The 72,089-nt window shown below is 41.3% G+C and overlaps 3 protein-coding genes and 1 long non-coding RNA gene across 7 annotated transcripts in view; 1 reads left to right on the top strand and 3 right to left on the bottom strand.

Moving 5' to 3' along the window:
• Positions 1–6,966: 6,966 nt before the first annotated feature.
• Positions 6,967–33,955, bottom strand: kcnn2 (potassium calcium-activated channel subfamily N member 2). Its single transcript, XM_061263470.1, has 6 exons — positions 33,253–33,955; positions 32,576–32,671; positions 19,874–20,292; positions 18,313–18,454; positions 10,246–10,356; positions 6,967–7,098 (listed from the first exon to the last, which is right to left on the bottom strand). Exons 1-6 carry the CDS (start codon positions 33,637–33,639, stop codon positions 6,967–6,969), a joined length of 1,287 nt encoding a protein of 428 aa, XP_061119454.1. The 5' UTR covers positions 33,640–33,955.
• Positions 33,956–44,197: 10,242 nt separating this feature from the next.
• LOC133142516 (claudin-23-like) lies at positions 44,198–45,803 on the top strand. Its single transcript, XM_061263782.1, has one exon. The coding sequence runs from the start codon at positions 44,300–44,302 to the stop codon at positions 45,056–45,058; it is 759 nt and encodes a 252-aa protein (XP_061119766.1). The 5' UTR covers positions 44,198–44,299; the 3' UTR covers positions 45,059–45,803.
• Positions 45,804–54,198: 8,395 nt separating this feature from the next.
• LOC133142214 (uncharacterized) lies at positions 54,199–61,868 on the bottom strand. 3 transcript variants are annotated; one of them, XR_009710163.1, is made up of 3 exons: positions 61,685–61,868; positions 58,677–58,937; positions 54,199–56,905 (listed from the first exon to the last, which is right to left on the bottom strand). It is a non-coding gene; the product is annotated as an uncharacterized LOC133142214 (long non-coding RNA). The 3 variants fall into 3 exon arrangements; XR_009710164.1 differs by lacking the exon at positions 61,685–61,868 and adding an exon at positions 59,824–59,900; XR_009710162.1 differs by lacking the exon at positions 61,685–61,868 and adding an exon at positions 59,333–59,888.
• Positions 61,869–65,842: 3,974 nt separating this feature from the next.
• Positions 65,843–72,089, bottom strand: part of LOC133141802 (tyrosine-protein kinase ABL1-like) — a 35,114-nt gene continuing 28,867 nt past the window's right edge. For both annotated transcript variants that reach the window (XM_061262557.1, XM_061262558.1), the window contains exons 7-11: positions 72,074–72,089; positions 71,577–71,729; positions 70,394–70,483; positions 69,861–69,989; positions 65,843–69,286 (exon numbers count right to left, since the gene is read on the bottom strand). The exon at positions 72,074–72,089 is cut by the window's right edge and continues 169 nt beyond it. In XM_061262557.1, the coding sequence (XP_061118541.1) occupies positions 67,680–69,286; positions 69,861–69,989; positions 70,394–70,483; positions 71,577–71,729; positions 72,074–72,089 (1,995 nt within the window). In that variant the 3' untranslated portion in view covers positions 65,843–67,679. The remainder of the gene's footprint in view (positions 69,287–69,860; positions 69,990–70,393; positions 70,484–71,576; positions 71,730–72,073) is intronic.

The following is a 72,089-nucleotide window of genomic DNA, read 5'->3' on the forward strand; positions in this document are numbered from 1 at the left end:
GATAGAATAAGTATAATTGGGAATTAAGTAAATGTATTGTTTCATGCCCAGGTTGACATTACTGTGGAACTGCCCACTAATTATTGCCAGAATAAGTAGCGTGAACATTCAAAATAGCCAAAATAATCAATGTAATATATTGTCTTATTCCAAAAATTTATAAAACATATAGCATTGAATATTAATACAGAAGAGAATATAAGTATGTCAGCAAATATAAGAAGTTTCTGTGCCTTGGACATTAACAACTATGCAGCAGCATTCTTAGGAATTAGGAGTTAGACCATTTACTCCAGTAAAAGAGAGTTGTGCAGCTAGCCTACGCCAGAAAATTCCTCTGCAACTCCATTAACCCTTGTGTAGTCTTAACATTCTGTATACACCCCTTGTCCTAAGGGTAAAAAAATTACCCGCCTTCACTAAACCCCTAAAATAAAGCAGCCTAATTGAATTTCTATTTTGCATGAAGAAACAACCTGTCATTCATCACAAACTTTGTCATCAAATTTCAAGTTGAAAAAAGATAATTTCTCTGCTGTTAAACATTGTGACGGGTCATTTTTGACCCTTAAGACAACACGAGGGTTAAGCAATTATTCTGCTGTGAAACAGGCTTTAGGTAAAAAATATTATTAAACAATTATAAATGTCATTATAATTACAATTTCCCATCCGTAGCCCAACATAATTTTGCTGTTTGTATATTTGGTGATAATTTACATATTTCAATAGAATTGTCTGTTATATCCAAAATGACAGTACAAGAAATACAATATTCTCAAATGACCATTAACTGAAACCTGACGGAATAAGCCTGAAATTCACGGATTGGAAAACTTACCGAATGTGTTGTTCTTTTTAAAATCGGTTTAATTATCATAACCTGTTTTTCTCGTCACAAGACCTGAAGCTCGACATGCAGCATTTTTACCTCCTTATATTCACATAATTATAGGAATTTGACAAACTTTTTATTTGAGATAGATTTGTTTGTTACTGCACATGATGATGTTTGTGTATTTTAGTTATTATACATGATGTTTGTGCATTTGAGTTATTGGACATGATGTTTGTGCATTTGAGTTATTTCACATGATGATGTTTGTGCATTTTAGTTATTGCACATGAAGCTATTTAAAAAAATGTTTTTGCCATGATATGCCAACTCACAATAACACAATAAATGTAGCCTATGACGTTCATAATTTTATTATGACACGTGTAACAGAAGCAGAATAAAATAGCAGGATTAGCAGCATGAAATTGGCTACAAATATTTTTTGCCATTCTGATCAAAACACATCTTTGCCATTTCTGTTTTTATTTACTCATACTGAGTAATCTAGCTAGAGTATGACATCTAATTTTTTGCATGTCATTGAAATTAAGTGCTTTCTCTATGAATCTTGCAATGCTATCAAGACCTGTGATGATTGGCTCAAAGAAACAGGAGAAATTATTTAGTTGTGGTTCAAGTCTGGGTCATTGGCTTAAGAAAAGACCTTTGAATATTTGCATTCATAGAACAATTGTGTATTTTTCCCTGCATTTCCCTGCATTTTTCAGGATTAATGTGGCCACTATGCACTTTAATTTTTGCATTTGTGTTATGGCACATGGTGATGTTTGTGCCTTATATAATTGCATATAATGTTTGTGCATATGGGTTATCTGTGATGTTATCTCTGGTACCAAGTGAATGAGTAGATTCACATTGTTACTGCATTTTAACAGACCACAGTAAAATATTGGTAAACAAAAGAAACAAAATTCAAAATTTTCACACAATATTATTTTTGCTTCTAAATGACAAAAGGAGATTACATTGATCTGCTTTACATTCATTAACATGAAAATTCATACATTAAAAAACATTCTCAAGCAACAGTTCCATTTGCAGGCATTCAGAAAGCGAAACAAACTGACCGCAAAACTAAATGGGCATTTCAAGAGAAGTAGAAAGTGGGGTTGGACCGATAATCAATAATATTGGACATACTTTTCGCTCAATGGTAATTCAATGCTTCTTAAATAGCTAACTCTAACTACATATGCTGGACTTGAACCATACTCACAGCTGAAAACATCTGCAAATTATCAATTATTCTCGTGAAATGGCATTATCAGACTGTTATCATGAGATCCCAAAAATCAATGGTGTGATAGGAAGAGTATGACTGATTTAAAGAAAAATATCTGTAATCGGACCAACCCCAGTGCAGAGAGCAGGCATCACACATCATTACAACCAAGCAGATGTTTGGTCCACAGCAACACACACACGCACACATGTGGGCGTGTGTGTGTGGGCAACTGTGTGCATGTGTGTGTGTGGGTGTGTGTGGGATGGGGTGTGTGTATACATATACACACACACACTCTCACACACACACGCCACACAACACTTGATGATGAATAAGATGGCACCATGTCATTGTTAGCCTCCATTTTAGAAAAGTGGTTCGATAACTACTGCAAGGAAACCTTACATTTAATAAATTTAAGATTGTTAAAAATGATTACCCCCAAACTTTAAAAGTACCCACAATTTAGATTTTTAACGAGTAAACTAACTTCATTCTTGCTAGGTCAGATTAGCAAATAGAGTGGAGAAAAATTTCCTTTCAACATGAGTGGGTTTAGTTTATCAAGAAATAATATAAATATACTGTACAAGATAAGTTTTGCTCTGGGAAATAGCCAACTCTCCCTGATAAAGTGGCTTCAGAAAGTATTCAGACCCCTTCACTTTTTGCACACTTTATGGATATAAATGGATATAAATGCCAATTTTCCCCATCAATCTACACTCAATAACCAATAATGACAGAGTGAAAACGTGTTTTTAGAATCTTCTGCAAATTTAAGAAAAATCTAAAACTGTAATCTCTTATTTACATAAGTATTCATATTGCTGTGGCACTCCAAATTATGGTCTGGTGAATCCTTTAATTATCCTTGAGATGTGTCTAGAACTTGATTGGAATCCACCTGTAGCAAAGTGAATTGATTGGACATCCTGTAGTTTAGAAAGGCACACACCTGCGTATCTAAGGTCCTGCAATTCACATGTCACAATTTGCATGTCAGGACAAAAACCATGAAGTCCAAGGAACTCTTGGTAGACTGCTGCGATAAAATTGTGGGCATAGATCAAGGCAAGGGTATGAAACCATTTCTAAAGCTTTGAGTGTTCTCAGGAGCACAGTAGCCTCAATAGTTGTGTAATGAAAGAGGTTTGGAACCACCAGGGCTCTTCCTAGAGTTGGCCATCGGGCCAAACTGAGTAACCGGGCAAGAAGAGCCGCAGTCAGGGAGGTGACCAAAAACCCAAGTGCTCTCCAGAGATGGGAGAACCTGCTGGAAAGACAACCATCTCAGCAACACTCCATCAATCAGGCCTTTATGGTAGTGTGGAGTAGCTAGACAGATGCCACTGTTGAGTAAAAGGTATATGACAGCCTGCCAGCCAGCCAAACGGCATTTAAAGGACACATGAGGGAAGCATAAGGGAAAAGATTCTCTGGTCTGATGAGACAAAAATTTTAATCTTTGGGCAGAATTCCAAGCACTATGACTGGGTGAAGACCTGTCACTGCACTAATATCACCCGGCTAATACCATCCCTATGGTGGAGCATGGTGGTGGCAGCATCATGCCATGGGGGTGCTTCTCAGCTGTAGGGAGACTGGTCAGAATTGAGGGAAGGTCCAAATACAGAGAGGTCCTTGAAGAAAACGTGCTCCAGAGAGCACATGATCTTTCATCACAACAATGACCCAGAGCTTACAGCCAAGACAACACTGGAGTGGCTTCAGTATAAGTCTCTGACTGTGCAGCGAAAGCCCAGACTTAAAGCCCATAGGATATCTGTGGAGAGACCTGAAGATGTTCACAGACGCTTCCCATCCAATCTGACAGAGCGTAAGAGAATCTGCCAGGAAGAATGGGATAAAATGCCCAAATCCAGGTGTGCAAAGCTTGTAGCGACTTACCCAAGAAGACTCAAAGCTGTAATTGCTGCCAAAGAGGCTTCTACAAAGTACTGAATTAAGGGTCTGGATACTTATATAAATGAGTTTTCAGATTTAGATTTTTAATAAATTAGCAAAAATGTCTAAAAACATGTCGGTATGGCTCACTGAGTGTAGATTGATGGGCAAAAATACAATAAAGTGTGCACAAAAAAGTGAAGGGGTCTGAATATGTTCTGAAGCCACTGTATAATACTCAGTCATTGTTTGATGAGAAATGTAATTCTCATCTCACTGGTTGTTATTGGTTTGGCTATGTTAATATGCAGCATAAAGCAAAAATATGCTGCATATACAGTTTGGACAAGGTCAGGCATTGACTGCAAATAAATATCTGATTTCATCATTTTAACAAAGGTCGGAGCAAACTTGTGAGGCTGGTGTGGGAGGCACACATTTCACTAACAAAATGGAGTTTGGTGCTGAACCAAAGCAAGATAATAAGTTAGTAATATTCTAAGTATTTACACTAGTTAAATTTTGTGCCAGTAATGTTACAAGATATTGCCTAGTTAAGAGAACACATGGCATGCACACAAAATGATCACTTCTAAATAAAAGGCAAACGCTCAGACTTACTTCCGAGCTCTATGGCATTATGTTGACATGAACAGGAAAAGAAAACATAGACAAAAATTAGTTGATAAAAGTAGATTTGCAGCACATAGTCATACTATATTCAATGAAAAAAAATCTGTAAAAAATCCATTTTAAAAATATTAATATAAAATGACATGTACAGTTTTCCGATACAAAAGTGTTTCAAACCAGCAACAACAAAACAGCCAAGAAATACATCAAACATTTAATGAAAACAACAATAAATATAGCAAGTGATAAAGCGCAGGTAAAAATAATTCTAAAAATCTTCACAAGACCCTATGTTCTCTTACCCTGAGGACAAAACATACACAAGCTTTTCTACACACAAATACTGCGATGGATTCCTCACTGCCTCTTGCTCTGTTGACCTTTCCCTTAATGAATGAATAAGACATTGTTTCCCCCTATCTGCACCCATCTTAATATAATATACTGCAGCTTAAAAAACTTCGTTGCATCTTGAATTATCAAGTCCACGGCGACAGTGAAACCGCCGCAGCTTCGATTTGAATAACTCTGTGAAATATCAAAAATAAATACATTAAAATATTAAATTAAATAGATATATTAAATATGAATGCAGTTGCTAGTGACAATGCAGAGGCCGCATGTGCACATCTAAACACAATTATAACAGTATAATATATGGAAGACTTTCTTTTTCATGTGGGATTTCATGTGGACCTATATTGCTGCTAGTGCATCTCCTGGCCTGCAGGATGTTACCTATAACGAACGGCATGTATGTCCTAGGGATGTGACAAATCATCAGTTTTTGTAACCGGTTACCATTCAATTTTTTTTTTCTTTTTTCTTTTTTTTTTAACTGGATTACTGAGAAATGTAATTGCATTTTCAAACTTTATTTTGGGCATCTCAATAGTTAAATGTCAACATTGTAAATCTGATAATAGTAAGTCAGCCTAATTGCCAAATTAAATATTTGCATTTACATTGAAATTGTGCAGTGTAACCTCACAGTTGCAAAAAATCTGTAGTTAGTTTACGTCCAGGCATGTTGGTCGATCGTGTGTCATTTCTTTTTAATGCGTCGGTTAAAATTCTTCATGTTTTCCATCCCTCTTCCCTATGGCTTCTGCCTGACAGACTTGATTGGCGTGAAATCTGTAAATATGCTGCTGTTAACAACTTTGTTCAAGACGGGGTTGTGCACTCAAAATTCCGTGGTCACGCAATATTTCCTGATATAACACCAGGTCTATTTTACCATAGGCGACTGGTCTAAAGATTTTACTTTCATGCCAATACAGGTCTCTGAACAATTTGATTGCATTTTATATGCCAATTCATTTTATATGGCGCGGGACATTCGTGGTGGTGAGATTAACGTGTCCATTTTTCGCTGAAACTGAATTTTTGCTTTCAATATCCGATGGATAAATTGCCACATGATAATGTATTGCTTTATTTATCTTTATGTAGATACCGCACAGTGGAATGCGAAGTTCAGTTTGCCGGTAAATGAACTAACAGCTACAGATTTACACAACTATAGTAATGTAGCATTGCGGTGTTTGCATTCTTAACCCTCAGAAATGGCCGCAGATTGCTTGCTTGTACGACTGTAGCTTGTGGATTGAATGTAAACATCGTATTGTAATATTTCGTGCAATATGTGTGCAATTATGTATTGCTTTGTTTATTTTTATGTAGATACAGCATAGTGGAAAGCTACGCTCAGTTTGCCGTTAGTTTAAGTTCGCGTGTCAACGAATAAACTCGGATGTTCTGTGAACCTTAAGAAATTACATAACGTTATGATAAGTCATAAGTCAACCAACAGCTACAGAAATTATTTGATGACTCTAATACTGTAGCATTCAATTCCCTGATTGCATTTTAACCCCCCTAAAATTCCCAGATTGCTTGCTCGAAATACTGAACCGCAATAATACGCCTGGTGATGAACGTGTATTTATTTTGAGTTCACAATTTCACCTTCAGAAAAAACATTTCGGTTGTCGGTTATACATTTTTTGTAACCGTTTACAAATCAGTTTCGGTTAACCGTTTAACCGTTCACACCCCTAGTATGTCCCACCATTTATTTATGATAATGTTGAAATGACGTTTGCAGTAGAACAATCAGTAACACCGATTGTTCACTTAATAAGAAAACCAGCGCTAGATTTGAGTATCCCTGCTTTAGGCCGGTATCCTCACCAGGCGAAATGCAGAACTGAGATTTGATCCGAGATCATGGAGCTCATCTATGTACTGTACCATAGAGTGGTACCTTAAAGGTCCTATACTGTGGGTCCAAAGTTTCACAGAATGCAGCATGAGGAAAAAACAACAACAGGCTTACTCACTGATGGATTGCTTGTAAAAATTTTCTTTGGTGCTTCCTAACTCTGGCATGGTCCATCTTCCGAACAAGTTTTGTGTTCTTGTAGATTAACCACGTCTCCCTGAGTACATTTGCAGCAGTATTTTTCACCTGAAATATAAAAATGCAGGGTTTCCATTAACACCACACCACACATTTAATGTAACATGGTCCTCACTGAATTGAGTGGGAAAGACTGTATATAAAGGGAAATGGTTGTTGATCCTTCCACTCAAAGATCACCGTGTTTATAAAGTGAATTGACTGTTGCGACTCACAGATCAGTGTGTCCTTACAAGGAAATGGCTACTGTTCATGTTCTTATCAAGCTGCTATTTGCCAGTGATCAGTCTATGTTTTATTCACCAACTCTGATGGCTCACATTCCACTGACTGGCGATTGAGGCCAAACTGCATGTGTCAATAACTGACCACACTGGTTCAGACCAGGCCACAGCTGTTTGGATCCCCAGGTAATGCTGTAGCAGCAGGTGTAGAAGCTGTTTGGATCCCCAGGTAATTTTGTAGCAGCAGGTGTAGCAGCTGTTTGGATCCCCAGATAAAGGTGTAGCAGCAATGTGTAGCCCCAGGCTAAGGTGTAGCAGCAGTGTGGAGCCCCAGGTAAAGGTGGAGCAGCAGGTGTAGCAGCTGTGTGGAGCCCAGGTAAAGGTGTAGCTGCAGGTGTAGCAGCTGTGTGGCGCCCAGGTAAAGGTGTAGCAGCAGGTGTAGAAGCAGTGTGGAGCCCCATGTAAAGGTGTAGGAGCTGTGTGGAGCCCCATGTAAAGGTGTAGCAGCAGGTGTAGCAGCAGTGTGGAGCCCCAGGAAAAGGTGGAGCAGAAGCTGTGTAGAACCCCAGGTAAAGGTGTAGCAGGTATAAGTAATGCAGAAGGGGAAGATGGTTTCTATCCTGGTATGAGCTCTATAAAGGGAAGCGTACTGTTCTTAATATAGAATAAATAGACTAAACACTATTGAAAACAAAAAGGACATAAAAAGATTATGAACTGCTGATAAAAGAGTAACATGGTGTGATGCCTGAGCAGTCGGGGAATGGCATTTACAGCACAGCAGTGGATTACATTTTTAAGGCTGTCTTTTATGAGGCTGTACTGTGTAGGTTTCTGTACTGATAAATGGGTCTGTGCATACAGGCCTTGTCCTAAGACAACCACAGATTTAGCAGATAAACTCAGTATATTCTGGTTCTCAATGTTTTTGCCCCCAAGGCCCTTCATGTCCACCCCCCAACAGGAGATATGCTACTGCTACTGCTAGTCTAGCCAGCCATCCACAAACCTTCATCTTAGGTAAGCATATTCCATTTTAACCCCCCCCCCCAGAAAACTATTCATAAAATGTACATAGAAAAAAAGCAAACATATGAGAGTACAACATCTACAGAAAATAAAAAGGAAAGTTATTTATTTAGCTAAATAATCTTGGGGTTTTGTGACTTTTGAGCTTTTGAGTAATTTCCTCCCTGAGGTCCCAATTGCTGATTCAGACACGAGCTGACCCCATGGCACTTGCTCCATCATTTCTCCCGTGTGGGGGAGCAGGAAATGTTGGGTCTGCGTGGGTCTCATGCAGTCAGAGCCTGTACAGTGACTAGTCCTACTAGTTCTACTAGTTCTGCGGTTCTGAACTGACAGCACTGACAGCACTTCTAACATGTATTACAGCATCTGTAATAGCACCCATAATAATAGCCACAATAACATCCATAATAACAGCTGCATCGAAAGCCAATCAATAATAATGTGTGCTCCTTGACCTATCCCCGCCTCCTGTGGATTGCCTTGTCAATCACAAGAACAGTCTATCACTCTGACCTGACAATCACAAGAACAGCCTGCCTTGTCAATAACTAGAACAAAGGCTTTCACCATTGGCATTAAATAGAGTTTGATTTTAACCTTCTAAAATTGGTATGCATTCAAATATTTGTATATAATTTCCAGTGATGCTTCCTAATCTGTTTTAGGCCTAAGCCTCATCCACAAGGGTGTAGTATAACACAGTAAGACATTGACAACCCTGGTTTCTTATGCAGTAGTAGGTTGACACTTTATTAAGTACTGTTCTCAACTGATGAAACTGACAGTTTCAACAAATGAACCCAGCAAATAAAGCAAGTTGTCTCAATGATGCAATTCGCCATGGCTTGCCATTTATTAAGCTCAAGATGGCACAATAGCCCATAAGTGCATGTCAGCATTGCCCAAATCTTAAAAATGACCATTTTCAACAAAGATAAAGCCACAGTGAGTGACCTTATAGGCTCAGGTCACAATGGAGAATAGGCTAGTAGAAGTATTGGGCACAATGCTAGGCTAATAGAAGCATAGGGCACAATGATACACTGATAGAAGTATAGCACACCATGCCAGGCTAAACAAAGCACAAGTCACAATGCTAGGCTAATAGAAGTATAGCACACCATGCCAGGCTAAACAAAGCACAAGTCACAATGCTAGGCTAATAGAAGTATAGCACACCATGCCAGGCTAAACAAAGCACAAGTCACAATGCTAGGCTAATAGAAGTATAGCACACCATGCCAGGCTAAACAAAGCATAAGTCACAGTGCTAGGCTAATAGAAGTATTGGGCACAATGCTAGGCTAATAGAAACATAGGGCACAATGATATACTGATAGAAGTATAGCACACCATGTCAGGCTAAACGAAGCATAAGTCACAATGCTAGGCTAATAGAAGCATAAGCCACAATGTAAGGCTAATAAACACATCAAGCACAAGGGAGAATATGCTAACAGAAGTATTGGGCACAATGCTAGTCTAATCGAAACATAAGGAACCATGCTAGTCTAATAGAAGCATTGGCCACAAGGGAGAATAGGCTAATAAAAGCATTGGGTGCAACAGTGAATGCTTCACTCCAACCCTAACAAAGCACACCTCACTCAACAGCTAGATCTCATAGTATTGTATGGTATGCAAAATCAGCCCATCTCTACGACCATGCCTGGCAGAGTATACGCAAAAGTGTGGTCATTTGAAAGTATGGGACGTAGGAGCAAACTTATTTTAATATCAACCTGTTTGTCTGAAGACGTATGGAAGGGACTGCTGTGCTTTTGTAAGTGACAGATATGTATGTTTACTTTTGTATTCTTCTTGTATATTATCATAACTGAACGATGGAGGGAATTATAATAAATACAAATACTTTTAAGAGTTTTGTTCTACAGGGTATGTGGCAGAGGCAGTTCTTTAGCACTCTTCCTTAACTTACTCTTTTTGTCAGCTGTGTATCCATCATGAAATTGTGTACATGTTTTTCAGCTTTGGTTAATTCCAATTTCTTTGCAACAACGGCAACCACCAAAGCAGTGCATCCAGCCCCCTGAGATGAACAGAAACACAACAGCAGGTTATTTGGGTTTTACATAATTACTCTTTTCTATTGAGGGTGTTATTTATAAGTTGTGATTCAGCCTACCTACAAACCTTAACTTAACTTAATTAACTATATTTAATGCAGCAAAGCATTATGTCAATAGAACAAGGTGCGCATGCATGAGTGCGTGTGTGTGTGTGTGTGTGTGTGTGTACATGTTTGATCATGTGCATATATGAGTACAATATATACCTATTAACTTGAACAATATACAGTCAGTGAGCACTTTATTCGGTATTTTTAAGACTCATTGGTCTTCTGCTGCTGTAGCCTATCCACTTTGAGGTTCGATGCATTGTGTGTTCAGAAATGCTCTTCCCACTGTTGTAATGCATGTGAATTGTTGCAATAATGCTATTTGAGTTACTGTCACCTTCCTGTCAGCTTCGACCAGTCTGGCCTTTCTCCGCTGACCTCTCTCATTAACAAGGTGTTTTTGGCTGCAGAACTGCCACTCACTGCATGTTTTTTTTTCTTTTTGCACCATTCTCTGGAACCACTAGAGACTGTTGTGCATGAAAATCCAAGGAGATCAGCAGTTTCTGAGATATTCAAACCACCCAGTCTGGCACCAACAATCATTCAAAGGTGAAAGTCACTTAGATCACATTTCTTCCCCATTCTGACATTTGTTCTGAAAAACAGCTGAACCCCTTGAAATCTGCATGATTTTATGCTTTTAGATGCTGCCTCATGATTGGCTGATTAAATATTTGCATTAACAAGCTGGTGTAAAGGTCTACTTAATAAATTGCTCACTGAGTGTATTATATAATGTACTCAATGTATGTACAAATGTTCCCCCTTTTTTAACTTGCTAATTCATGCACATATACCCTTGAAGCACCAGATATAGGACAGATGGTTTCAGCCCCAGATCTTTTATAAAGGTTGATAAAGATGCATTTCCCCATTTCTATATTTGGTGAAAATACAGTGTCCTCGAAAAATTATTCACACCTTTGATAAAGTTGAGCAAAGAATGCTGTGCCAGTAGCCTACCCCCTTCAAAGTGAAGAAATACACCTTACGGCAACTCCAAAGCTGTCTTATTTACACAAGGTATCTTGTGTATTTGAAATACACACACAGGAATTTATTTTATTTTATTTTTTTAAGTTAGACGGTTGGAACTATAACCACTGAATACACATGTATCCTTCCATCTTCCACTGACTGAGCGCATTGATTAGGTGCGCGGATCACTGCGATCACCAGCGGAAGATGGAAGGATACACGTGTTTTCAGCGGTTATTGTTCCAACTTCTCCGGAAACAACATGTCTCGTTTGTAATACACGCATGTGTATTTCAAATACACATGATAAGTATTTATTTATAATACGTTTAAAATAAAATCCAACCAAAATAAATCTGCATAGACATGCTAACCTTTAAAGGAGCACGGTCACACTTGTTTCTTTTGAGATTATTTGGATTAAATGCCTAAATTCTGTGTGTAGGCCTTTTTAAAATCACCGTCAGTGTAGCTGTTTCCTAAATATGGGACAAAACCTCTAAGGGTAAATTGGAAGAAGTATCCTCAACCAAGGGGTTCAGGAGTGTAACTAAGTGCCGAATAAGTAAATATCTAGCTGTCACGCTGTATCAAAATCTTGGTTGTGGATAGTTCCAATAATCCTCATATTGATGCAAACTCCGTGTTCAGTTTCTGCCAACAGCCGTTGCCCTTGATCCCATTCGCGGCAGCAAAAGCATGGGTTCACAGCTCCCACACTGACACCAATTTCTGTTCCCACTTCTCTGCTCTTTGTTCACTTCAGCTGCCTCGTCCTCCGCTGTCTGTCTCTCTCGCTCATGCAATTCTTCCTCTGTAAATCCTGGGTCAGAACTGTAAGGTTGTATTTCTTCGTCAAAATGGGAAGTCACGTCTTCTAACTCAGCAAAGTCAGAACTGTCCGCCATATCGCTCAGGCTAGCCGAGTTAGGTTCTGTGATATTTGTATGCTAACGTTACCGTATTTTTTGGGAGTGTCATGAGCTCTCCTGGATGGGTGGCCGTCCATAAACCAGTCTCTGCATTCAAAGGTGGCGTTTGAGCACAGTTTGAGCGCCCATTACCTTCTGGGAAACACAGGCTTGAGATTCAATGCCCCTATAAGTTTTGCCCCATATTTAGGAAACAGATACATTGACGGTGATTTTAAAAAGGCCTACACACATAATTCAAGCACATGGTCCAAATAATTTCAACTGAAACAAGCATGACAGCGCTACTTTAAGTAAGATTTCAATCTGAGGGAGTTGTGGCTTGACTTGATTACCTGTTTCACTGGGATGTAAAAATGAGATAACTCGCATTAAATCACCGTGGGGAAGGCAAAGAGCTCTCAGGTTAACTGACCATACCTGACAAAATGAACGTAATGTCCAGCATAATTTTTAAACTCGAACCCAAAAAATGTGTGGTTTGAATTGAAGAGGGCAGTCCAGAAGTGCAGGCCAGCGGGCCCTCTCCAGTATAATCACTCACCTCAATGAGACGCCATGGAAGACCAAGAGGCTGTGAATATGTGTGACACTTGTGTGGGAAATAAAAGTACAGTAAAAGTAGAGTTTGATCAAGTGCTTCTTCATTCCATTCCATTGAATTTTGTATTAATATAAAAAGATTTACCATGTGCCTGACAAACTTCGGTCATCACTGGCATTGCTTATTATATGCTTGCACGCTTTTCATCTTTATCAAGGGTGTGAATAATTTTGGAGTGCAATGTATCTCTCAGACCTGGGTTCAAATAGTATTTGCTATGGATTCAAATACTTTTCTGCATTAAGCTTGCCTGGTGTATTGGAACAAATTAAATGAAAACCGCACCCATCTGCTAGAAGGCTCAAATGCACCATGCAAGAACAACACAGCATTGAAACATATTTCAATCCAAAACAAATATTTGAACCCATGTCTGGTAACGCTAATCCTCCTGATTTCTTTTACTTATGCAGTTCTGTCTACAAAGATGTATCAGTTGTTTGTTGATTGACAAACATTTTTTAAATGTATTTATTAAACCAGGCCAAGTAGGGTTATTCAATGAAGGTATTTACAATAATTAAACTCAAGAACATTCTTTTTTGAATAATTCAGCACCAGTATAGGCCAAAACACATGTAGGCTTGTGTAACATTAGTAAAATTAGTTATTTATTATTACTAAATGTAACAGTGGCATGAAAAATGAGATGTCAGAAGAAGGCTTAAAATTACAGTGTAATTTTAAGGCATAATGAACAATGTGCACTAATTTTATCCCATGTTTCCAATTAAGCAGCACTGAAATATAAAACATTACGCTGATTTATGATATTCCTGTAATATCTCAGCTGATTAGCAGGAGGTATTTTTATCACCAAGCCCCCGATGTATTTATCATCCTGACAGGGTGTGCCTAACAATAATCCCATAAAATGTGGTAATATTGAGGATTTTACATAAAATGCAATTTAAGAGGATCATAGTCTCCTGGGTTTGTGCATCACTCCATCTTATATGTTAATATTGTGCTACTTTACTTCCAATCTGGTTGTTCTCCAGTTTTTAAAGAGTGCATAAAAATACCTGTCAGAAGTTTATAAATAATGTCCACTAGTTCTCCCCAGACTTGGATAGATTCCACCAGGGACTACATTAAAAAAATTCAAAATTTTTGGTCACACTTTACAATAAGGTACATGATTTGTCATTAACTAATGTATTAGTTACCTGAATAGTCACACATTAGTAAACCATCAGCTAAACTTCTATTTAGTCAACCATTAACAAACACTGTAATTGTTTTATTCAGTCTAATATTAATTTAAATTAACTAGTGTAGTTGTTAACATAAATGAATTATGTACAAATACACAAACAAAGCTGTACAGATTAACTTCTCAGTAGTTACTAAGTTAAGAACAATATTAGTTAATGCCAATTCATGTAATCTTATTGTAAAGCATAACAAAAATTTCTAGCATCTAGTTAACTTTATGTAGCGGTTTGTTAACAGGATTAGGCTAATTTGATGAAGTTGTCAATTCACACTTTGAGTTTTCATTATTGTATGTGATTATGTGATATTTTAATAGCATATCAAAAGGAATAATTAAATGGTCAATTAAACCTGAAAATCAATTTCAAACATTTTTGAAGATATTTTGAAGATCCTATCAGCAAGTATAAGATAAAACAAATCTTCATCACCTCTGTGGATTTTAAGGGTTCACCTTTTACCCTGTACAGGTGCAAAGCTTGCTGCCAGCCTGGATTAATCATTCAGCTAGATGATTCAGATCTAATTCACAATCATGACAACAATGGTTTAGCATAAGAGGGACAGTGACCGACGATGCTGTTCCCTACTTCCTAATGTCCCAGAATGCAGTGCTGATTGTAGAGAAAGAGATAAAATGTCTCCCTTTCTTTGTCTTAACTTGAGAATTCCTATTTGCAAAACACTGTTTCTGTGTGAGCTTGATTAGAGAGCTGCTGTGTGATAAGATATGGTGTTTGGAATTGTGTGCTGCAGCTCTCCCGAAATGATATCGGGGGTCTAGAGTACTGATGTACAATTGGCCATTCCGAATTTGGAAAAGGGGAGGGGGAGCAAAAGCGAGATAATGAGATCTGTGCTTAACTGCTGGAGCCATGAGCATAGAGCGCCCCAGAGGAGCAGAGCTACTGCAGAGTAAAATGGTGCCAATCGCTAACTGCATCATCTTCAACAATAAAACGCAAAAATAAAAAGAAAACCCTCAGGAACAACACGAAAGCACAGTATCGTTTCTAACAATATACTCTTCCAAGACAAAATGCTTTGTTATAAAAATGTAGAGAATGCTTCATAGTGACACTGCGGAGCTCAGAAACACAGAGTGCTTGTTGGCTGCATGTATGATAAATACCACAATCACATCTTCCCACTGTGCTCTGAGTAACTGCACCTATGTCTCCCTCTTCTCATTTTAAATCTTTGCCATGATTGCATTTATCTCTGTGTCAAAAACAGATTTTTGCCGCAAAGAAGATTATGATGCACTGGGAGGCACCAGATACAGGTCTCATCTCACCAAGGGGTCGTCTCTTTCTTGGATGTCGTATATGTGGAGCTTTCTACAGCAATAGCGTCATTTTGTGAAATATCAACCAGAGGTTGCAGACCACTCCAATTTTGCTCAAACTTTGTGTAAATGTTCTTTCTATATTCAATAATGAAGATGGATTGATGGATTGGATTTGTGGTTCTGGAGATATTTGCTCTGAAGGGTTAGCACCCAAAAATTTACTTTCGAGTAGAAATTGGGGTTACAGAGCCCATATGCAAAAGGTTTGTAAAAACCATATATGATGATTAGTATGCTATACTAAATTAAATATATAAAAAGGTAAATAGGTATTTTTACATGATTATGGCCCATATAATACAGTATATACATATGACATATTAGACATACTGCATACTTAAACACCTTCTTATAAAATTCAATTGTGATGCAAAAAAAGAATTATACACTATAGCACTTTATTAGGTATTTCTTAGACTTAATCTTTAGACTTATTAAATCTTCTGCTACTGTAGCCTATGCATTTAGAGGTTTGACGCGCTGTGTGTTCAGAAATGCTTTTCTGAATACCACTGTTGTAATGTGTGGTTATTTGCATTACTGTCACCTTCCTGCCAACTTTGATTAGTCTGGCCATTCTCCTCTGACCTCTCATTAGTAAATATGTGTCATTTAGTAATACTAATCAATATACACTCACCGAGCACTTTATTAGGAACATTTTTCAATTGTGTGGCTGCAGTGCAATGCATACAATTATGTAGGTACAGGTCAGGAGCTTCAGTTAATGTTCACATCAAGCATCAGAATGGGGAAAAATATGACTTTGACCATGGAATTATTGTTGGTGGCAGACAGGGTGGTTTGAGTATCTCAGAAACTGCTATCTCCTGGGATTTTCACATACACCATTCTCTAGAGTTTGCAAAGAATGGTGCAAAAATTTTCTTTATAAAAATCCAGTGAGCATCTCTGAATACACAACGCATCATAATTCTAAGTGGATAGGCTACAGCAGTAGAAGTCTAAAAAATAAGTCTCATAAATGCCTAATAAAGTGCTCACTGGGTGTATATGAGTTTTACATGGGTGATCACAGCACAGGAAGTCTCTTGGAGAGAACTCGAACCCCTGCACAGCACACTCCTCATGATTCTTCACCACATGATCTGCTTGTTTTAGTGTTATTAATGCCATTTATTAAACTAACTCTTTCTGCGCAACTCAACTGGAATATATAGTACTGTGCAAAATTCTTAGGCAAAAAAACCAGGAAGATGCATTTTTGATGCTTCCAAAAATAATTAAGTTTTAAATATTAAAAAATGTTATAAAGAGCAGCGAAGAGTTAAAAGCTAACTCAAATCAGTATTTATTGTGACCACCTTTTGCCTTCAAAACTGCATTAATTCTCCTAGGTACATTGTCCTGCAGTTTTATAAGGAGACCAGCTGGTAGATTTGTAGCAAAGATAATACTTAATATGCAAAGTACACTTCCTATGTATGTTCTACAGCTTCAAACACAAAATAATGTCCCCGGTACAACACGCACATTCACAATTACACATGACCTAAATAATCAAGAGTGAATTTAACATCTGTCACATACAGTACATATAAACCTTGTTGTCATTCATGCCCTGTGCTTAATTAGTGGTCATTTATCAGTTATTTATCAATTATTTGGGCGGATTAAATGGCATAATAATTTGTCCTGCTCAATTTGGGAGAAAATAAGGGGGCTAGAAAAAACACCAGGATTGAGGGATCACAAACTGTATTGAAGCTATGGCTTGTAGACAGTTAACCATTGTGTAACATGTTACTATTAGAAACATTCCAAAAGTAGATAATTTGTGAAAATATGAACAACATATATTAATATTTGTAGTTTTTGTAAACTGAAGTTTTAAACTGTTCAAAATCGTTCTGATTGTTGCATTTAAAAACGTCTACAGCAGCTACACAGTACCAAAGATATGCCATTTAACTACCATCAATCACAACCAAATCTGCAATGCTGCCAGACCACATCGATCCTGTACAAGAAATACGTAAATGTAGGAGTGATTTTAGTCTAAAAAGTGTACTGTTCTGCCAACAAATGTCTGCTCAGCTGCATATCTGGGCTGGAGTGTTGAAATGGAGATGACTGCTTGTAGGTTGAGACGCGGCATACTGTAAATTCTAAATTAATTCATAAATTGAACCCTTAGTATATAATTATACTACCTGTATATTAACTATACACCCTGTATTGGGAGTGGTGAAAAATGTTTGTATGGCAAGTTTGAGACCCCTATGACATACAGTAGTTGGAAGTTTTTAATGAGCTTTTTAAAAATGAATTTTTGATGTGAAATGTTTTCAAAGATGAAGGTCATGCTTGATGTTGGGGTTCAGGAGGAGTTGCGAGTATCAAAATACAGCACAATGATTTTGCATCTTATAGCAATGAATATAAATTCCCATGACACTGGAAATGTCTGTCCATATCCGGATATTACAGTCAAGAACGATATGTCTATTGTCACGCCACACCAGAACCTGAGTGTAATATTGCTTGTCGTTTCCATACCGGGGGGGGGGGGGGGGGGTGTCCTATCTCATCTGAAAAGGGCCGGTGTGGCCACGGGTTTTAGCTCAGCACCCCAACACCTGATTCAACGAATTGACTAATCATGGTGTTCAATCAAGACCTTGAGAAGCAGAAACGGGTGTCTCGGTGCCGGGCTGGAATGAAAACCCGCGGCCACGCCGGCCCTTTTCGGACAGGACTGGACACGTTGACGATGTTAAAGCAGTAGCGTTTGAGTGCGGAGGATGAGTACTGCTCACCATTATGCCCGTGAGGAGGCAAACCCCTTTCCCACAGTAGGTATTAGGCACCATGTCCCCATATCCAATTGTGAGAAAAGTGATTGAAATCAACCACATGGCACCGAGGAAGTTGCTGGTTATATCCGTGTTGTCATGGTACCTGAAACGCAAACGGAACCGAATCGAACACCTTTTGTCCAAATGGAATTTAGCTACGCAGCCCCCCTGGTCGCCCTAGGTAAAAAAAAAATAGATTTAAACGTGTGCTCGGTTTGCTATTCCATACCATCAGTTTAGGAAAGGCAAGCTGAACACACGGACTGCAAAACTGGGGTATTTTTCTTTCACCAAGGGTGACAAGGGTGGCTCCTTAATTAACACTTTACTGTCCTCACAAAGAAAAAAGGCATTGAAAAATTTTTTTTTTTTTGTTCCTTGGGGGCAGAAATAACAACGAATCATCTTTATTTCACCCGACGGCACAGTTTTCTTTGACTTTTTCTGATGTTTTTCTTTTCTGTTGAATTAAGTCCAACATATTCAATAGGATATCAGGACTCAACAGGACTCAAAATGTGCTGTACCATCAGCTGAGAAGTTTAAAGGGCTATTAGACCCTAATGACAACATTTACTGCTATCTACAGTAGATCACAGATAAAATCAGCAGAATTTGCCAGATATGAAAAATGTATTTTTAATATTATAAAAAGGTATATTTATTTTCAGGAATCAGGGGGCCGAGTGGCTAAGGAACATGACTGGGACCCGGAAGGTTGGTGGTTCAAGCCCTGGTGTCGCCACGCCAAGATCTGCATAGTTGTTGGGCCCTTGAGCAAGGCCCCTTAACCCTGCATTGCGCCAGGGGGGATTGTCCCCCGCTTAGCCTAATCAACTGTAAGTCGCTTTGGGTAAAAGCATCAGTTAATCACAAATAACAAACAGCGATGTATTTGAGAAGAAAAGAGAGACGGAACACAAATCCAGCTGGGTAAGTTGGGAGCCTGTATGGCAGGTACACAGGTAGCGCAGTCCAGGGTGACGGCTGTGCGCTTGGACTGCAGCAGCTACGCAGCTGAACTGCAGAGAAAGCAGACGTGCCCACGTGCCCTTCTGCAAAAAATATCACTAAAGAGTGTCAGTCACTTCTACCATGCGTCTGTCCGTTTACCCATATGCAAAAGGTAATCATATATGTTGATTAGTATGTTTTTCTAAATGAAACATAAAGAAAACGTGTATTTGTACATGATTATGGCATCTTTTATATATAGTGACATATCGGAAAGGATTGTGAAGTGACTTATATGTTAGGAACTAGTGAATTCATGTAAGAATTACAGTATATATGCCAGTTCTATAACACATATATTTTATATTTTATATATACTCCACATGGGTTTCTTGTTTTCTTTTTATGAACCTTCTGCACATGGGTACACTTACAGACTGGATTCAGCCAAATCACTTCTGACGACCACAGTGCATATAAGGATTGCATCAACAGACCCCAAACCCAAACCCCAACCTCGTCCACAGGTGACACATAAAACAGCAGGCAGAGCAGTAGGCCCACCTACCTTTCACACGCCCGAACTGTCCATGCAGCGATTATCCACAGAGAAATGGTGAAAACCAGCAGTACGGTCCCCGGGCAAATAGTCATCAGTGTCTTCATAACAAATCGAGTATTAAAGTTGATTTTGTTTAGCGCTCCAATGCTTCTGGATGAGGCGTCGGTGAAGAGCTTGCTGTGTAGGAGCATGACCCGGGCGATGAGGTACAGTCTGAGGAACATTGGGATGGAGAGAATGATATCCACGTCTGCGTCTGTCTTGGATGGAGTGTAGGAGAAGGCCAGGCGCGCCGTCCAGGTGAAGGTGTAGTTCCCGGGGATGGGATGGATAGCGCACACTAGCATCTCCAAGCAGATGAAGAAGATTCGCTCATACGTCATGGCTATTCTCCAGTCGTCAGCAGCATTGTCCACCATAAATAACTGTAGAAGAAGAAGAAGAAGATGCTGGAGTCAAAGCACCACTCTGAAATACAACAAGCCGAGTCGGCCAACTCAAGACTTCACATCAAATGGCCAGGAACAGTAATCAAGAGGCGGGCACTGCCAAGAACCTGCATATCACTACTTCTGTACTGACAACAGACCTGGGTCAAATATGCCATTGTTTTGGATTAAAATACTTTTTTGTGCTTTGACTGATCTTGCCTGATGCAATTGAGCCAAACAAGAGGACCAGAAGGTGGTGTTTCCGTTTGAGAGTTATTTTATAGGTTCTAATACACTAGACAAGCTTAGTAAAGTGTAGACAAGTGTTTGAATCCAAAACAATTACATATTTGACGCAGGTCTGAATGATTCAGTACTCAGTGGCTATTCGACACAGGACTTTGTCTCTTTCTCTGTAATGTACAGGCAGCTGCACACATTTCAGCACATTGTCTGCTGTAACTTACCTAGTCAGCACAGTCACTGCTGTGGTTCACATAGAGAGCACTGTCACTGCACTGTTTAGTGCTAATATAAAGGTCCTATTCAGGTGATAATGTAAACAAAGAACCTGAATTAAAAGCACAATTATAATTACTTTGGAAAAGTAACTGTTTCACAGTAGTCACAAATTTGTATCAAAGAAGCTGGCACGTGCCTAACACAAATAGTGCGAGTGTTGTCAGGAGCCTGGGTTTTGTGGTTCAGAAGCTGGAGGATCTGAACCAGAGGCAGGGAATGCCACTATTTTTCACAATGCATAAATGATGGTACAGGCAGATAAGAGGCCTATTCCCAACGCAGGCAGATGGCCTCACTCTTTTAAGCACAGCTTCTGAACAGCCACTGCATTACTCCCAAATCAGATGAATGCTAATAAACATATTCCAGATGTTGGTGCATAGCAAATGTGTGCATTCAGCATTTCAGCTCTGAATATTGTGTTTACATGCATGCAAATATAATGGTGGAGGAAGTAAACAACCGGGGTTTCAAGGGAATCTACTCTTGCTAAAGCAAACTTGTATCACTTTATCTGTAGTCCTTTACAACCAAATAGATAAGTTTATCTGGAACATTTATAACCAAATTACATACATTTACCTGCAATCAAATTATATATTTTTTCTGCAACATTTACAACCAAATTAGATAAGTTTATCTGCTACTTTTACAACCAATTTATATATTAGTTTATCTGCAACCTTTACAACAAAATGATATCAGCTTATCTGCAACCTTCACAACAAAATGAAATCAGTTTATCTGCGACTTTTACAACAAAATGATATCAGTTTATCTGCGACCTTTACAACAAAATGATATCAGTTTATCTGCGACCTTTACAGCAAAATGATATCAGTTTATCTGCGACCTTTACAACAAAATGATATCAGTTTATCTGCAACCTCTACCAAAAAATAATATAAGTTGATCTGCAACGTCTGTTTCTTATGGGCTCTTTATTTTTGATGTGACATTTAAAACAAGAAATTGAAGAAGGTCATTTTCAGTAAGCTTGTGTTTATATATATATATATATATATATATATATATATATATATACAGTAAGAGTACATTAATTCTTTTTGTGTATTGAACGTTTTATACATTTGTGCATATGGCTTTATTGTTTGACTCCCTGAAACACCTCAGACAGTGTTAACTAGGAAGCCTGTCAATCAGCAGCACTTTCCGACAACTTTCTAGAATGGAATCTGAAAACAACACTATATATGAGTGAGTTGCTTATTAACAATGCATTAGATAAGATTACATGCATTCAGTGAAGCAGCCTCCGACTGGCCAGCTTTGATATCATCAATAAATAATTTCATTAATTTCTAATTGTGCAAAGCATCCTACCTCTTTTACTAATGAGATTGAATGCCTCTGTGTCAAGACATTCCCATCTCCACATTACACGGATTAAATATTGAATTGAACTCGGTCCAATCCCTTGAGCCATTTGAAACCAGTAACCAAACAACCCAGCAAAGATAATAGTTAAACGTTAGTCTGAAAATGTACCACACTTTCATTTAGCTTTCTAAATTGTTTTAATTCCTTGCATTCTAATTAAGTTCTATAGACAGCCAACACACACCGGTGCTATCTGAAGCAGGAAAGATGTAGTTAAAGATTAAATAAAAGCCACAGTGTCCTGATCCCAGCCTACAATTTCATCTGAAACTTTTTTCACAAATCACAAATTGTACGACAGAGACTATAAACAAGATGTGCCACATAAAAGCGTTTATTTTTACAAGATCACTGTCCAGAGATGGAGAGGTACTACTTACTGCTTACTGTAATGTCATTTGTATAAATATAGTTTCAAAACTTTTTGTTTGAGGCTGTTGTCCGTATAACCACTATGATGAACGGCAAAGCCAGTTCTGTGAGGGGCCAACATTAACTCACACCTGGAGTTTTCCAGAAGCCTTCATTTGGCCTGAATAAGAAGTGCTTCATTTATTTTTTTCATTTATTTTAAAATAAATTAGGCGTTCAACATGGGGCTGAGCACATCGCATCCAGCCCAGTCTTCAGCAACCGGAGCTGTGCAAACATGTGTACCCCACTGCCAATTCAGGAGAGCGTAGACACACAAGTGTGTACCCCACTGCCAATTCAGGAGAGCGTAGACACACAAGTGTGTACCCCACTGCCAATTCAGGAGAGTGTAGACACACAAGTGTGTACCCCACTGCCAATTCAGGAGAGTGTAGACACACAAGTGTGTACCCCACTGCCGATTCAGGAGAGTGCAGACACACAAGTGTGTACCCCACTGCCAATTCAGGAGAGCGTAGACACACAAGTGTGTACCCCACTGCCAATTCAGGAGAGCATAGACACACAAGTGTGTACCCCACTGCCAATTCAGGAGAGTGTAGACACACAAGTGTGTACCCCACTGCCGATTCAGGAGAGTGTAGACACACAAGTGTGTACCCCACTGCCGATTCAGGAGAGTGTAGACACACAAGTGTGTACCCCACTGCCAATTCAGGAGAGCGTAGACACACAAGTGTGTACCCCACTGCCAATTCAGGAGAGCGTAGACACACAAGTGTGTACCCCACTGCCAATTCAGGAGAGTGTAGACACACAAGTGTGTACCCCACTGCCGATTCAGGAGAGTGTAGACACACAAGTGTGTACCCCACTGCCGATTCAGGAGAGTGTAGACACACAAGTGTGTACCCCACTGCCGATTCAGGAGAGTGTAGACATCCATGGATCTCCTCCAAAACGAACTAGCTAACAGACTGAGCTGGCATAGAGTAGAGTCAGAGGAAGACCTTTCATATGTGACATCAGCATGCACTACACAGGTGCCTCCCGTACCCTGGGTGATGGAATCAATCATTGTGCATCGCCCTATGGAGCTGACACTAGACGCCACTGGTACAAGCCAAGTTTGATCTGAAGCCAAGAGACCCATTCACGCACCACAACATGGTGCCTTAACTGAATGAGTCATCTAGCAACACTGACCGTGCTTAATTTGCGCCAGATTCTGCAGGAACCCACCCTGGTCAATAATCGCTACCACCCAGCCCCCTCAATAAGGGCTGGAACGGAGCTTGTTTCTTTTTTTGGTGTTCCTGGACCACTGAGATGCTTTGGTCACCTCTCTCACATGGCCACTTTTAGGGTGAATAGGGTGTTTTAGCAGGACATGGCCCAACCACAAGGCAAAAACTACAAATATAATTTGGCGTAAAACCAGAATTTCCAGTTGCGCCATGTAAATACAAGCTATTGCTACAGACACGAGTCATGATATCTGATCTTTATGAATTATATTTGCTTTTGCATACATAAATGAATAATGTATGGCAATATTACTGCTTTCTACACAGCAGCCCATACGTCAGTCAATCAAATCTCTGCCTATCAACTCTGTTATTTTTCATTATGAAAGGAGGGAGACCCTGTTTACCACCCAATAAACCAGCTCTCAATCAGAAAGGGGGAAGTTCAGGGAGGACTGAAGAACCCGGTGACAGAAGAAGCAGGAAAAAGAGACGGGTACTGAATGAATTAATGAACCGAACACCTGACCCTCCTGAGAAGCACCCGATGCTACCGAAGAACACCTGACCCTCCAGCGGAGCCTGGAGCTGCCAGCACACCAGAGCACGTGTATGCTAATGCGGGTGAGAACAGCTCTCACCGCTGGCGTCCTCCGTGCCACAGCGATGGGCAAAGCCAAGGTCACTACCTCACTGTAGTGAGGCCATAACAGGAGAGTTGCTGCAACGAGCATAACATGAAGAAAAATGAGATTCTATGTTTAAAGCAGTGACCGTGACCTTGTTACGTTAAAAAAAAAAAAAAAAAAAACATTTTCTGTCAAATTTACCTTTTTCTGTTTACTGCTGCAAATCAACCCTCAACTATTCAACTTTCAGGATAATAGCACCTTTTGAATGATTACACCGGGTGTATGGTGAAATTAGTATAATTATTTACCATTTCTATCTTTGGAGTCGATTTTCTCAAAACCTGATTTTGGAAGATATCAGTTTTTCCCAATGCATAGTCATCCTATCATCGTGAAACTTTGCAAGCCTTTAATCCATATCCATATGAAATAATCTGGAGGTTGCATTTTCGGTGGAACATAACCTTACATGTTAGAGAAACTGTGACCTGGGTAAGGGCTAGAAACTCTCTGACCTGGAAAAATGCTGATAGACACTGTGACCTGGAGATGAGCTGAGACACTGTGACTCAGGGAACACCAGACACGGTCATCCCATATAAGTGAACAGAGGTCTGCTAACCAACCTGACCCCAACGAGCCAGGCCAATTTTACCATCTATGCATAAGGTTTGGGTAGGACAGGCATCAATGCCTTAGGCAGGCCAATGTTAGGATCTGTTCCTTGGCATTGGCTGAATTGGGTTGGGCTTATTTTGACATTTATGCATTGGGTTCAGATCAGTTTTAGCATCTGTGTCTCAAGTTTTGGACCTAGTGTAGCTACAGTGGGGCTTGTAAGTATTTGGACACTGCGACACATTGTTTGTTGTTTTGGGTCTGTACACATTACGTCTTTACATATTAAGAAACAAGGTTAATGTGCAGACTGTCAGGTTTAATTTGATGGTACTTAGATCCATATTGGGTGATCTGTGTAGGACTTGCATCATTTCTAATATGTAGTTTCCCCATTTTAGGTGACCATAAATAATTTGACACATTAACAATCTTAAATAAAATGGCCATATTTAATACTTGGTTACAAATCTTCTCTGGTGGTGCTCTGCCAGGCTTGTACTGCAGCAATCTTCCATTTCTGTCTGTTTCAGGGCCTTTTTGTCTTCACTCTTGTCTTCAGCAAATGAAATTCATGTTCAGTTGGATTCAGGTCAGGTAATTGACTTGGCCAGTCAAGAATATTCTAGGTTTTGGCTCTGAAACACTCCCTGGTTGCTTTAGCAGTATCATTGGGCTCATTGTGCTGTTGCAAGGTGAAGTGCTGTCCAATGAGTTCTGAGGCATTTGCTTGGATCTGAGCAGATGTCCAAATTCTTACAGACTGCACTGTACATAACTTGTATATAGCATTGTGTTACGTCATATAAACTTGCGGGTGGGTAGAGGAAAGGATACTCTTTCCATTTATAGTGTACTTACTACATATAGAAATAGGTACACAGTCTTACCGACAACAGTTCCTTATTTTGTAACATGTTGGGAGGCAAAACAAGTGTGGGGGGCCCTCACCCTCTATGCATTTTGGAAATCCAGAAACAACCTGAATCTAGTTGGTATCATTATCATGGCTAGAGTCCAGTGAACCGAATCCAAAGTAGTTCCCAAATTGCCAATTCCCAAAACATGCAAACTCATAGAAATGTCAATATCTGAACCATTGTTTGCATTTCTCCGGAGGAATTTTCATTGTCCAATTTGCAATTGCATACACACCAAAAAGCATTTTAGCAGATTTAATTACATTTCAAATGGTGTAAAACAAAACACAGCTGCATAAACAGATCGTAACTTCTTCAGTATGCATGCCCGCAAAAAATATTATTGAGACTATGCCTGAAAAGATAAATATTTTTTGCTATGGCTACATCTATGTGGATGCCTAGGAAGAAATCACTTGTCTAAGTGAATACTGCTGAGGGGGACAGTGAAAATAGCTTTGACTCCACAGTAGAGGGCATGTTCAGTGACTAAACAAAATATTGATATTGTTATTTAGTATGCTTATGAACAAGGAGTAGGCCTGATTTTGCATGTGAAATTGTGTTGATGGGGGGTGGGGTATTTGATGAAAACTTCAATCAATGGACCTCAAGCAAAACATTCAAGTCGAGATGGATAGAGACAGGGAGGGCGACAGGCACACAAGGAAGCACACTTTTTTCAGAACCAATTCAGCCTTCGTCTTCCAGGAGCATTTAGTATGCAATATGTAGTATTTCATACCTCGTAAGACCCATAATATCTTTTTGAGTCTCCAGATGGAATTTTTGTTAACCAGCCTAGTCATAGCACAGAAGAAAATGCTCATTTCTGGTGGTATTGTGATCATATTTGAAACAGGATTTGTCCAGCACTGTGGCTGTAGCGCCATGGTGTTTCCAAAATCAGCTTTCACTGTGTTCGAACTTCTGATACTGTTCTGAAAACAAACTCCCAAGGGTTACCTTTCAGGAGAGACCAGGAGTATGCCTGTAGTCAAATGGGTTAAAGAATAGGAACCATTTCATTATGATGCCCGATTGTTAAAAAGACCCTAGCTGGACTCTGCTAGCTAGAACAGCAGTTAAGATGCTGATCTGCCTCTTATTTGCAGAACAGGGCAATACAACTCCAGCTTCCCCCTTGCCACGCTCACAGTTTAAACCTTCACCTCACCACAGACTCAAACAATAAAAGGCATATTCTAACTATCCTTGATACCATTTCTCTACATCAAATACATATATCCATGTATTCCATTTATCCATTAATGCTTATTGCAACGCTGCCCAGAGGCCAAGTTACACCACATTTTTTCCACATCCTCAGGAATCCATATACCAATTTTGGTATTAGCACACCACTTTTGATTGGCTGTACTGAAAAAACCATTTAAAAAATCTAAAATCCATCTCATAACTTTTGTGAGGCTTAGTCCAAAGATCATCTGTGACCTGTAAAACATTTTCAGCCTTGGGACCTCTCATGGAATCACCAGCATTTTTGCTTATTGCAGCACCCCCGAGTGATCAAACGACCAAAATCTTTGATGCTTCCTCAAAATGGGGTGCTGAGTCTATGTACCAAGTTTGGTTGATACATCAAAGTGTTACTGAAATATGAGCTCACTTCCTATTTGCCAACTGTGAGGCTTGGCCTGGCCATTATCTGTGCCTTATTCCGTCAAGGCTGGACAAAATTTATGGCCTGTGAAACCTTTTTAAACTTTCAGAAATTCCAATATGGCGGAAATCGAAGTCAATGAACAAGGCTTGATCCAAGGAATCCAACGGTACCTCGAAACTTTTTACCTTACATTTCTAGGGGCTGCCATAGACACCCTAGCCAGAAGAAAAAGATGATGATGATGAATAATAAGGAAAGGGTAGAAACACACTGTGTGCCTATGCAACCTCACTGCTTGGCCCCCATATAAAAGAACAAAAACATACAGTTCAGAAGTTGCATGGATAAACACATTGTTTTTTTGCACATACACTGCTAAAAAAAAACACTTAATCATCACAGTATCACACCAAGTCAGTTAAACTTCAGGGATATCAATCGGTCCATTTAGGAAGCACAAGTGATTGTGAATCAATTTAACCTGCTTTGGTGCAAATGAAAGTGACAAAAGGTACAATGGAGATGCAAAAGCAAGACAACCCCAAAAAAGGTAATTGTTTTGCATATAGTGGCCACAGACAATTTCTCTCTTCTTGTCCTTCCTGACTGATTCTTCTCTAGTTTTGTGTTCTGCTAGTGTCCTTGTCACTACTGGTAGCATGAGGCGGTACCTGCAGCCCAATCAGGTTGCCCAGGTAGTCCAGATCCTCCAGGATGGCACATCCATACGTGTGGTCACAAGAAGGTTTGCTGTGCACAGTCTCAAGAGCATGGAGGAGATACCAGGAGACTGGCTGTTACACAAGGAGAGCTGGACAGGGTCGTAGAAGGGCATCAACCCAGCAGCAGGACCGGTATCTGCTCCAGGAACAGGAGAAGCACTGCCAAAGCCCTAAAAATTACCTCCAGCAGGCTACTGGTGACCAAACCATCAGAAACAGACTCCATGAGGGTGGCATGAGGGCCCAATGTCCTGTAATGGGATCTGTGCTCACAGCCCAGCACCATGCAGGTCGATTGGCATTCGCGAGAGACCACCAGAATTGGCAGGTCCACCATTAGTGCCCTGTTCACTTCACAGATGAGAGCAGGTCACACTAAGCACATGTGACAGGCCTGAAAGAGTCTGGAGAAGCTGTGGTGAACGTTATGCGGTGGGTTGGCGGTGGGTCAGTGATGGTCTGGGGAGGCATATCCTTGGATGTCATAGCCAACGATACCCTGACTGCTGTTAGGTACCGGGACAAAATCCTCAGACCGATTGTCAGACCTTACGCTGGTACAGTGGGCCCTGAGTTCATCCTGGTGCAGGACAATGCCTCATGTGGACAGAGTATGTATGCAGTTCCTGGATGAGGAAGGCATTAATGCCATTGACTGGTGCTCAAGGTCCCCTGACCTACATCCAACTGAGAACCTATGGAACGTTATGTATCGGTGCATCCAACACGTCTGGGAGGAGACACCATCCACCGACTCATCAGGAGCATGCCCAGACGTTGTTGGGAGTGCGTACAGGCACACGGAGGCCATACACACTACTGAGTCACATTATGAGCTGCCGTGACAAAATTCATACAAGTTGGATCAGCCTGTGATTAAAAAATATTACTTTGATTTTCGGTGTGATTTTGAATCCAGCCCTCAATGGGTTGATGATTTTAGTTTCCTTTGACCATTGTTATGTCATTTTGTTCTCAAGAAATTATACAATGTACATCAGTAAAGATTTTCAACTTGAATAAATCGTTCATCAAAATCTGATGTGTCCCTTAAGTGTTCCCTTAATTTTTCTGAGCAGTGTATTTCCAGTTTGGTAGAAATATGCGCTATTCAATACAGATATATTTATAGAACCAAATATCCCACCTAGCTATGAAGTTACGACGGTTTTCTGACTCATTTTCATTATCTGATTTGAAGAAAATACTATAACTAAGCAAATATCGCCTTGAACTACTTGTTGTTGTTGGGAAAATGCATTGCTAGGTCATTTCATCAGTACCAAACTAATTTAAAACATGGTTGGCTTCTTCTTCAGGGTTACCTACCCTTTCCAACAAGGTATAATGTATCATATTCAGGTGATATACAATTTACGAATATTGCTGTGTTTGCTTAGCAGACTGAAAATTCAGACATGTAAAACATCCAGTTAGCGTTTGCTTTAGACTTAGCTATAGATAGACCTTTAATTGTACTGGCTAATGGGGCTAATAGGGTTCTGTTTAACCTTTGTTAGAGAGCTTTTTGGACACTTTGGGTATGCTTTTTAAAAACATACACTCATATATGTGAATAAAACGTGTTAAGGGTACATTTATTTCTATTAATTTGCATTTTGATTTTATTTGCAAAAATCACAGTTTTTCTGATCATTCATATGTCTCGACAAAAATATATGCAGATGTTTTGTATTTGGAGAGATTTAGGGACACTTGAGGACATCTGGGAGTTTTGGGGAAAGTTATGTGGAATTTGAATGCCAGTAGATATTTACTGAATCTTGTGCCCATGTTGACATCAAGTTTGTGCAGAAATATAAATTAGTTCTGGTTTATGCATCTTTTTGCACACTGTATGTACATTCTTGTTCTGACATCAATTTGGTCTGTCTCAAATTTCTGAATGGGACATGCCACTTCTTTAATGTCTTCAACCATGTGTGCGCAGTAAATCGTTTTTGAGATGTTGACACTTTTATAGGACTAGTACATAATAGGCAGAAATTGCCTTCTAGGGGGCCAAAGTGGATAGGGCTAACTGGTCTGCACCCAACCAGCTCAGGTTGGGTGGGGTTTAAATGTGTCAGACCCAAGTAGGGTATAGGACAGCTTGTGCTTGTGTTGTCAGGCGTTGGAGATATGACTGACCATTCCAAATTGAGAGGGAAAGTGTGAAATCCATGATGTATGCAGACACAATTACTGTAACAGACTGCTCAAAGATCTGCCACCCAAATGAGAAATGCTAGATAAATAGAATGTATTATTATTATCATTACAGATTAAATTTGTATATTATTTTAATTTGTATATTAATTATATTTTAAACCAGCATTGCATTGATTACTATAACAGGCACAATATAAATATTCATGTAAATTGTTTTAAAAAAGCATTTCTATATATTACAACTTATGTCCAGTAAGTTTCCCTGTGGAGTACAATCTGAGTAGAGCTTGCAAACTAACATTTTCCACCTTATATCCTCCAGATTTTAGGCCTTTGAAGATACAGAGCCTGGATGGAGGTAAATATAAGGCCAGCGATATTACAGTTCCACTTTCTGGAGCTGCAGAGAACAGAATTAAATTAGCCGGGCCTGACACACACCCACAGATGGAAAACCCTGCCCGAGGTTCCCGTTGGGCTGTATTTTTCCTTTATAGAGCCATTACTCAGTGCTACAGATGTCATGCTTACTGTAATAGCTGTGCTGGGATTTCATTTCCCTGTCTTAGTCTCTCATCTGTTAAAAACAGTCACAGACAACATGCTCATTTACAAAGCATCCAGAATCATTAAACAATATACCCGAAACATTACTCACTTGCAATAAATACACCCGGCTTATTAAATATGTAGTAAGTACGGGCAGCGGAGGGGGCCAGAAAGCACGAGGCTGGAACGTTGGCAACTGTCCATGTAAAACTACTCTAAAGCTGGGTTACCAGTACAACGAGGTGGGGAGAGGCAAGTGCAGAGCATAAACCACAAACATGAGAAATCCAGGAGAACGATCCATCGGTATACAAACGTGAGCAGTGACAGACGCACATGCACATGGGGTAATATTGAGTGGGTACACATCTCCAGGTATTACAATGACCTGCTGTGGAATAATAATAATAATAATCATAATAATCATAATCATAATAATAATAATAATATCCAATTATAACAAACGCAAGCAAACAAAACAACAAAAACAACAACTATTATCACACCCAATTAATTTAGAATAATATAATTACTGTTATTATTATTTACTGTGTTTTTATTTCTTTCCTTTCAGAAAAGGTCTGTGCCATTTAGCCTTGTTACTGCTGTTAATAACCAGTAGGGGCACGGCACATCTACACAGTCTTTACTCAACCTCCCACAGCGTGCTGCCCAGGGACTCGAATGGAAACTAGATTTAAATGCAAGATATGAATGTGCACATCACTGGATGCTAAAATTACAGTACAAGAAATGATTTACAGTTAAATTCAATTAAATTGCTCTTCTAGAGTGGATCACTTCAGATGGTAGTTTAAGCACCACAAGTCAGAATACAGCATTATGTGCATCCAAGAGAGAAGTAGTTCAGCATCAGAAAAAAATACCTTTGCCTGTGTAAGTAGTCAAAATACTCTCCTAAGCCATTTATATCCAGGAAGCAAAAAAGAACATTTAATAAATAAAAAACATTTTCATTCGTCTAGCACTGTGTTCAGCCTGATTAGAAAACCCCAATAAACACTACTTCTGCATGACCTGGAAAGCTCTTGTCTGAATAAACAGCTCTCTGTGTGGGGAAAATAACCAGCAACTAGCATCAGTGCAAAATGTTTAACTAATTTTACCTATGCCCCCTTCTTCTACATATAGATGCAACCATCTTAACATCTTTTGTAATTGATTTTATCCCCTCAAAAAATATATTAAAACCCTGAGGTCATACTAGGTGATTGTGATAACAGGCAAAATTATCTTTCCATTCATGGCTATGACACTAGGGTTTGTGGAATATATACCAATTGGGACCAATCGAGTAAGAAATCTAACCTAAACCTAACCTTGCATATGGTGATACTTTATGCTTAATATTGTATATAATAGTATAATAAATAAAGTAAAGGCACCAGTAGACTGGATGACATAACAACAACAAAACATATGAATCACAATATTAAACAGTATGAAAGCCAGTAACGTAGCATTGACATACCTGAATTTCCCTTGCATGGTATATGATAATCAAGCCCAGCAGGATGAGCGTGGAAAGGCTTATCAGGCATTTAAGAGCTAATGAATAAAGCGACTCCTGTGGAAAAATAAAACAAAAAATATCGATGTGAACATGGCATTTTGAAAATGTTTCAAACGAAGCCAATCTACAAACCTTGTAATATTGAAACCTGCGACTTGTGATATTGAATAACTTCCTGAATCAGAAAGGTTACAGGACTATATATATCTGCATTGTAAGACGTCAAAATTAGTTACTTCTATTATTAGGTTTTAATTGCCCAACTGTTTTCTAGTAAGTAGAACGTCTAATAACAAATACAAAATTATTCAATATTAAACTCAAGTCGTTTTTAAACACCTTACCAAAACTACTTAAGGTACGTTACTTGATAGGCTACTGATTACATATTTACACATGTGGCACATTAAAAAGTTATAGTTGCATAATGCCAAGGGTAGATGGATGTTCGTACATGTAAGCTGTTCACATGACTTTTGAAAATGTTCTCTAATTAATCTAGAAACATTAATTTTGTATGCATCAAAAAATGATATTCATGATATCAGACACAATAACATAACATGTATTTTTATTTTGCTTCGGCCAATATACATTTCATGCAGAACTTCAAATTCCTAAATTCGGTCACGCACCTTCCCATAGGCTCCCCAAGAGAGTTCTGTTTCAATAACCATAACGACGATTCCAAACATTCCGAAGATCAAGGCATAATCGCTCAGGCGTTTTCTTTTTTCAAATAAGGCTCGTCTGTGTCCAAGCTTTTGCCCAATATTCTGATTTTTCTTTTTACCCGATTTGTTTCCACTACTGTTACATCCTCCCCCTCCTTCGATTGATGCGTGAGGCATGAGGTTAGTTGAGTTATGATCCGGTTTGGAAACCACGATTTCGGACGTATCTGTGCCAGATACCGGTTGTAAAGGCTGCGACTCTAAATCAAACTCGTGCAGGTTTCTGCGAGAGGAGCTGAAGTTGCTGAGCGGCCGCATCACACCTCCGTTGAATCTGCAGCTAGCCATAGCTACGCTATTTCGCTGAATATCACACCGGCTGCTGGTCGGACGGTCCTGCTGCCGACAGTAGTGGCACGGCGTATAATAATGAAGATACTGCCTGCGTGAACTACCATGGCTAGAAGCCGTAAACTCGCCAACGCTTGGCTGACAACCTTAATTTGTGTACGATGTGGATGACATCCATGAAGTTCCGGCTAAGACAGACGAAGTTTGAAATTAATGTCCGTTGCTTGCATAGCATAGGCTACAGTTATTGCAGATGCATTAGCCCACTGATTAGACTGCCTCAGACCGCAGCGATGCTGCCGCCCGTACACTGCTGAACCCGCCGCTCACAGACATCATACCGCAACTGCAATGATGCTTCCATGGTCGGTGTTTTAAAGCTGCAGAGGTGTATTAAGAAAGCCAATTGCGTTGTGATCTGTAAGGAGGTATCATTTTCAGGCGATGTTAGACCCTTTCCGGCTCCCATAGAATCCAGGCAATGCGTCCGATTGGTCTGACCTACCCAAACAAATGGCTTGACGTTTACTTCAGCGAAGAGATTGCGACATCGTTTAAAATATTCAGAGGTACCGACAGAGCGAGCACTAATATTCTCTATCACTTTTAACACGGGATGAAGACTGATAAAAATGAAAATGTCAATATATATCTATATCTATCTATCTATCTATCTATCTATCTATCTATCTATCTATCTATCGAAACCGTAAGTCTCCCCACCATTATTCTTGTTGGCTATTATTCTTATTCTTATATTATTATTATTATTTTATTATTATTATTATTATTATTGTCGTTGTTATCATAATATTCGCATTAGTATTATTGAAATTACACATATTCGAAGACGCAAAATCTTGACTCACAATGACTTAAATAACATGTCATAAAATTCCGCGAGTAGGCTATTGTTGGAGGACACCCAACTTGTGTTCATTTTTGAAAAACATGATCTTGTATACGTTATATGCACCTATAGTAAGGATAACGTTATCTGCACCTACACCTAGCCTATAGCAACATTGCTTATAGTCCCATGGAATTACACCTCTTCTCCTTTATTCATATGCTTGCCTTTTACGTGCGCTATAATCCTTGTTCCTGATAAAATACATATACATAGCTAAAGTGTTTTGGGGTTTTTTGCATTGAAATAAAAAAACGTTGGTAAACCGTGCTCTGTGTGTGCTGTAAAGTATTGTAAGCACATATTGATACGATGCTTACTGAACCAAGCTGAGATCTGCAATGCGAGTTCCGCAGTCGCAAGGCAACACTTCAAGAGATGAAAATGAAAAACGTGCAATGTCAGCATTATCGCACATCCCCCTTTGAGTCATGTTAATTCCCTCTCTTAACCAGATCGAAGCGCAGTTCATTTTTACAGCGAGGGACAATCATCAATGGAGTAAAAGGGAAATTGGTGGCAAGGTGGAAAAACGTGTTGTTTTAAAGAAACGTATTAAGCACCATATTGACATCCACAACTGAATGATATAGCGTACGATGATTACCTGCGTAAAAATAATTTTCAACACTAACAATTTCAACGTAAAATTCCGACCGATACAGAAAAATGTAGGAGAAACATATTTTACAAAGTATTCGGAAATAAATATTTCATATGACAATCTTCTTTGGCTACGTTGAACGTTCTGTGTAGGAGTGTTTTCACATTTATTGGCACATGAATAATTACATTGTTTGAAATCCATATGTGATGCAGGTCTAGATGAATATGCATTCAGGGGGGAAGTCCTGTCTGTCTTGTGTGCCAGAACATTAAATATACATAAATTGCTTGCTGCTGTTTGTAATGTTACAGTTCCTTGCTTGGTTTCATCCATATTATGGTTAGTTTGTGTCCTTGCTTGCAGGTTGTGTCATGTTGACATGAATCCTGAACAGGGTCACAGGGGGGCTGGAGCCTATCCCAGCATACATAGGTGAAAGGCAGGAATATACCCTGGACAGGTCGCCAGTCCATCACAGGGCACACACACCATTCACTCACACACTCATACCTACGGGCAATTTCAACTCTCCAATCAGCCTAACCTGCATGTCTTTGGACTGTGGGAGGAAACCAGAGTACCCAGAGGAAACCCACACAAACACAGGGAGAATATGCAAACTCCACACAGAGAGGCCCTGGCCGACGGGGATTCAAACCCAGGACCTCCTTGCTGTGAGGCGGCAGTGCTACCCACTGCACCATCCGTGCTGCCTTTGTACACCATCTTGTTAGTGCAAATATTGAATCGGCCATTCATGTGGAAGCAACTAAATTAATAAAAGCATGCATCATGGTCAAGAGTTCCAGCTGGGGGAGAAATGTGATCCAAGGGGCTTTGACCATGGAATGATTGGTGATGCTAGAGAGGGTGGTTTGTGAATCTCATAAACTGCTGATCTCCAGGGATTTTCATGCGCAACAGTCTGTAGTGTTTGCAAAGAATGCAGCAAAAAAAACAAAAAACATCCAGCGAGCAGCAGTTCTGCAGGCAAAAATGTGTTGATAATGAAAGAGAAGGGCCAGACTGGTCAAAGCTGACAGGAAGGTGACAGTAACACAAGTAACCACACATTACAACAGTGGTATGCAGAAGAGCATCTCTAAACACACAATGCCTCAAACCTTTAAGTGGATAGGTTACAACAGCAGATAAGTCTAAAAAATAAGTCTAATAAAGTGCTCACTGAGTGTATAGTGTACCAGTGACAATAACATACCAATAGCTATACCAGTAATTATACTATACCATTATCTACACCTGTGACTATATCAGACTATACAAACATGATGTGCTTTAGGCAGGTCTGATATGCTCCTGGATCGACATTACTACTGTTCTCCCTGGAAGAACATTCCTATTAACCAATCGCTGCCCTCTGATGTCATCAGTGTGTGCCAAAAAAAACCCCACTCCAGAGTCATTAAAGAAAATTCAGACAATATCCTATTACTTTTTAAATGCCAAATTATTAACAGTAAGTCATATAAGGCACATTGTCAGTTGTTTAAGTAAAAACAACCAAAACATTTGTTACAAATTGTCTGTACAGTGACTATACCATGTCAATATCTATGCCAGTGACTGTACCATACCAATGTCAGTAACCATACTAGTGACTATGCCATACCAGTTAGCATCAATATACTGTATGCTATTACCCTATTCTACAGTGACCCAAAGGTGCCCCTGTCAAAAGAATACAATCAGCAGACTAATTCATATCTGCTCACATTGAAAGGTTAATTGTGGAAAAAAAATCACATCCAGTGGAAGATTTCCCCAACAAATTATTATTGCATTACATTAATGGCATTTAGCAGATGCTCTTATGCAGAGCAACTTACAGTTGATTAGACTAAGCAGGAGACAATCCTCTCCTGGAGCAAGGCGGGGTTAAAGGCCTTGCGCAAGGGTCCAATGGCTGTGCGGATCTTATTGTGGCTACCCCGGGGCTCAAACCACTGACCTTGTGGGTCCCAGTCATGTACCTTAACCAAAAATAATAATAATAATAATAATTATTATTATTATTATTAATATTAGTAGTAGTAGTAGTATTATAATAATAATACTACTACTTATTACTATTATTATTATTATTATTATTATTATTATTATTATTATTATTATTGGTTAAGGTACATTATTATTAATATGAATAATATTGTATTAACAATAATAATTTTAATATTTTATTATTATTATTATTAAAAGTAGTATTATTATTATTATTATTTATTATATTATATGAATATTAATTTAATAATAATTGTTATTATTATTATGATTAGAATTAATAATAATTATTAATAATAATAATAATAATAATAATGCATATATACAATGTCTTTATTCATTTTTTTATTTACACAGATTTCATCATTTTTGCTGCGGGTAAAAACAGGTTGAAAATGCCATAACTGATTATTTGATTCAGAAGTTGCCAATTCACGCATAATGAAAGCTGACCTGGCAGGTATGGCCTACACTACCCATGTGTGTGCTCTAGATTAACCTGGAGGGGGAGAAACATCTTTCCAGAGGCGGACTGCAGCCTCAGTGTTTAAATGATGGATTAGTGCCTGGCCTTCCACACAGAGTGCCAGCGTACTGCTGGCTCATTGCACGGGTGAAATAGAGGGAAAATATGGGCTGAAAATCAATACATACAAACAGTAGGCCTAAATGGAGTATTATGAACAGGGGGAGGCTGTAATTATCGTTTAATAGGCTGCTGTTTCAAATGGACCTAAAGACAACAATTCCAAATACAGACTGTTATCTCTCAGCACAGGGAGCTTAATTGTTTAATTGTAAAATATTTAGTCCTTTTCAAACACCTCTCAGCTATAAAGTAATGTGATAGCTGAGAGGTGCCCAGCTCTACCGGTCCCCCCTTGATTTCTCTAGTCTTTTAATTTCATGACTTTTCAGAATGTATGCATTAAACATGACCTCACTGATGTTCAGAGGAGATGGAGGTGCTTAGAAATGCAGTGTAAGTGCAATTTCAGTGCCAGACTGGCAGTCCACCTGTGGTCTTGACCTGATCCATCTATCCATCCATCCATCCATTCATCCATTAATCTATCCATCTATTGATTAGCTATCCCGCTTATTCCCGGTTAGGGTTGCAGGATGACTGAATCCTATCCCAGAATGCAGAGGCAGGTATATGTCCTGGACAGATCGCCAATCCATCCAAATCCAGGGCCCACATATCATTCACTCACACGCACACCGATTTAGAGTTTCCAGTTCTCCTACTGCATGTGTTTGGACTGCAGGAACTCAGATTCCACACAGAAAGGCCCTCAGCCAGGATTAAAACTCAGTACTTTCTTGCTGCGTAACACTGTGTATTACATTACATTACATTAAGTGGCATTTAGCAGACGCTCTTATCCAGAGCGACGTACAACAAAGTGCAAATCAAACACAAGGGCAAGTGCAAAAGAGGACCTGAGAGGACAGCACTGTTCCGAGTCCTAGTGTAAACATACAGAAATTCAGAACCCTTGAAGAGTACAATCAACTTTTAAACTAGCATACCACAGTTGGCAGCTAGAAGACAACAATACAACAGCCAATAAAAACAACAATACCTATACAAGTAACGATATCTATACATAAGTGCCATTACGGTCTAAGGCTAATCACGGTGATTGTGAGTTAGGGAGGGAAAGGTGCAGCCTGAAGAGATGCGCTTGAAGGAGGTCAGAGACTCTGCTGTTCTGACATCCACCGGGAGGTCATTCCACCACCGTGGGACCAGGACAGACACCAGTCGTGAGCATGAAGTGCAGGTGTGGCGAGGGGGAGGCGCCAGACGGCACGAAGTGGCAGAACAGAGGGGTCTTGTTGGTGTATAGGTCTTTATAAGGGATTGAATATATACAGGGGCTGATCCTTTAACTGCCTGGTATTCGAGCACCAAAGTTTTAAATTTGATGCGAGCCATAACAGGCAGCCAGTGGAGGTTGCTGAGCAGGGGGTGACATGTGAATGTCTGGGAACATTGAATACCAGACGGGCTGCAGCATTCTGGATCAGTTGTAGGGGTCTGATGGCAGATGCTGGAAGGCCAGCCAGCAGAGAATTGCAATAGTCCAGGCGGGACAGGACCATTGCTTGCACAAGGAGCTGAGTGGAGTAGGTGGTGAGAAAGGGTCGGATTCTCCGGATGTTGTACAGGCAGAACCTGCACGCCCGGGTCACCGTAGCGATGTTCTTGGAGAAGGATAGCCTGTTGTCCATCACCACTCCAAGGTTTCTTGCACTAGGGGATGAGGTCACTGTGGTATCCCCTGGTGAGATGGAGAAATCAGAGAAGGACTCATCACCGTAACCTGACCGAGTTTACAAATTTCAGTGCATGCACAGAAGGGCCTCCTAATGCTGGAGATAAGCAGGCAGTTCTGAATTCCTGCTGATAACACACACATCACTTCAGTTTAGCCAAAACCACTTTAGCAGCCAGGTGTGTACCTCTGCCGAGACTGAATATGCACAGACATACTGTCGAGGACCCGGCCCTAGGCCCCCCTGATGAGAGATTGACGGGGGATGGGTTAGAAAGGAATGCATTGTTAACCCCTCGCACACGCCATCGAGGTGGTAGTAAGAACGCCCGTAAGAAGAAAAATATGTGGTTCAGAGAATGAGCAGCCATACTTGTCAGTAGAGGAGTCTGAAGTCGGGGGACTTAGATTTAGGGTTTTAAGGAGCAAGGTTAAAGTTCTGACTGAGAATACCCCAACCCTACAGGGGAGGGGCACAATGCCTGGCTAAAACAAATAAATAAATAAATAAGGAAAACGGAAGGGATGTCAATACCGAAAGAAGATTAAGAGGCTTTAAGGGCCTTCCTGATTATAGCACAAATAATTTTTCGGATAGGTTCAAAGGACTGACTATAGAAGAGTTGGTGGATGATTTACACTCAGCTATTGGCTGGATGTCCTTTGTAGATCCCTTAAGGCGCCGCGGAGAGGGGCACCTGAAGAGTGTGTTGAGATGGTGGAGGGCACTAACTTCTGGCTGGTATGAAGTCAAAGTTTGGAGAGAGTCCAAGGAGAGATTATGACAGGGAGACAAATACCAGTGATGAATAGGTTCATTAAAAAATTACATAAGTGTTTTTCCACTCATATATTAAGATGGTGGATATTCCCAAACTGGAGGGGCACATGACATAAAATATTGGGGAAATTTCTTTTGAGGTATGAGAAAATGACAATTGGAAAAACAGAAATAATTAATATGATCAATAAAAAACAAGTTACATAAGAGATAAATGTCTTCCCGCTTGAAATATTGGGGACATCTCTTATCAAAAAGGTAAACTTTTGTATGCAAAAAAGATATATAAGGAATAAGCTTTTAGACCTTAGGGTGGGATCTTAGAATTTTGCTTCAGAAGATATCTACGAGCTGTTGAAGAGAGAGCAACGCAAGACAGTCAAGCTGGAGTGGCGCGCTCCCTCTGCGCGCCACTCCAGGATATGGATATGGAGAGAGGAGTGACGTACGCGGTGCGGACTCAGCTGAAGAAAGAGCCACGCAGAACAACTATAACCAAGCTGGAGTGGTAATTATAATCTATATTACTTGTAGAAGTAGGAAAGGTAACACATTATAAGTTTCCTTTTATTTTAATATCTTTTATGTCTCATTAAGGTACTATATAAGGTAGAAAAATGTAGAGAAGTTATCATAGTTAGATAAATATAATATTCTAGGAATAGTTTCTTTTTAAACGTCAAGAAGGGGGAGCTATAGGATAAGGCTAAGGCCAAAGAGGATGGATATTGGAGGGGTGTACCTTGATTTTTAAACATCATGGTGGAAAGGTAAATTAGAAAGAGCTAAAGGGGTATATGTAACTTGCATGTGATTAGCAAACTGCAAAAGATGATATGTACACTGTAATCTGTATAACTCTATTCTTTTGATTGATTATAATAAAGTATATCTTACTATAATTATATGTGATAAAGATTCTTTAGAGGAATACATTGAATACAGGACATCGAATACCAGATTTGCATCACACCCTTCACTTCGAGACTGGGCTGGAAGTTCAGTAGAACTTACCAGGGCTCCAGGACGTTCGGAGTACTTGAGTTCGTCCCCGAGACACCTCCTCGTGGGGTACTGCTCGTGGGAACGTGAGGTCTGAGCTCGGCAAGGGGTCCATGGCTCACGACAATACACACATCCTCAGGATGTATTTTCCAGATGTACTACCTTACTTTGTTTCTGTTACACTCAAACGTAAGACCAGACCTGATATATTTTATTATGCGTCAAGTATTGCTGTACTCTGAAGCAACACTCAGAGTTTGTAGCATTATCCTCTCTGGCCATGTCCCTGCTTATTCAGACTGATTGGCGGGGCAAAGGGCAGTCAGTCGCTGGCTGCTCACTCACCCTCTTTTTACTGCTTATGCTCTCTGGCCAACTTCTGAGTCCTTTTCTGAGGCGCGTGAAATGGGTCTGATTATGTCAGCCTACAGCCAGTAGAGGGCGCCAAATGTCAGAACACAAATTGCTTTTAGACACTGCGTACAGTAAATACTAAATACTTACATTGCTTCAAAGAGAGGGCAGAATCCCCGACTACAGTTTCAGTTGCGGATTATCCTGGACTCAGATGCGTACATGTACGCACGTTTTGGCACCAAGTTTGTTTTTATAAATGCAAAACTCTCCCAGGCCCCAGGTGTTTTGAGCCGTTGTGTTGGATTGAATGTCACAGCAATGAAGAAGCAAAAATCTAATGCTCATTTTGACTTCTGAAAGATTAAGTGTTTTTAGAGTCACAAGGAACTCGTGTGTGTATTACTGGATTATGCTACAAAAATATACCATTTCTCATGGCTAGCACCACCTGTGCAAGAACATGGCTGTACAGTCTGAATTAAACTTGCTATGTAATGCTTTGGACTGTATACAAGTACTGTACCTCAAATAGCTATACCAGCCACTGTAAAGTCAACTGGTCAATAGAAAGTTCTGTAAGCGTGTACCATATTCTTCATTGCATACAAACACAGTCTGGGCCAGTCGAAAACATACACTCAAACTGAAATGCATGAAAAACTTGCAAAGTGAACTAGCAATTAAAACCATGGATTAACATTTGAACTAGCATTCAAAAAACCAAGATAACCAGTCATTCAGTCATTAGCTGGCTAGCCACCGCGAGATACTGTACATGTTTTACTTTTGCGCTACTTATACCACAGTTGAAAAATAATGAAGTTAAATCCGTAGTGAGCAGAAACGGCACTTAAAAACCAACCATTGTTGTTTTGCTTCCATCAACCACAGTGAAGGGGGAAGTGAAACGATTCCTGAGTATAAAATGTAGCATAGCAGGTTTGGCCACCCAGTAGTCTGAATCAAAAGGCTTTTTTAAGATATAATGCCGGTAACATCTCTGTTTACTTCCTGCATACATGTGGAACATTTCAACGGCAAAATATTTATTTCCTTTAACCCAGTTTGGGGTTGGCATTTTGGGCGGTACGACTGCCACATACATTAATTGAGAGGGTGCAGACAAGCATGCGCAGCCCACTGCTCGTCATAAGAAGAGCTGTGCTCACACTCTCATTGTACTGAAGACTCCCGTCTTCCCGCAGCACCTTTCCCCTCCTCTCCCTGTAACTCCTAATTCGCCGTGTATGCTGTCCATTGTAATTTTCATGCTTGAGTATACTTGTTTTAATATTTCTCACGTTTTATTTGCCAAAACAGTTTTACTGCTGCTTTGTGGTTGTTTTGTTCTCTTTAGACGAAGTACAGGGTTCAGATTTTTTTTCAATGTGGTCATTTCAAGCAATTGGAACTGTACTTCCCTCTAGGGATTTCAGTGCCCTTATCTGGTTATGGTTATGAACTTTGTTGCACATTGAGTGTTTTGCCAAAAGCCTGTAATGTAATGTAAAGTACCAGAGGAAGCAATGGGCACTGGCAGCCAGCAGCACAGAGCAGACATGGGAAAACAGTGCCCAATACTGCCACACTGTGCTACAGAGACTATGGTGCCCACTAAAACTACCACACTGTGTTATAGAGAATACTAATGTGCCCACAAAACTACCACACTGTGCTAAAGAGGATATGGTGCCTGCTAAAACTACTATACTGTATTATAGAGAATACAGTGCCCACTAAAACTACCACAATGTGCTAAAGAGGATATGGTGCCTGCTAAAACTACTATACTGTATTATAGAGAATACAGTGCCCACTAAAACTACCACAATGTGCTAAAGAGGATATGGTGCCTGCTAAAACTACTATACTGTATTATAGAGAATACAATGCCCACTAAAACTACCACAATGTGCTATAGAGAATATGGTGCCCACTAAAACTACCAAACCATGTTATAGAGAATACATTTCCTACTAAAACTACCACAGTGTGTTATAGAGAATATGGTGCGCACTACAACTGCCATACTGTGCAATGTACAGCACAACCCGACCAGTCACATTCCAGTAGTTGTTTCATGAACCAAGAGGATGAGCATGCCAGAAATGAGAGGAATGTGGGTTTCAAACCTCAAACACTGTCTGGAACATTCTGCTCTGTGACTTTTAGATATGGAACAAAGGAAGCCAGGTTCATATAGCAATCACTTTTATTAATGCATATACCTTTGTAATATATTTGAATGCAATGTACTCATTTTGTTAGGTTGGCCTACGCAATAGTGAACATGTCTTGGCCAAATAAAAAAGCCTTTAATGTCATCGTATAGAGTGAAATATTCAGACGGAATATACGGTGCATTTAAACATATGTAGATGTAAGGGATGCACATGAAAAGATAATTGACCACTCAATTTAGGAGCATAACATTTCGTTTGAGAAATATTGTCAAGCAAACAGCCTACATATTTAGATACTTCGCCGGTCAAACAGGTATGGGCGTGAATTGTCCCAGTGTAAACCGATACCTGTTGAATAGTTTTCGACGACGATTGTGCCCGCACTACAAAGTTGCCACCCCTTAAGTTTTAGCAGGATGGTTTTAAGCTTTAGCAGAGAGACGCTTACAGCAGTTACAAGCAGTACAACACTTCAACGAATACATCGAATAGTGTGGGTGTGTGATCAATATGCGCACTCCGGGTATGTTGATATTTGGACTCGTTCTGTCGCCTTGCGGTTGGATCTTGGACCTAACCAGCACGGTGGCCCCGAACTGGAGAGAAATCCGGGCCGTCCCTGGTGAGAGTCAGGATCTCATCTTGCAACAGGGGATCTGGGATATATGCAGAGCTTTTGAGACCAATCGGGATATCGAATGTAATCAGCCAGACGCAACCTACTTCGAAAACGAGATCATCCGTGTAGCGCAGGGGTTGATGATTGCATCTTTGTTGGTCACCTTACTTGGGCTGGCTGTCGCCACCCCTGGGGTCAGATGCTGGACCGACCGACCGAACTACTGCGTCGCCGGGTTGGGTGGAATTTTGATCTTTCTTTCGGGCGTCATGACCCTAATTCCGATATCCTGGTACACTCACATTTTGGACGACATCCCACGGACCGGCGGCACCATTACGGTGGGCTTTTCCATCGTGCTTGGCTACATCGGGGGCATCATGGAAGTGCTTGCAGGAGCAGCGCTGATCATTGTGATGTGTTCGTGCTGTGGTGGAAAGAACCGGGGCGAGAAACCATCGAAACCCACCGAAAAGCCCAGTCACACAAAATATCCGATGTCCAGAAGAATCGAAGTGCCCAGTATCAGCCGGAGCAAAAGTACGGGCAGCAGCGTCCCTTATTCCAAAGACTCGTTGGAAGACGACGACTTCCCCCGGTCCAAGTCCAGCTCGTCTTACGGCGGCAAGCCTTACGACGCCGATTTGTGAAATTAAACCTGAACCAAGTTATTTGCTTTAAAAGACTATGTTTCAGTTGATGAGTATTTTGGCACTATTTCTCCTTTTTCTATTACCTATTTCTATTTGATTTATAAATCGCGGGAATAAACGGGCTTGCAGGCAAATTGAACTTTTAATGGTGTAGGTCTATTTGTAAAGTTGACCCAGAAGTCTACATGCTATAACAGGTCGCTTCCCTCACCTTGCTGCAACTTAAAAGTGTTTGTATCTTTGTAATGTTTATGTAAATTATCAAGACAAACAAACAAGACTTACAAAGTCCGATGTGGACTACTTTTATGCAGAACGGCCAGTGCAATCATATAGCCTAGTAAGAGTGAGAAAATTGATATGAATTGATCATATTCATGCGAAGTTCTATGTTCTGTATATATTTTATGGAACTGCAAATGTGTTACTGGTAAAATAACGTATAATTGTGTGGATAAGGCAAAGTAAGCCATTCAGTCAAAAGTTAATTTGTTTTTTCTTTAAGTTTGACAACAAAAACACAGGAGTAACCTCACAAAAAAGCAAACACAATTTTTGGAAAGTACCACAAAAAAACCTACATGTATCCTAACTGTGAATAGAAGCTTAGGACAACTAATACATGTGTATTAGATTTGTACTGAATTAAAATATAACTCTCTTGTATATTCTCACATAATTTTGTTTTAATTCTGTATTTTGTGTTATTCTTCAAACAATAAAACAAGATTACTGTACTAAATGGCCTACAGTGTTTCTCACGTGCATTTAACATATGAGCTATGTTCTTAAAACTACAGTGAGGGAAGCAGGACACGAAGCCAGCATCTGGTCTTTGATATAATCTTGTCTAGTTTAATCCTAATCTATCTTGCTGTAGTTCAAATAGTGAACACACTTTACTGATGGGACATTTTAAAATTATGAGTCCAATATGAATCCCCTGAAGATATTTCTCGTAGGAAGACAGGTTCAGCTTAAAGTAGGTGATAAAAGGTTAAATAGATAAACTTGAATGATCCTTCTCAGAAAAGGCTGGACGGATTTAAAAGCAGAACCTTTGCATGCACGGTTACTTGATTTCTCACTCTATGCATCAAAATCTGGAAGATCTCAGTCAGTAATCACAGAACAGTGTGCACAATAACCAAGTCAGTTAAACCCAAATTTGCACACCTTCATGGAGAAGTGAAGAGTTGGGTGGTTAATCGGTATGTAAGTGAAGGGATGCTAACTACACGTGTGGATCTGTGTGTAGATTCACAGTGCATTCCATAAGTATTTGGACAGTGGTAGAATTTATTTTCTTTTTGCTCTGCACTGCAGCACATTAAATGAAATAATAATAATAATAATAATAATAATAATAATAATAATGAAATAATGAATGCAGACAGTCACCCTTAATTTGAGATTGTGTATGCCCATATCAGGTGATCTGTGTAGGAATTACATCCCTTCCTATACAGTGCAGTTAAGTAAGTATTCAGTCTGTGGTACAATTTATTTTCTTTTGACTCTCTACTTCAGCACATTGGATTTGAAATGAAACAATTAATAATTAAAGTGCCGTTGATCACCTTTAATTTCACCATTCATTTACATCCACATTGGGGGATCCATGTAGGAATCACATCCCTTTTTATGCAAAAAGTTGACTAAACATAATTGGACAGTCAAGGATGCCATTAAGAGGCTGAGAAATAATAAGACAAAAGACAGGGCGCCTAAGACTTCTGCACAGTACTGTAGGTAAAATTTTGGACAATATTTGGAGCATCATTAAGAAGAAAGAGCATTGGTATATGTTTGGGATCATTGCCTTGCTGTGGGATGAAGCAATATCCAATGGATTTGGAGGCATTAAGCAGATAAGATGTTTCTGTACCCTTCAAAATTCATTCTGCTTCTGCTATCAGCAGTTATATTATTAATGAATGCATATGAGCCAGCACCTGTGGCAGCCATACTATAACACCCCCACCATCATGTTTCACAGATTCGTTCTTGGGCAATTCCTTTTAGCCTCTACACTTTGCTCTTGCCATCACTCTGAGTCAATCTTGGTCTCTTCTGTCCATAAGACCTTTTTCCAGAACACTGCAGGCACTTTTAGGTACAGTACTTTTTAGCAAACTGTGACCTGCTCATCCTGTTTTGTAGCTAGCTAGTGATTTGCATCTTTCAGTGTAGCCTCTGTTGGTCTGTATGTGAAGTTGTCTGCGGACAGTAGCCAATGACGCATACACGCCTGCCTACTGAAGAGTGTTTCTGATCTGTCAGATAGGTGTTTTGGGAGTTTTCTTCATTATAGTCATTGGTGAGAATTCTTCGGTCATCAACCGCAAAGGTCTCCCTTGGTCTACCAGCCCCTTTGCAATGAGTTAGCTCACCAGAGCTATCTTTCTTCTTAATGATCTTTCAAACTGTTATTTTGGTATTACTGCCTATTGTTTGGCCCATGTTTTTTTTTCTTTCTCTTGTTTCTCAGCCTCTTAATGGCTGCTTTGACTTTCATTTGGCACAACTCTGGTCCTCATGTTGACAAACACCAATAACAGGCTCTAGGCCAGTGCTCGTCGACTCCTCGCCCTGAGGGCTGCAGTGTCAGCAGGTATTCGATCCTATCATGCGCTACACCACCTGATTTCACTCATCACCTGCTTGGTTCAGATAAGCTAATTAGTGAAATCAGGTGGTGTAGCGCACGATTGAAGCAAACGCTTATAGACACTGTGCTGCTCTAGGCAATCAAAAGCTTAGAATCAAGACTTGATACTGAAAGCTTTCTTATACCTGCATGAAGGAAGTGATTGAGTACACTTGATTAATCACAAACTTGACATTGTTTGATTTTATTCACAATAAGGGGCGGCACGGATGGTGCAGTGGGTAGCACTGCCGCCTCACAGCAAGGAGGTCCTGGGTTCGAATCCCCGTCGGCCGGGGCCTCTCTGTGCGGAGTTTGCATGTTCTCCCCGTGTCTGCGTGGGTTTCCTCCGGGTACTCCGGTTTCCTCCCACAGTCCAAAGACATGCAGGTTAGGCCGATTGGAGAGTCTAAATTGCCCGTAGGCATGAGTGTGTGAGTGAATGGTGCGTGTGCCCTGCGATGGACTGGCGACCTGTCCAGGGTGTATTCCTGCCTTTCGCCCAATGTATGCTGGGATAGGCTCCAGCCCCCCTGCGACCCTGATCGGGATAAGCGGGTTCAGATAATGGATGGATGGATAAGTGTTAGGGTTGTCAATAATTTTGACACCAATGTTTTCAGAAAAAAATAGATTACTCTCATGTTTCAATGTTTTTTTATGAAGTAAATGTATTGAAATAAAAGTATGTTGTTTTCTCATATGTTTTAAAATAACATAATAGATTATTATGTAGGATTATTAGTAGGATGCCTATATTTCGGGTTTTGACTGTATACTGTACGTGTGAACTGTGTGTGTGCAACTATGTGTGTGGAGTACAGTAGTGTTTATACACCACCACGTTTGGCTAAAAAGGGTCCTAATATATTACTTCTTTAAAAAATGTTGGTGAAAATGTATTGAACAATACTATTGTAGGCAATGAGAACAAAAAAATCGCAGAAGTATGGCTAATAAACAGAAACACTGAAAACATCTTCTTTTTTTGAAAAATTGAAAACAATTTTTTTAAACTTTTGCATAGCATGAATGCATGTTTGAAGGTTCATCCCATGATTGTTAATGCTAAACAATATGTTGTAAACTGGTTTGAATTATTCTGCAAAATTATTTCTGATGGTCAGTTGTTCCAGTATTTAAGGTAACACGAACTTTGTGTCACAGTGTTAAACACGATGGCACTATGGAAGGAGCGCTCTGAAATTTTTCGTAGCCGCATTGTATGCGTGGAGTGTGTGTGGATTGTGTGTGGAGTGTGTGTGTGGAGTGTGTGTAGAGTGTGTGTGGATTGTGTGTGGATTGTGTGTGGAGTGTGTGTAGAGTGTGTGTGGATTGTGTGTGGTGTGTGTGTGTGGAGTGTGTGTAGAGTGTGTGTGGATTGTGTGTGGAGTGTGTGTGGATTGTGTGTGGTGTGTGTGTGTGGAGTGTGTGTAGAGTGTGTGTAGAGTGTGTGTGGAGTGTGTGTAGAGTGTGTGTGGAGTGTGTGTGGATTGTGTGTGGAGTGTGTGTGTGGAGTGTGTGTGGATTGTGTGTGGAGTGTGTGTAGAGTGTGTGGATTGTGTGTGGAGTGTGTGTGGATTGTGTGTAGAGTGTGTGTGTGGAGTGTGTGGAGTGTGCGTGTGGAGTGCGTGTGGAGAGTGTGTGGAGTGTGTGTATGGAGTGTGTGGAGTGTGTGTGTGGAGTGTGTGTGTGGATTGTGTGTGGAGTGTGTGGAGTGTGTGTGTGGAGTGTGTGTGGAGAGTGTGTGGAGTGTGTGTGTGGAGTGTGTGTGGAGTGTGTGGAGTGTGTGTGTGGAGTGTGTGTGGAGTGTGTGTGTGGAGAGTGTGTGGAGTGTGTGTGTGGAGTGTGTGTGGAGTGTGTGTGTGGAGAGTGTGTGGAGTGTGTGTGTGGAGAGTGTGTGGAGAGTGTGTGGAGTGTGTGTGTGGAGTGTGTGTAGATACCTATACTTAATGTCCTGCTCGCATGGCTCTACCGATTCCCACCTCCTCTGCTCTAGTTTGCTGAGTCATGTTGCATGTTTGTGGACACGGTCCAGGTGAAGGGTGTGCAGTCATTCTGTCATACAGAGCATACTGCTGTCAGTCTGCACAAACACCTCCAGGTCAAATTGTTCAGTAAAATTTGACTGCCAGAAAGCTTGGTCAAAAATGGCATGTGGGAGAAAACGTGTTCTGCAAATCAACGTGTTTAAAAGCAAATGTTTCATAGTCATTTCAAATGGGCCTATAGAAAACAGGGCCAAACAAAGGGCCAGACACTGGAATGTCTTATGTCCAGTTAGTTTGTACCATTGTTTTACTATATACACTCTTTTCTGTTCTTCTCTCTATCTCTCTTGCTTTAATAATTAGTTCTAATTGAGGTGTCATCTGTGTTGAGGCATTCAGAGATATCATTTGGTCTGGAATTATTGGCAGGATTAAGGAATTAAGAATTGTCTTTAAAATATATATTTTTTTAAACGTTCAAATAAAATTATCCTTCAAAGGACAACTGTCCGTTCAAAGGACAACTGTAACTTAGGGGCAGCCTATAGCCTAATGTCTCAGGTGCTTGACTGGGACCTGGAAGGTTGGCGGTTCAACCCCAGTGTAGACACAATAAAATCAGCGCAGTTGTTGGGCCCTTGTGCAAGGCCCTTAACCGCCCATTGCGTCAGGGGGGATTGCCCCATACTCAGTCTAACCTTAAATCGCTTGGGATAAAAGCATCAGCTACACGTAATGTAACGTAACTTTTTTCAACTTGGATCCATTTTTCTTAACTAATTCCACCATGTTGATCAGTAATGACCTTTGGTCACCCTGAGAACACCAACACTTGGTTCAATGTGTGCTTCCATTAAAAATGTAATCTGTTAACTGCAACATCAAATGCCTGATCATGAGCTGGTGGAAAATTATATGAATGAATCGCTCCTTCGGGCTATGCAGTTATCATAAGCTTAGTTTATAAGCATTTAAAGTCTGGTTACATTACATTACATTATTGGCATTTGGCAGACACTCTTATCCAGAGCGACATACGTTCCCATGGCCCCATTAGACTGCATTACAAAGCTACTCTTAGTGTGACCAAAGCTCCACAAAGAAAGACATGACACAAATATGATTACTGATCAGCATGGTGGAAATAGTTTTAGTTAAAATAATTATTTAGTATAATAAAAAAATAACAATTTTCTTTTAAGAAACCCTGTTGTATTCAGTGATAATTTTTTTAAAATAAAAAATATATACAGTAGTGTCAAAATGAATGGCACCATTGAATATCAAATAAAAGTTAAGCTTGAATTAAAGTGCGTCACTTTATCTAATCTGTTGTATGACGTATATTTCCTTTAAAAACAATGAATAAACCCCTCCTATGCTTTCTTGTTTGGTGAGGGCACAGTGATTTACATGACCTAAATGTCATTCTAAAATATTCAAGCAATTTACGCACATCAGTTTCACTTGGCCAGAAGCTGCCCTACCAGCCTCACAACATTGCTGTCATGGTTCATGCATGTGTTGGGATGGCATGACTTGCAATTTGTAGATACGAAAGGTTACTTTCTCAGGATTATATTACAGGATTACATTACATTTATTAAGATAATGCTTTTATCCAAAGCAATTTACAGTTGATTAGACTAAGCAGGAGACAATCCTCCCCTGGTGCAATGCAGGGTTAAGGGCCTTGCTCAAGGGCCTAACGGCTGTGCGGATCTGATTGTGGCTACACCGGGATTAGAGCCACCAACCTTCCAGGTCCCACCTTTTTCTCCATGTGAACACAAGAGATTTACCTTTTCGAAAAAACGGGAAAAAGCCCCTAAAAAACAGGGCAGTTAATTTGGTTTAGACTAGCACCCAGAGTCTGGAAATTGTCGCCCAGGACTGGGTGGGGTTTCCTTGGACTGTTTAAAACCGCATATGAAAGGTCTTAGAGCACATAATATATGGATCGTTCTAAATACACATCACAAACCATGTGACCTCGACTCATCTGCTATGCTGGAGGACAGCCTGCCCATACAATGAATGTATTTTTCCACCAAAAATATTGTTTTTTTTTAATGTTTTGATAACACCTGCCCAGTGTAGATGTGGACTATAAGACTGTTAGCAAGTTACACTGTTAGCTTATTTCCATGGTGTCAACGCTTTTATGTTAGTAATTCTTAAATCAATAGCATTAGTCGGATTGAAAGTTATAGCTAACTAGGCTAGTTTGAAGCTGCCCTACCAGCCTCACAACATTGCTATCATGGTTCATGCATGTGTTGGGATGGCATGACTTGCAATTTGTAGATACGAAAGGTTACTTTTTCAGGATTATATTACAGGATTACATTACATTTATTAAGATAATGCTTTTATCCAAAGCAATTTACAGTTGATTAGACTAAGCAGGAGACAATCCTCCCCTGGAGCAATGCAGGGTTAAGGGCCTTGCTCAAGGGCCTAACGGCTGTGCGGATCTGATTGTGGCTACACCGGGATTAGAACCACCAACCTTCCAGGTCCCACCTTTTTCTCCATGTGAACACAAGAGATTTACCTTTTCGAAAATTGTGTCTAAAGAAAATGATTGTGGGATTTTTTTTGGCGAACTGTTAAATGAGATTGAAATCTGTGTCAAAACAAGTGAAATGTGCTTATATTGGTTTAATTGTCTTTCTTTTTACACGTCAGTTTAAAGTTTTTTAACTTGGATTCATAATACCAGTTTTAGTGTGTAAAAACGGGAAAAAGCCCCTAAAAAACAGGGCAGTTCATTTGGTTTAGACTAGCACCCAGAGTCTGGAAATTGTCGCCCAGGACTGGGTGGGGTTTCCTTGGACTGTTTAAAACCGCATATGAAAGGTCTTAGAGTACATAATATATGGATCGTTCTAAATACACATCACAAACCATGTGACCTCGACTCATCTGCTATGCTGGAGGACAACCTGCCCATACAATGAATGTATTTTTCCACCAAAAATATTGTTTTTTTTAAATGTTTTGATAACACCTGCCCAGTGTAGATGTGGACTATAAGACTGTTAGCAAGTTACACTGTTAGCTTATTTCCATGGTGTCACCGCTTTTATGTTAGTAATTCTTAAATCAATAGCATTAGTCGGATTGAAAGTTATAGCTAACTAGGCTAGTTTGAACTGAAGTACAACTGGTGCAGCCGAGCCCTTCAGTGGGCAGAGGGCTGCTGCAGGAGTGAAGTTAGATATTTGTTTTCTTCTGTTACAGTCATCCATACTTTATGTGAAAACTGATATTGACTGGGCACAATCATAATACTTTTTAATGGATGCCACCTCATCGAGGCCAACTGTGACCCCTGTGTTTGACCACAAAAATGTTTGGGTTGCTATGGGCTGCTATAGCCACTTGTCCACCTACAAGTTGTCGTCAAGTAAATTGTTATGTGATTAAGAATCAACCATAGAGACAGTGATGACCATTAGCAAACTATGAGGGTTAATTGCACTACACAGGGAACCAGGAAGTGTAATAGTTTCGCTCACTGCACGTGCTCAGTTGTATCCTTGGCAGGGTAATTACATGCCTCAGTGGATGAACCAATGGAAAAAGCTTTTGCAGTTGCCATTTGTTTGGTAAATAAAAACTATATAAGGATATCTTCGTCAATGTGCTAGGATGAAAAATAATTAAATAAATAATATTAAAAATGTATACCAGAGATAGAACATCAATATATGAGAAGAAATATTTTTTATTTGCAGTCAAACATGAATGGATTCCAAAGGGAAAACAGGCTTTTTGAGTGAAAGTATTGTTATCACTAGGGCGGCGACTTCATAACAATTGGCGAAACTGATATCTGAAAAGATGGCCCCTTGGACTCCATCCAAGCCTAGCTGTAATCTACAACATGAAAGAAAGTGCTAGTGGCACCTTGTGTTTTGACGAGAACTGCAGCTACCTGCACTGTCCTGAATTAGCAGTGGGGTTGGCACATGAATGCAGTTGATTAATTGATTGATTGATTGATTGATTGATTGATAATACTTTATTGTCAAATTGCTCTGAAATTTGTTTTGGATCATCATTAGCACCATTTGCAACACCAAAGACAAGAAAACAAACAAAATACATACATTTAACATAACATCACAATCACATAATACAATTTGGTCTGGGATTACGCTCCATATTTCATTTTAGGTTCAAAAGTCTAACCCTATTAAATCGTGGAACCCTGTATCTTCTGTTTAATGGTAGCAATTAATATTCACTGTTCAGAACATGATTGGGGTCAGAAACAATGTTGTTAACAAGCCTCAATATGTTGTTATGGTAGGCTGATTCATAAAGTTTCTCAAGTGGTTGGCCAACAGTCTTTGAGCAGAGTAGCAGCTGCAGACGAGAATTGACCATTCCAAGTTAGGTTGGGAGTTGAATATATGCAGCCCCATGTTGGGAGACAAAGAGAAAACAAGTGGAAAAATAAGGTGAAAAAAATCAAAACAGTTCAATTAGAGTTTAAATCATTCTTTATTGCAGTCTCCAAGCAAGAAAAACTGAAACTCTTCTCAGAAGCGGGTTTAAAACGAAATCAGTGACAACGAAAGTTCTATTTATGAACTTTGAACTTTGTACTTGAAGTTTAGACATGCGCCTCAGATTTATGGAGTGGGTGATGACCAGGTATAAAAACAGAAGTAGCATATACAATTTTGCGATATCAATATTAAGCTCTTCTTATTACGTAATGTAAGTTTGTAAACAGTAAACAGAAACATGTCCTAGCATAGTTGTTAAATACGGAAGCTATTCCGGGCCTCGACTAATAATGAAAACTCAAAACACGATTGAACAAAAGGCCACACATTGTATATTATTAAAACTCAGCGCGTGAATTAACAAACCACCGCATGCAAACTCAGCACATGAATTAACAAAAGACCGCGTGCGATTTCATTAAAGCGATGTTTATTTGATGTAAAAAATAATCAAAATAAAATAAAAACAGCCACCTTTTATCATTAATCATCACCAAGTTTGTAATTTCCATTTATCATTGTTATTTCCAAGCTTGCATTTATAATTCAGAACGACGGCCTACAAATGTCAATCAAAAGCCACGCCCATGGATACAGATCCATGTTTTGGCTCTTGATGTTTTGTTTGTAGCCGGAAGGCGCACATGGACTACATTCAGAGGTCGATTTTATCTATATATAGGCCTATATATAGGTGCTTTCTTAATGCTATTAAGAAAGCACCTAGGCAACTAAATGAGGTGGGTTAGTCTAGCTCTGCAGTTTGCTCAAGCGCAGCGATACTGAGACTGCGATATACCTAGCTATTGGCTCAAGTCAGAGGTTCAGCCACTCTGGTTTTACATTGTCTTTCACAAAAATATTTTCTTAACCCAGCAGCTAACACTAATAGTATTTTTCATTTATTGTGACAATCAATATTATTTCCACGTGTGGTTATGCGTCATCATGTCACTACCCTTCTGAAAAAAAACTGTTTAACCTAGGATAGTTTTGAAACAACTAGTTTCAAATATGCAGTTGCCAAACGAGGTCATGATGAATGTTAAAAGCCGGCTCTGTTTAAACAAATAAACACCAATGTAATAAAACCGTATACGTCATTTGATAATTAGTGTGTTGAGTTTGTATGCGATGTAGGTGTTTGTTAATTCACCTGTTGAGTTTTCATTATTAGACATGGTCGTTTGATAATTGTAAATGTGACACGGAATAGCTTCCATAGCTAAAGCATGCAATGTGAGAAATGGAATATCCATACTGTTTGATTTAAAGTGACAGAAGTTTGTTAGAGGTTAGAGAGCAGCACCGAAACTGGTCTGTATCAGAAACGTGACAGAAAAAAAAAATGTTTTTGTTATTGCTAATGAGGTGCTAAATACTGACGATTTTGATCATTGGTTCATTTAAGATAATGTTTAGACATACCAAATCAGGTTAAGCTTTTAGCTTTTCAGTACTGTAAACTTTAATGTAAGGTGCTTTATATCGCTCTTACTGCAATTAAATAAGTGTAATGCTACAATAAAAAAAAACATGTTTCCCTTAATAACCTCACGTACAATACGATAATGCTTTTAGGAGTAAAATTATTTGAAATGAAAACTTATCCATCTCTATCTTTAATTTAAATGTTCATCAGATAAAACACAGGATGAGGTCACCTCACCAAGGCGAATAAAACATATGATATTGTTTTCCAGTTATGAAATTGGATCAACAAGTTTTTGAAAAACCAGGACCTGAGGCAGCTTTGATTTCCCAATATTTCACCACAGAAATAGTTTCACACTGTTTTCCAAAATCCTCAGTAAGAAGACCTAATTATGGGCTCCTGCAGTTATCTCTGAGCCAGATATAATAAAGGTTATAGTCTGTCACTCTAGAGAAGCTCCCTTGGAGCAGAGCAGCAGTGGTCTCATTGCCACGGAGTGCTGTGTGGATGGAGGCTTTCATTCCAAACAATACTGCCTGCATTGATTCCAAGTGCTCATTCAGCCATATTAATTTAACTGCATTAAAGCACAGAATATAACATTACATGCAAGCCTACAGCACTGATTCAGCAAATCATTGAACTAATTATATAATAAAGATCTGGGGCTGGAATAAAAACCGGCATACACACGGCCCACCAAGGCACTGAGTTTGAGGCCACTGTGAATAGCTTATATGGGAGGCATTAACCCAGCACAGCAGAAGTGGAGGATTCACGGGTCAGAAAATATGAGTCCCACACCTTGTGTTTCTACCATCCATGGACTCAGCCACTATTTAGTTCTACCGCCAAATAGGAGATCGGAACAGTTTGGGGAAGACTTTAACTCTCTATAACTTCAAAAACCTCTGCAGCTCACCCAGTTAGGGTTAGGATAAGTCAATTATCCACCCCATTATACTAAAACATTAAATACGTCTTTCCGCTGAAATATGGGACTCAGTCAGACTTGCATGAGCATTAAAGCTGAAATTAGTGTATATGGTGAGATCATCACTGCTTGTTCTTGACCTATGTGCAAATGTGAGTGGGCCCAGTGCATTCTGGGTATCAGGCAGTGGTTCCGCAGCTTTCCAGAGGATTTGAAAGGGATGCGAAGTAACTGTGACTGGAGGAGCCTTGGTCTGCTGTCATTTGTCAATGTCCACCATGGGAATCAGCTTCGGAGTAGCCGCCACTTTCCTGAGGACACAAAGACGGGAGGATTGCCTTTGACTTGGTGAATCAGAATCACAGGAATGTGAATTTGCAAGAAATAAAAAATGCTACAACAAAGAAGTGTTTTAAGTCTGAACAATCTACCACTATAAAGATTATAATAGCACAATACTTAATTTTTTTAAAACAATATATATTTTTTAAAGATTCATTGAATATGTTAGAGAGGCTTCCACACACAGGCAGTCATTTAGAAACAACATTTTGTACAAATCCATTACAGCTGAATAAATATTACACTATAATTATTCATAGCATAATGTTTTGATGAGGATGTTCTTGAAGGCAGAAATTAGTCAAGATATTTTGATGAGGAGGACTGTGGTAATTGGGCTCGGTGCACATATTCACTGTCAGGACAGCAGAATCCCTCCCCCTATTTCGACGCAGACTAAAAACATACCTTTTCAAACTATACCTTAGTCCTCCCTCCTGATTTCCCCCACTCCCCTTTCTGATCCCTGTTGTCTAACCCCCCCCCAAAAAAAAATTGCACTTATGATGACTATATGTTTAGAACAACACTTCATGTGTATTTTACTAGCTATGGATGTGATGCTTTAACTTGTGGAAGAACCTATGCACTTATAACTCGCTTTGGATTAAAAGCGTCTACTAAATGACTAAATGACAAAAAATGTAGATGTAAATGCACAGGAAGGAGGTAGGGAATTTGAGGACAAATCACTCTGGGATTTTAAAAGTGTGCTTCTTTTCAGGCATTCCAGGAAATGGAATGGAATGGCACACAGGAGAAAGCAGAAGCACGTGACTATTATATTTCCTTCACATTTATTATTTAAATGTATTATTTCAGCCTGATTACTTTTTATTTTGCTGATTCCTTTTCCTTTTTATTCAGCCCCCCCCCCCCCCCCGCGTGTATAAGAGCCTTACTATGTCTCATTCAAATCAGACAGCCAGTAAGCTTTCTCACTTCCTGTCATTTCAAAAGTTTAAAATAGGGTGAAAATCTAAACAAGGATGAAAATAAATAAATCATAACAAAGACTCAATGCTCCCTGACAATGCTCCATGATGACATAATGCTCAAATTTAACAGAAGGTCGTTGCCCTTGACTAGGGGTGATTTCGGCATTAGCTGACTGGTAACACATTTGTCGTATAAATATTTGGACGGGGTACGAATCTTACCTTGTTACACTGAGAGACAGGGAGGAGTGAAAGAGAAAGGGAGGAGTGAAAGAGACAGGGAGGAGTGAGAGGAGAGGAGTGAGAGAGAGGGATGAGAGAGACAGGGATGAGTGAGAAAGAGACAGGGAGGAGTGAAAGAGAGGGAGGAGTGAGAAAGAGAGGGAGGAATGAAAGAGAGAGAAGGAGGAGTGAGAGGGAGGAGAGAGATAGAGAGAGGAGAGAGAGAGAGGGAGGAGTGAGATAGAGAGATGAGAGAGAGAGGGAGGAGTGAGATAGAGAGAGGAGAGAGTGGAGGAGTGAGAGAGGGAGGAGTGAGATAGAGAGAGGAGAGAGACAGGGAGGAGTGAGATAGAGAGAGGAGAGAGAGGGAGGAGTGAGATAGAGAGAGGAGAGAGAGAGGGAGGAGTGAGATAGAGGGAGGAGAGAGAGAGGGAGGAGTGAGATAGAGAGAGGAGAGAGAGGGAGGACTGAGATAGAGAGAGGAGAGAGAGAGGGAGGAGAGAGAGAGGGAGGAGTGAGATAGAGGGAGGAGAGAGAGAGGGAGGAGTGAGAGACAATCGCAGGTAAACAGCCCGCGTACCTCTGATGGATCTTCACGCGTTTCCATAGGAACCTGCAGGTGAAGGCCAGCAGGATGAGCCCAGCCACGACTCCCAGGAAGCCCAGCGTCAGCGGCACGCCGATGGACTGGCTGACCCGGGTCCTGGCAGAACGAGCCTCTGTACCCCAGCAGACACTCACAGGAGGGCTCCCTGTCCACCATCACACACCTGCCGTGGGACTGACACAGCTGCTGGTCACAGGCCGGGGGCGGCAAGCTGGAGCTCTCCATTCTGCTGTCCTGGGGGGGGGGGGGGGGGGGGGACTTTATGATTAGTCTCATGAGCTTAAGGTATTGTTATTCTTATCTTTTCTCTTATGTTTTTGACATACAATATTTTCATAACACAAAACATCTACAAACTCCAGTGCCTGCAGTACAGTACATTCAGGACAGAACAGCTAACCCACGCAACATAACGGCAAGTGGGTCAGAAGAGATAACTGGCTCTTCCCACAAGGAATACCACATATTGATATAGTATACTGATACATACTATATCATTATATATATTAAGTGTCATACTGTCGCGTCTTTACGCTTTGCTTGTAGTTAGCTGTAGTTGCTACTGTAGATAGCTTTCTTGCTAGCTGAATGCTAGGTCCTGTGTGCTAATGAGGAATAAAACTACTCACAGTCTCCGGAAGCGCTCGCAACGACACGACAAGTCTAGTGATGTAGTTCAGTTGTTTACTGGTCAGACTTGGAATACAATGCTGCTCCCACCAGCTCCAGCGAGGATAAGTAATTATCTCATCAGGGGCCATACAGCGGGTACATAAACAGCAATCAATCTCACCATCACTTCCATGTACATACACTACACGCTGCATGACGGTCGAATCCTATTGGTCAGACATCAGACCATTTCACAATAATGGCAATGAAACAAACCAAATTCATAGAAGTCACATTGAATAAAAACTTACGTTACAATATATACTGATATATACTGATAGATTGTATCCCATATACTGATATACACCGATCACCTACAGCCATTCTAAAACCTTTGTCTCCCTGATGAAGTCTTGTTTTTGCAGTGTGTTTTGGGTCATTGTCTTGCCACATGATGAAGTTCCTCCCAATTAGTTTGGATGCATTTCTAAGCTTCAAAATGGCTTACTTTTCTCCCAAAGACAGCTCTCTTGTCTTTATGCTGGTTTATCTTTTCTTACACAAATGCAGTATTCACAGGGCAAAACCCAAGGCTAAACCAAGAGTAGACATTTAGAACTCTTTATTGTTTAACCAATCAATCTAACAGGACACATCTGGGTAACAAGAAACACCTGTCAGTCACATGTTCCAATACCTTTGCTCACATAAAAAGTGGGTGGTCTGATACAAAAGGTGATATGTTCCAGTTGTTTTCCAAATCCAGAATACCAGGAAATAAAAGCTGAAAAGCTTGCCGTATTTAAAAAGCATGTGTCATCATTTAAAATGAAACTTTTGAATGCAATTCACTCATGATTATCTGCTTATATAAGTACACATATTACATAATGAAAGGAAGTGTTTATAGATGAGTTAATACAGTTTCAGGGATTTTTAATCAAAACTGGTTGAAGCAGGTGGTTTTAATGTTGTGCCTGATCAGTGTATATTGATATATTGTGTCCTATATACTGATATAGATGGCTCTGATATACAGTTGATAGGAATGTAAGGGCAGACTCTCCACTCAGTTTTTTTATTTATTTTTTTTAGTTTATTTTATAGGAGCAATGCAAAGATTTTGGTAGTTGCACATAAAGCATACTCCATTTTGTAAATGCCTTTCCTGATAACTCATGTTTAAGAACCACCAGTGTTTGATATGCATAGCTTCAAAAAGACCATTTTGAAAGACCGTTTTAATCTCTTCTGTGCAGCAGGAACCTCCCTTGCAGCTGACCCAAATGTAACCAGAGGAGAGGAGGAAATATGAAAAGAAACCAGTAAAAATGTAAATAACCAGTCAGCTGACACAATTTCAAAATGTGATTGCCTCAGTACACTGAGCTGTGAAAAGAAGAGAACATTCAGGAAGTTCATTGTTGCATAAGCACAGGTTACACAGCTCAGGTACTGAGGCAATCAATCAAGTAACGTGGGGGAGGTCTGGTAATTTCAGCTTCACCAAGAGCAGATAAAGACCAATAGTACACTGTTGGCAAAGCACTTTAGCCAGATGTCATTCTCAATGAGAAATTGACAGGAATTGAAATTGAAAGTAAGTTATTTTGACAATGTGTTGACTTATGCTCTGAAACAAAGGGAAAAACCTACAAATCTGTAGAGATCATCAAAGATTAAACTGGTACATTCCGCACTCAACTTTTTATGTACTGTATGAAACAAGGACTGGTTTAGGAGAAATGAATGTGTGCTTGAATCATTTGAATCTGCCAGGTCTTTAAGCTAGTGGGCAAAAGCAATTACCCTTCCCGAGCTGAGAAAGGACTTATGAAACTTTCGCAAGATTTGGATGTTGCTTGGTAAAGTCTATTTTTATTCTATTCATTCCAGCTCACCAAAGTCATAGATTTTTGATGTGTACAAAGCCGTATCTTTGTTTTGAACTGTCATTTCAAGTGTTTGATAAATAGGAAAACTTTAAAACTTTTGTTTTGTGCGTCTGGTGTTAGGCGGATATATATTCTGTCATGGGTAAAGAGAGGTGACTTAAATGTCAGAACCACTGGTCTTCATATCTCTGATGTAATCACCATTTTACAGAAATACTTCACATTCCGATACATATCACATGCGCGAACAAAGTATCCTACAGGCGACAGTTTGACAGCTTTTCAACATCTAGTCAGTCAGGTTAAAAAAAAAAAGAAAAGAAAACAGCAAAACGGAACAAACCAGCATTAAAAAGTAAACGCCTACGGTTACCAACGCACAAACAGCATGACAGAGCAAAAACAACATGAAAAAGTAAACGCCTACAGTTGAGACTGCGAAAATCTAATCAAACATCTACAAATCGTACGCACCTTTGTCTGCAGTCCAAGATATCTAAACAGGGATCTCCTCGGAATGATGTTCAGGTAAATTTGAGATGTTGTTTGTTTTTCGTGCTGCCAACATGAAATGTCCACCTGAACAGAACGCAAAAAAAAGAATCCCTTGGGGAAGAAAAAACAGGAAGAAAAAGTTTAGAAGAAACATGAACAGGGCCAAGCCCTGTGGGAACTGCATAACAGGAAGAGGCAGCTTAGCCACCCCGCCCTCTCAACCTGTTATTAGCCGTGCATACCTGCCCAAATATGTGTGAGCAGCACACCTGAGCAAACAACCAGATATCTCTATCTCTCTCTCTCTCTCTCTCTCTCTCTCTCTTTCTCTCTCTCTCTCTCTCTGAAGGTAGGCAAATTCAGTAACCAACAACTGTCTCTGGGATTAAGAAAGACACCTCATTCTACTTATGAAGGTCTTAATAGAAGTCAATTCATTGAATCAGGTATTGTAGCACTGGGCTAAAACAAAAACCTACACACACACACCGACCCTTTTCAAATTGGACACCCCTGATTAAAAGAGTAATTTTATTTTTTAAACTTAGCAGGGTGCAAAACATCATTAAAATAAAATGTACAGTTGGCTGGAAGATGAACCAGCAAGTCAAGGCAGTCAGGCACACCTGTATCTGTCATCAATTACAGCAAAAGCAAACATGGTTTTAAATATGTGTCAACCATGTGTCAATTAAAACGAGCTAAACAAATCGACCAGCCTTCTAAACTGCTACATGTGGTGAGGGTGTAACATAGACATCACACCGCCCGACCACCCGTCCTCTTGACCCCATCCCCTCTCCCCTTCTACAATCTATTTCAAATGACATTCTCCCTTTTCTCTCCTCTCTAATCAACACCTCCCTCTCTTCCGGCACCATGCCCTCTTCCCTGGGCCTTCTCTTGACCCCTCTGCTCTGAACAACTACTGGCCTGTCTCTCTTCTTCCCTTTCTAAAACTCTAAAACTCTGGAATGGGCGGTCTTCTCCACAACCCCAACCAGTCCGGCTTCAAGAGTGGCCACTCCACCGAGACCGCCCTGCTCGTGGTAACTGAGGCACTCCACTCTGCTGAAGCCAAATCCCTCTCCTCTGTCCTCATCTTCCTCGACCTGTCGGCCGCCTTCGATACAGTCAACCATGCTCTCATTGCTGACTGGGATGGGTGTCACAGAATCTTCACTGGCATCGTTTTCCTCCTACCTCTCTGGTCGCTCCTACCAGGTGACTTGGAGGGGCTCAGTCTCTGACCCTCACCCCCTACAAACTGGAGTCCCGCAGGGCTCAGTTCTTGGTCCTCTCCTCTTCTCTCTATACACCATGTCTCTTGGTTCTGTTATCTCATCCCATGGCCTTTCTTACCATTCTTACGCTGATGACACCCAACTCTTTCTTTCCTTCCCCCCCGATACCCAGGTCACCACACAGATCTTTGCCTGCTTAGCTGATATTTCTGCGTGGATGGCTTCCCACCACCTGAAGCTTAACCTGGCCAAGACTGAGCTTCTCTACATCCCTGCAAAATCCTCTCCGACAATCGACCTCTCAATGACTGTTGAGGACTTTGTAGTTTCCTCCTCCCATACGGCAAAGAATCTTGGGGTGACTCTTGATAACAGCCTCACCCTGGCTCCACAAGTATCTTCCACTGCCAGAACCTGCAGGTTCTTCCTCTACAATATACGCCATATCCGTCATATCCTGACGGAGAAAGTCACCCAGCTCCTAGTCCAGGTGCTCGTCATTTCCTGCCTGGATTACAGCAACTCCCTCCTAGCCAGTCTCCCAGCTTGTGCCATCAAGCCCCCAGAATGCTGCAGCCCACCTGATCACCAGTCAGCCCAGGTCTGCTCATGTCACCCCACTCCTCATTGGCCTCCACTGGCTTCCTATCGCCGGACGCATCCGATTCAATGCCCTAGTGTTGGCATTTCAGGCTGCTAAGGAGACTGGCCCACCTTACATCCAATCCTTAATCACTCCCTACTCCCCAGCTAGACCACTGCGGTCTGCCAACTCTGGTCGCCTTATGGTTCCCTCACTACGAGCACCTGGCGGTCGAGCTGCACGTTCACGCCTGTTTTCCGTTCTGGTTCCTCAGTGGTGGAATGACTTGCCTACCACTGTCAGGACAGCAGAATCCCTCCCCCTATTTCGACAGAGACTAAAAACACACCTTTTCAAACTGTACCTTAGTCCCACCTCCTGATCCCCCGCCCCCCTTTCCGATATCCCTATCCATATGTCTAACCCAAAACAAATGACAAAATAAAATAAAAAATAAAATAGAATTGCACTTATGATGACTATGTTTAGAACAGCACTTCATGTGTATTTTACTAGTTATGGATGTGTTGCTTTAACTTGTGGAAGAACCTATGCACTTGTAAATCGCTTTGGATTAAAAGCATCTGGCAAATGACTAAAATGTAAATGTAAACGTAAAAATCGCAGGAGGCCAGCAGTTTATCAGATAATTAAACCACCCCGTCTGGCATCAACAATCATTCCATGGTCAAAGTCACTTCAATCATATTTCCTCCACATTCTGACATTTGGTTTGAACAACAGCTGAACCTCTTGACCATGCCTGTGAGCTTTTACTCATTGAGTTGCAGGTGTTTCGATAAAGTGGTCATTGTGGTCATTTGCTGTGCAGCAAACTTTACCTGGGAATTGGATGGTGGGATTACACTGCTACAGTATGGAACACTTTAAGCCATCAAGGGTCCAAAGTATCAAATGAGCCTCAAACCACTATGCTGCTGCCAGATTGCAGTAGATATAAAAATAATAGTTTCTCCTGACAAATTTTCCTGTTGATCTCAATGGAAAAAATATTCAACATACCACATCGTATTATAGTCTAAGGTACAGCTCTTAAAAATGAATTGTGATATGATTGGCAGACATTCATTTGAAAACGTGAATTTAAACATGGGTTGAAATCAACTTGTCTCAAAATCTTGAATATAAATTCAATGCAGGCATGAGCACATTGCTAATTGTTCCTGTTTAAAATTATATACTGGGACATCATTTTGTGTCAAGAAAGAAGCAGTCCATCATATTTGTCAACGTGTCTTTTTAATACAAACTGAATGGAGGTGCAAGCGAGTCGTTCCAGTTCAACAGGCTGTTCTATGAAGGCTATTGGCCGATTCCTGGGAGCCATCATCATAGTTCCTCTTTACAGCAGAGTGTGCTGTGAATTAAACTGAGATCAGAACCCACAATGCCACTTACACTTTGCTAAAAATGGTCTTAGTGCTGTTATGCATTGCTCTTAGGTCCTGAGCTGTTTGAGCTGTTTGAGCTGTTTGATACGTATGCCTGTAGCGTAGTGGTTAAGGTAAATGACTGGGACACGTAAGGTTGGTGGTTCTAATCCCGGTGTAGCCACAATAAGATCCGCACAGCCGTTGGGTCCTTGAGGAAGGCCCTTAACCCTGCATTGCTCCAAGGAAGGATTGTCTCCTGCTTAGTCTAATCAACTGTACGTCACTCTGGGTAAGAACATCTGCAAAATGCCATTAATGTAATATACTATGGTGCCTAGCTTTTAACCTGAATCACTTCAATTCATGTCCCACCACACAAATAATTATTTAAAAATAATTTTCTGGAAAAGAGTGCTGCAAAATGCTTAAAATGTTAAATTACTGCTGGTGTGTTATTGTCACCCTAAAATCAGCAATTCTCACTTGGTGAGTTGAATTGACTGTTGAATTGATTCATTTAGTGACTGGGATGACCCGTGCCATCGGCCAAACCAGCAAACAAAATCCATGTCGGGATCTGGTGAAAATGCATAGCAAGACCTTTATTAATTCTTTATTATTTTAGTAGTTCTGCATTTAGGTTAAATCAATACGATTATTGCGGTTATATTGCGGTCACCTTGAATAAACACATTGTTTGCTGCCCTAAATTGGATCGTCCGTCCCTTTAAATGTGTGTGTGCTATATCTAAGTTTAGCTAGCCTGAAATAATAAATCTAAAACTGCATCCTTGTAAAACATGAATCTATTCACTGGAGATCGGTTTTAAAGCGATTTTATCCAACCGTTAAATCAATGTTATGTGTCCTAATTTAAAAACAAAGCAATAAGAAGCAATGAGACACAAGCCACTGATCTTTTTCAAGTAACACATTTGCTTTGTATTTTACCAAACAAATAAAAGAATTGCACCAAGGTTACAGAGGAACATGTGAAAATGAAGACAAAACAAATATTTACAAAAGAAAAAGGAACAAATGAACTGCTCATTAGTTTACAAAAATGGTGAGGCTGCTCAGATACAAGGAAAATAGTGGCATGAATTTACAATAAAATAAAAATAAAAAACATAAAAAGGGGTAAGAGAATGTTAACAGTACCGTACCGGATAGTGAAGGCAGCTCAGGGGCAGAAATGTGCTCAATAATGGCAGTCAGACAGGGCAACATTTATCAGGAGGAAAAAAAAAAACAAAAAAAAAACACAACTAATACTGAAAACATGAAAATACGCCGTTTACACAAAACGGGAGTGAAATGGAAGGTAAAACCTTAGTATGATGAACTTTGACTACAAAGTGACACGTCCCATCGGTTTGTTAGGCACAAGTACGTCACTATTTCTGCGATAAGACGGTCCCCTCGGAAAAGAGCCGAGGCGAAGGTGTTGATTGACGGTGAGAACGCGTGAGCTGGCGTGTGTTTCACGCACAAACTTCTTAGAAGCTGTACAACGGCTATGCTGTCTGACTTTTTTTTGGCAAGAGAACATATTAGAAGGACATTGAAGGTGAAAGCAGCCACATTAAAGCATCGCTCGGTATTGTGAACGGGGGGGGGGGGCAGAAACATTCTGTGAAAGGTAGCATTCAATTACCACTCAAGGAATCAAGGCAACCATTCCATATGAGGACATTATAAAAAAGAAAGAAACTTATCCAACACAAAGAGTTCATCATTCCTGGTGCTTCTCCATCCTCCATGGAGACAGTAGTGTGTGTGTGTGTGTGCGTGTGTGTGTTACGTGATCAAGACTTCCCACCTTTTTTATTACAAACCATATAATAACGAAAATAACCAAACGGCCCGGTAAGTCCAGGATAACGGTTCTGTAGACGATTAAGGCACAGTTGCGGTTCGGAGGAGATGATGGTGGCCTCTGGGCCGGCTCCTCTGCTTGGCATTATTGCTGTAATTTCAGTGAAGGCACCTGATGGGCTCCCAGCCCTGGGCGAGACCTCCGCGTTCCTGACTGAAGGCACCGCGACAGCGGAAAGGAAACTTCACGCATCGATCACAATCTTTGGGGAACTCTCTGCTGCTGAAATCTTTTCAAGGGCAGTTCATGTCTCAGTCTCACACAGAGTCCGAAGCTGTGTACCCGTTAGCGGCACTGCTGCAAGAGCAGTCTCTCCTGTGCCCTCGCCCTATCCCAGAAGGCACCTGTCCGTTGGCATAACGTCCACTGTCCTCCCAAAAAAAAAAAAAACCCACATCAGGCAAGAACTCGACAAATGAGACGCGAACGAGGAATGTAGGCCATCCTCCTCTCAACAGTCTGTAGAAAAATCATGATGGCTTTATTTGTAGTGATATTTACTTAAAATATTTATAAAGAAAATATGGACTGGTCAACCAATTAAAACAATTCAAGTGAATGCAGAATCAGGCACCAGCCTTTCTGCGAAGGCTTTAGACGCAGTGTTGCATTTGTTTCTTTAAAGGTGTTTTGTTTATGTGTTAGCAGACATAATAGAAAAGGTTAAAAGGTTCTTTTGATTCTGTGCACAGAAGCCGGCCCTGTTTTAGTTTTTTTTCTCTCGTTTATTTTTTTTGAATGAAACATACCGTCGATCAGGCGATAAGGGCGGGAATGCCGCCCGACGGCCCTGCCCCTTTTTCCACGGACCGACACAGTCCGGATCGGCGGAAACGCCGTCGACAAGCTCCGGTCCCCCGCGACGCCTCCTTCGCTACCTCCTCACGATGTCGCTGATCTCCCTGACGGAGGACAGCAGCTTGCCGAAGTCCGGCTGGTGCGCGCTGCCCCCGGTGGTGGCCGGGCAGATCTGCAGGTCCCGCAGGCTGTGCTCCAGCTTGTTGATGGTCTCGCGGAAGGCGAACTTGTTCCTCATCTGCTGGATGGACTCCACGAAGCTGACGCACAGCCGGGACAGGTTCTTGCCGGCCTCCAGCACGGCGCTGTGGCTGCCCGTCTGCTCCGAGTGCCGCTCGATGGCGGCCCTCAGCCGCTCCGCGCCCTCCAGCACCGTCTCCCGGGTGATGGCGGAGTGGGGCTGCCGGTCGGCGGGCTGCCGGGTCTTGCGCAGGGAGCGGCGGGAGGTGATGAGCGGGATGAAGGCGGTGGGGTTCACCTGCTCTCCGCCGGGGGGCAGTAACTGGTTGGGGGCGGAGGTGGGGGAGCCGGTTTTGGGCGGCGGGAGTTTAGGGCCGGGGGCGAGGCTGGGTTTTTTGCTGGCCTCCGGTGGCGGCGGGGCGCGTCCCTGTTCAGCCGATGGGTGCGGGTCGGGGTGCGGGGAAGATTTGGGTTTGGCGTCCGAGGGGGAATGTTCATGGGTGGGGCCCCAGGAGGCCTTCCCGGACTTGGCGGAGGAAGGCGGCGGAGGAGGGGCCGGTTTCGGCTTCTGGAACTTTCCCTTGTCCCTGTTTTGGGGATGGTCGGGGGCGTGCTTGTTCCGGCGGGCGCGGCACTCCTCCCCGGCCGCGCCCAGAGCGGGGAACACGTTGGGCTTGAGCAGCTCAGCCTGCAGGGCGCTGGTGCGCGAGGCCTCTCCAGGGTCGCCGGGGCCCGCAGGCCGGCGGCCCAGCTTGGGCGTCAGGGTGGGCGGGCTGGAGCCGGGGCTGGCCTCGCCGTCCTTGAACACCTCGTCCGGGGGCTCCTCCACCTTCTTGGGCAGCCGCGGGGGCGGGGTGAGGGCGCCCAGGCGGGGAGGCGCCACCTTTCGGGGCAGAGCCGGCTTGTCACAGCGCCCGCCGAACGTCCCCGAGTCGAAGTGGTGGCGGGACTGGAGGTCGCGGGGCAGCGTCACGGACTTCCACTCGGTGCGGTCCGACCCGGGCGGCATGCTGGAGGCCGAGGACGAGCGGAGGAACCTTTTGGAGTTGGACACGGGGTCCTCCTCGCCCGGCGGGGCCCCCCCGCCCTTCCCCCCTCCGGCCCCGGACCCCGGGGGGCCGCCCTTCCTGCGGGCGTGGGGCAGGAAGGGCCCGGGGTAGGCGGGGGCCCCGTTGGTGATGCCGCCGCCGCCGTTGTTGTTGGCGCTGAGGAACTTTCCGGACTCGACGGCGTGGGCGTCCCCGAACAGGGAGCCGTTGTTGAAGTCGTCCCGGCCGTCGGGCAGGACCATGCCGCCGCGGCGGTCCAGGTGGCCGTCCGTGTCGCGGAAGGAGCTGCTGCGCTTGGGCGGCGTGGGGGCCGTCTTCTTCTTCTTGCGGATGAGGTTGAAGATGCTGGTCTTGGACTTGTCCTTGTCCTTCTCCTCGTTCAGGTTGCTGTCCAGGAACGGCCTCTCCTTGCGGGGCAGCATGGGCGAGACGGCTACCTCGGGCTCGGCCACGTCTGCCGGGACAGAACCAGGGCAAGATGCTCAGCCAATGGCCACCACAAGCCCAACACAGAAATAACACACTTTCCTATTTATTCATTGGTCGAATGACTGACCGTCCTTGGCTCCATACGTTTACTTTCAGGTGTGCATATGTGAGTGAGGCCAGCTGCTCAGAAACACCTCGTAGAGGCTCTCTAAGGGCCTGTCCTCCACCATTATCTCCCTCTACCAGGAGGACACTGGAGGAGCCGTGTCCAACCCACCACCACGTGTCCCTTTTCCTGTACACTTTACATTCTGATACTTAACACTCATTGGTAACCAATCCCATTCTGTGTTTGACTTCTTTATGTTATGGGCAATTCCCAAAAACTGACAGATATTTGTGTTCTATACAGCTACATAATAGAGACTGATATAAGCTTCTATACCCATCAGGAGCAAATAACTGTGTCTTATGTAGCTCTATTGGACTTTACCATGCAGATATACTGCACTTGTGACGTTGTGATGTTGGTTACCATGGAATTGCCCCCAAGGCCCTTTTGAGCCTGTTCGTTTGTGTGTTCGTTTCGTTTGACAGACCTGGCCCGTCTCCATCCTTGTTGTCCACGTTCCTCCGCAGGGTCCTGGTCTTGGTGGGCAGCTCCGGGGCCTGCTGGGAGGGCCCCAGCGTCGCCTTGCGCCCCTTCTTCCCCAGCTCTTTCTCCACCTCTGAGAGCCACAGGACAAACGCAGGGTGAGAGTTCAGCTGGACCGACCTTCATTAATGCGAGGAATGAGGGACGAGAAGCTAACAGTCCAGAGAGATAGAGACAGCGAGAAAGAGAAGGAGAGGGAGAGAGAGCAAGAGGGAGAGAGAGGGAGCGAGCAAGCCAGAGAGAGGGAGCAAGAGAGGGAGAGCGAGAGAGAGGGAGAGAGAGAGAGCGAGAGAAAGAGCGAGAGAGAGAGGAACAAGAGAGAGGGGAGCGAAAAAGGGAGATGGAGAGAGAGGGGGAGAGGGAGGGGGAGAAGGACAGGGAGCGAGAGAGGGAGCGAGGGAGAGAGAGGTAGAGAGAGCAAGGGACAGAGCGGGAGAGAGGAAAAGAGAGAGGGAGAGGGAGAGGGAGAGGGCTCACCATCTGAGATGCTGGACTCCTGGAACATGGTCTCGAAGGCCTGGTGTGTTTCGGCAAAAGACGGCCTCTCAGCAGGGTTCCACTTCCAGCCTGGATAGAAGGGGTGGAACATTCTGCCTCAGAGAGCCATTCTCCACCAGAACCAGATGAATAACTATGGCCATTTATCATTTCTTAATACTTTCTCATCCCCAATGTGGTGTACTCAGCCGCATATCAGTGCTCTTCACAGCAAACTCCACTATCAATGTGTGGCACAACAGACAGCAGCCCATGTACTTGGGATTAAAAAGTATTAAAAACAGCGTGTTTACAGAAAACTGAGGACCACAGAGAGCTCCATACATGAAAGCACAGGTGGTTTTCATCTCCCCTAATTTAAACCAAACTACCACCCACTTAGCAGCATCACAGAGCAGTACATACTTCAGACACAGCTGGGAAGCCTGTCGAGTTAAACCAACTGCTGATATTCATGCGCCCAATCAGTACACAGTGGGCATTAAAAAAAATAATATATATTTTGTTAAGTGTAAAGAGTGCATGTGAGCAGAGGAGGAAAAGGAAGGATCAGAGAGAGGGGGATGTTGTGGAGAGGAAAAGGAGGAATCAGAGAGAGGGGGATGTTGGGAAAGGAAAAGGAGGGATCAGAGAGAGGGGGATGTTGGGAGAGGAAAAGGAGGGATCAGAGAGAGGGGGATGTTGGGAGAGGAAAAGGAGGGATCAGAGAGAGGGGGATGTTGGGAGAGGAAAAGGAGGGATTAGAGAGAGGAGGATGTTGGGAGAGGAAAAGGAGGAATCAGAGAGAGGGGGATGTTGGGAGAGGAAAAGGAGGGATCAGAGAGAGGGGGATGTTGGGAGAGGAAAAGGAGGGATCAGAGAGAGGGGAATGCTGGGAGAGGAAAAGGAGGGATCAATGAGAGGGGGATGTTGGGAGAGGAAAAGGAGGGATCAGAGAGAGGGGGATGTTGGGAGAGGAAAAGGAGGGATCAGAGAGAGGGGGATGTTGGGAGAGGAAAAGGAGGGATCAGAGAGAGGGGGATGTTGGGAGAGGAAAAGGAGGGATCAGAGAGAGGGGGATGTTGGGAGAGGAAAAGGAGGGATCAGAGAGAGGGGGATGTTGGGAGAGGAAAAGGAGGGATCAGAGAGAGGGGGATGTTGGGAGAGGAAAAGGAGGACTCACAGGCTTTCATGAGCTCGTAGACCTTCTCGGGGCAGCCCTCAGGCCGGTCCATGCGGTAGTCCTTCTCCAGAAGCTCGTAGACCTGGGACAGGTCGATGCCCGGGTATGGAGACATCCCGTAGGTGGCGATCTCCCACAGCAGGACTCCGAACGCTGCGGGCACGAGGCGCAGCGTCAGAAAGGTTTTACTCCCGAAGCTACCGCTACTAGCTCAACACAGACACCTGATAACAGCCAGTGGAGCTATGCACCTGCATGCTGGAGATGTTCTCTCCAGTCAACTTCCCCACAGTTTCCCACACCTTCAACAATGGCCTAATCCTAAATTTGTCAACTTAAGGCCTTTTCAGCAGTAGTGAAACCACATTATGGCTTTGCAAACACATGAGAATACAAAAAACTCAGCATAGGCCACTTGATTGACGCGTCTTCCACAATCCTGTTAATCAGTCAATTTTAAGTCCCTGCCCCCCTCAAGTGACCCCACCCAAACTGACCCCACACGTCGGACTT

The sequence above is a fragment of the Conger conger genome, chromosome 12, assembly GCF_963514075.1.
Source record: "Conger conger chromosome 12, fConCon1.1, whole genome shotgun sequence".
Taxonomy (NCBI): domain Eukaryota; kingdom Metazoa; phylum Chordata; class Actinopteri; order Anguilliformes; family Congridae; genus Conger; species Conger conger.

What these genes read in the sequence shown, in the direction of transcription:
- kcnn2 (XM_061263470.1), bottom strand. Translation starts at nt 33,639, where the DNA reads ATGGCTAGCTGCAGATTCAACGGAGGTGTGATGCGGCCGCTCAGCAAC. An exon ending in ACCATGCAAGGGAAATTCAG is followed by an intron (nt 20,293 to 32,575) that starts GTATGTCAATGC and finishes CTTCTTCTACAG; the next exon opens with TTATTTATGGTGGACAATGC. An exon ending in GCCTCCTCACGGGCATAATG is followed by an intron (nt 10,357 to 18,312) that starts GTGAGCAGTACT and finishes TGTTCATCTCAG; the next exon opens with GGGGCTGGATGCACTGCTTT.
- LOC133142516 (XM_061263782.1), top strand. Translation starts at nt 44,300, where the DNA reads ATGCGCACTCCGGGTATGTTGATATTTGGACTCGTTCTGTCGCCTTGC.